The 69176-nt window shown below is 40.3% G+C and overlaps 6 protein-coding genes across 8 annotated transcripts in view; 1 reads left to right on the top strand and 5 right to left on the bottom strand.

Annotated features, from left to right (window-relative positions):
- eea1 (early endosome antigen 1) overlaps positions 1-12749 on the bottom strand; it is a 17861-nt gene extending 5112 nt beyond the window's left edge. The window contains exons 1-24 of one of the 2 annotated variants that reach the window (XM_013912025.1): positions 12550-12749; positions 9504-9581; positions 9267-9379; positions 9096-9150; positions 8944-9009; positions 8806-8836; positions 8627-8731; positions 8302-8423; positions 6705-6860; positions 6038-6052; positions 5672-5788; positions 4173-4511; positions 3602-3751; positions 3124-3243; positions 2642-2845; positions 2268-2468; positions 2013-2126; positions 1654-1809; positions 1400-1539; positions 976-1306; positions 801-902; positions 519-713; positions 175-357; positions 1-34 (exon numbers count right to left, since the gene is read on the bottom strand). The exon at positions 1-34 is cut by the window's left edge and continues 152 nt beyond it. In XM_013912025.1, the coding sequence (XP_013767479.1) occupies positions 1-34; positions 175-357; positions 519-713; positions 801-902; positions 976-1306; positions 1400-1539; positions 1654-1809; positions 2013-2126; positions 2268-2468; positions 2642-2845; positions 3124-3243; positions 3602-3751; positions 4173-4511; positions 5672-5788; positions 6038-6052; positions 6705-6860; positions 8302-8423; positions 8627-8731; positions 8806-8836; positions 8944-9009; positions 9096-9150; positions 9267-9379; positions 9504-9581; positions 12550-12573 (3151 nt within the window). In that variant the 5' untranslated portion in view covers positions 12574-12749. The remainder of the gene's footprint in view (positions 35-174; positions 358-518; positions 714-800; positions 903-975; positions 1307-1399; positions 1540-1653; positions 1810-2012; positions 2127-2267; positions 2469-2641; positions 2846-3123; positions 3244-3601; positions 3752-4172; positions 4512-5671; positions 5789-6037; positions 6053-6704; positions 6861-8301; positions 8424-8626; positions 8732-8805; positions 8837-8943; positions 9010-9095; positions 9151-9266; positions 9380-9503; positions 9582-12549) is intronic. The other variant, XM_013912026.1, reaches the window with a different exon arrangement.
- Positions 12750-12797: 48 nt separating this feature from the next.
- nudt4a (nudix (nucleoside diphosphate linked moiety X)-type motif 4a) lies at positions 12798-26371 on the bottom strand. Its single transcript, XM_005737614.1, has 5 exons — positions 25957-26371; positions 22271-22381; positions 20370-20414; positions 20027-20114; positions 12798-14600 (listed from the first exon to the last, which is right to left on the bottom strand). Exons 1-5 carry the CDS (start codon positions 26053-26055, stop codon positions 14374-14376), a joined length of 570 nt encoding a protein of 189 aa, XP_005737671.1. The 5' UTR covers positions 26056-26371; the 3' UTR covers positions 12798-14373.
- Positions 26372-29113: 2742 nt separating this feature from the next.
- Positions 29114-36040, bottom strand: ube2na (ubiquitin-conjugating enzyme E2Na). Its single transcript, XM_005737613.2, has 4 exons — positions 35851-36040; positions 31313-31559; positions 30972-31112; positions 29114-30390 (listed from the first exon to the last, which is right to left on the bottom strand). Exons 1-4 carry the CDS (start codon positions 35878-35880, stop codon positions 30344-30346), a joined length of 465 nt encoding a protein of 154 aa, XP_005737670.1. The 5' UTR covers positions 35881-36040; the 3' UTR covers positions 29114-30343.
- Positions 36041-38608: 2568 nt separating this feature from the next.
- Positions 38609-41154, top strand: c1qtnf13 (C1q and TNF related 13). Its single transcript, XM_005737612.1, has 2 exons — positions 38609-38672; positions 39851-41154. Exons 1-2 carry the CDS (start codon positions 38642-38644, stop codon positions 40903-40905), a joined length of 1086 nt encoding a protein of 361 aa, XP_005737669.1. The 5' UTR covers positions 38609-38641; the 3' UTR covers positions 40906-41154.
- A 1488-nt stretch (positions 41155-42642) lies between these two features.
- nr1h4 (nuclear receptor subfamily 1, group H, member 4) lies at positions 42643-52930 on the bottom strand. Of its 2 annotated transcripts, none has more exons than XM_005737610.1 (9): positions 52834-52930; positions 49956-50333; positions 46674-46814; positions 45632-45774; positions 45423-45521; positions 45067-45166; positions 44769-44915; positions 43001-43114; positions 42643-42881 (listed from the first exon to the last, which is right to left on the bottom strand). In XM_005737610.1, the coding sequence occupies exons 1-9, from the start codon at positions 52928-52930 to the stop codon at positions 42643-42645; spliced, it is 1458 nt and encodes a 485-aa protein (XP_005737667.1). The 2 variants fall into 2 exon arrangements, with proteins under 2 accessions (XP_005737667.1, XP_005737668.1); XM_005737611.1 differs by lacking the exon at positions 52834-52930 and adding an exon at positions 51407-51437.
- Positions 52931-56404: 3474 nt separating this feature from the next.
- Positions 56405-67308, bottom strand: slc17a8 (solute carrier family 17 member 8). Its single transcript, XM_005737607.1, has 12 exons — positions 67130-67308; positions 65061-65316; positions 64587-64705; positions 63092-63206; positions 62078-62165; positions 61332-61418; positions 60146-60288; positions 59771-59920; positions 59540-59672; positions 58631-58741; positions 58065-58192; positions 56405-57710 (listed from the first exon to the last, which is right to left on the bottom strand). Exons 1-12 carry the CDS (start codon positions 67225-67227, stop codon positions 57381-57383), a joined length of 1758 nt encoding a protein of 585 aa, XP_005737664.1. The 5' UTR covers positions 67228-67308; the 3' UTR covers positions 56405-57380.
- Between the last annotated feature and the right edge of the window lie 1868 nt (positions 67309-69176).

Genomic DNA, 69176 nt, shown 5'->3' with positions numbered 1-69176 from the left:
CCTCCTGAGCCACGCTCAGTTTCTGCTCAGACGCCTGCACACAGAAGAAGTTTGAAAGTCACTTAGAATCACTCACTGCAAAATCCGTAAGTATAATTTAATACATTTCAATCTGAGACTGAGAATCACCTGAAGCTGCACTATAACAGCCTCGTCTCGCTTGCATTAATGTACCTTGAGATCCTGACGGAGGGCAGAAACCTCAGAGTCTTTTCCGTACACGTCAGACTGAAGCTTACTGATGTTTTCCTTGCTTTGCTCCAAGGCCTTCTGCAGCTCTGCTGTCCGGCTCTTCTCGGAGGTCAGCTCCTGGCCGAGCCCTGACACCTGTGCCCTCAGCTTATTTTCTTCTTGTGCCTGGAGATAACAGTTAAAGTAACAGACTGTGATGGATTGTCCACTGTTACAAAGCTCAACTCATTGAGAATGACTTGTTTCAGTATAGAAACACTGACCACAATGTTAATGAGGAGATGTACAACGCTTGTCTCTTTTCTTAGTTTAAAGACAGTACTTACTTTCTTGACACCAGCTTCCTTTAGCTCTGTCACTTGACCATTCAGTTTCTTAATCTCTTCTTCCAAAGATCCCTGGGTCATCTTCAGTTGCGTCCGCAGTTTTTCCAGCTCGTTCTCCTTTTCCCTCAGTGTCTCCTGAGTCTTTGTGTGCTGCTGTTCTAATGAGGTCAGCTGCACTTTCAGCTGCTTCTCTGACTGACAGTTTCAGAAACAACAGATGTTTATGTGTTGGATTTTAAAGTCTATAACATTTGATACTGCATTTTCTTTTTAGACGCTTACCTCTCTCATCTGCTCCAGCTGTTCTTTGGATTCCTTCATTGCCTTTGTGATGGACTCATTATTTTTCAGAAGCTCCTGTCTTGCTTTTTCATTAGACTTATCCTGGGGAGAGATGGAATCATGTGAGTAATTCTTTCCTAGAATTTCTTACAGGCTGCAGATTAACCAAACCTACCTTCTCTGCTATAGCTGATTTATGGTTCTTCCTCTCAGTGTCCAGTTGACTCTGACTCTCTTTCAGTGCCTTGTTAGCCTTTCCGAGACTCTCCTGAGTAGCTGCAAGCTCCTTTTGTTGAGCCTTTTTTTCCTCTTGTGCCTTTTGTAACTCTGCTGCCAGACTCTGAGTTTTTTTATCCAGCTCTGCATGCTGAGACTTTCCCTCCTGGGTCACCTTTTCCAGGTTTGCCTTCAAAGTAGCAATCCCCTGCTCGGATTGTGCTAGCTTCTGTTGGACATCACTCAAGGTACCTGCCTTTTTCTTTAATTCCTCCTGCAGACTTGTAGCACTTGGCAGAGGAAAGACAGGAGGTTATTCAATAAAACACAGAAAAATCAGTAAAATACAGTTACTCTGAAAACTAAAAAGCACAATCTCTCACCCTGCTTTCTCAGTCTCCAGCGAGCGTTGTAGCTCCTTGGCTTTCTTTTTAACTTCTGAACTTTCCTTCTGCAGCTGCTGCAGTTCCTGCTGCGCCTGATCCCGTGCAGCCTGCATCTCCCCTACCTGTGACTCCAATTTCTATTAGAATAAAAAACCACGTTAACTTATAAGAGAAATACATGGATGTACTTTCTAGGTGTTACATCATTCAGATCAAAAATAAATCTCTTAAACCGAGAACTCAACGCAGACCTTGCCGAGTCCCTCCAGCTGCTCTATCCGCTGCTCTGAGGCCAGTAGCTTGTCTTTGCATTCCTTCAGACTGCTTTCCAGTTGTGTGCACTGCTCTTGTCTCTCTTTGAGCCGTTGGCCATGATCCTCCAGGTTCTTCTGAACCTTATTCAGCTCCTACAAGGGACAGCAAGGCAGAGTGAAGGACAGCAGCAATAAAAGGTTGACAGAGGTGGAACAGACGAAAAAAAAGCACAAAGTCAAATGAAACTGTGAAAACTGTGTTTCACTGTTTCGGTCTTCAAAGGAAAGAAATATGGCACATTACAAAGGAAGCAGTAGCCAAATTTTAACACCAGTGGTACAGAGAGGAAGCTAACCTGCTGCTTGTCCTGTAGTGCATGTTGGGCAGACTCCAGGCTGTTCTCGAGGTTTGCTTTCTGTGCAGCCTTAGCTGCCTCTGCAGAGAGCAACAGCTCTGTCTTTGCCTTCAGCTGCAGAAAAACAATCTGTTATTCTCACTATTTAAACTAAAGACACAACGTAGTGTGCTTGGATCAGTTAAGCTGCACGTGCGCAACACACCTATATCAATATCAACACATTACAGTCAGACACGTTTATCAGAGGCTTACCTGAGTATCCAACTGGGCCACTTTCTCCTTGCTCTCCGTGAGCTGGGTGGTGAGTTCAGTGACTGAAGTCTCCAGGGTATGAGCTCGGTCCTGGGCCGAGCGGAGCAGAGTCTTCTGCTCCTGGACCTGCTTGTGTAGATTATCTTGTGCTTGCTTGTTGCTCTCTGATTGGTTCTTGAGCTTGTCTGTCAACTGCGTTACCTTTAAATCCCACACATGAAAAAAAGTTATAAACTCGGGGAATGACTAAGAGCTCAATGCTGGTCTTTCTATATGATGCAATGTTTGTTTTCCTTCTATACAACAGTAAAGGACATGAGGTGAGGCAATCTAGAAGAGTGTGTGTGTGTGTGTGTGTGTGTGTGTGTGCCCACTTGTTCTTGTAGTGCATGGTTTTTCTCTTTAAGCTGGTTAAGGACAGCTGTCTCTCCTTCCCCGGCCTGGATTTTGGCACACAGGTCCTCTCTCTCAGCTTCCAGCTGGCTCACTGTGTCTTTACTCTTCTGAAGCAGAGCTTCCAGGTTCTGTATCTTCTGGTCTTTATCTCCGATTTGACGCAACACCTGCTCCAGGTCATTCTAAATGACAAGACGAACAAGACTTTTGGTATTTTGTTCATTTTTTTAAAACTGTAAATCCTTTATCTCATTGGGGTTGTGATGTGATACACATGGAAAAATGTTGACTTGAGCTGAATCTTTCTGTAAATAAAATCTTATTCCATCATGATGAAATTAAATGTGATTTCAGTTAAATACTCAAATGAATAAATCTTAAACACAGCTGTCTTTTTATGCTTTGTGCTTACTGACGATATAATAAATGTCTGAGGTGAGAGGTTACAGAGGAGCCTTACCTGCGCCTCGCGGAGTTTGCCGTTGGTGTTTTGCTGCAGTGCCTGCAGCTCCTGGTGCTGCTGCTTGGCTTTCTCCAGCTGGTGCTGCAGGTCTGTGCTCTTACTGGCACTCTCCTTCAACTGAGGCAAAAACAAATGAGCATCATTACTAACTTTATTGCTTTCACACTGTTTTTGCCTATACACCTAACATCAGGTAAATTTGTTAACCATTTGTTAACCAATCCTCTAAATTATACACCACCTTTCTAACTCTTTCATCAAGATTTGTGTGTGGGCTTTTTTCTTTTGTTTTTTGGGGGGGTATTTTGTCCTGTCCATCACTGATTCCTTCCTGAATTTTAGTCAAATAAACAAATCAAAAGTATATTTGACTATTTTTCAGTGCACAAAACTCTATCTGCAGATATTCTGATGTTCGCTCTTTCCAATTCCCAATTTCCCTACAAGAATCATTAAAGCTCCAGCAGATGCCCACCTGTTCCTCTGCACGGGAGAGTTTGAGCTGCAGGTCGGCTGCTTGTTGCTCGCGGTCCTTGAGTTTCTCCCCCGACAGCTGCCTCTGTTCTTTCAATCGACCTTGCACCTCACCCAGCTGCCTCTCTGCCTCCAACAGTTTGGCATGCAGCTAGAAAAGCGCAGAGACGATAGTAAAGAGTAAAGTAGATAACAAAGGATGACAAAGTCCAAGAGCAAGAAATACCAGATATTTAGATGTGGAAAATCAACTCTACTGTGTTCGTTTTTTTTATTCATGTTTTTTGCTGCACTTTAAACCAATATTATGGTTTAAGTCTGTTTTTTTCACCCTCCCAGCCAAAATATTTGACATGATATTATGTGTATAACTAAAATGTAAGTAGTAAATTATATTCAGTGTATTTTTTTATACTAATTTGCAACAACGTTCATCTAAAAGCACTTCATGTTTTGAAGAGACGTTTTAGACAATATATGCAAAAGCACATTTTCAAGAGCCTCTGATGTTTTGTTCTCCAACTCTTTCTAACAACAGAAGCATTTGTGACTTCTTTGCCTGCCTGACTCACCTGACTGATCTCAGTCTGCTGCTGAGCACCTTGGCTTTCCTTTTCTTCCCGCTGCTGTTCCAGCTGTTTCCTCTCAACCTTTAACTCTGCATGCTTCACCTCTAGCTCTGTAATCTCACTCTTCAACTTTGCCACCTCCTCAGCCCTCTCTGAGACCTCCATCTGGGCTTTGTGCAGGGACGCCTCAGCCCCTGTGGCCCGAGCCTGCAGCTCTTGCACTTCTAATTCCCTTTCCCTCAGGCTTTCTTGGACTTCCTTCTTGGAAGCTTTCTCAGCCCCTAGATGCTCCTCCAGATCTTGATACTCCTTCTCCTTGCGTGCAAGCTTTTCAGACAGGCTCTGCAAGTATAACAGAAGACAACATCAGTCAGTTATGCGATCTATGCCAAGACATTTGGCCTTTATGGTGGTGAAGTTTTTCCATAAATTGAACAAAACTTGTGAATGACAAAACAAGAGCAAGCAAAAATGACTGCCTTGTGTTACTTCTTGGCAGTGAGCAGGGTCTTATTGAAAAAGACTGATAATGTTACAGCCGCTAATTAAGTCACAGCGGAACATGAACCATTTGTCTTTTCTAAATTAAAACCGTTAGCGTGATAGGAGTTGCACCACGTCATGAACACACCCCGCCCCGCACGACCTCATGTGATACGAGCAATGGAAAAGAACAGTGGCCTGTCAAGAGTCAAGAATAAAGTGAGGTATGCCATTTCTAGAGGATGGTTTACAACACAGAGCTGCACAGCACTTGCTCCGGCTGCAAACTTGGCAACAGGGCGACAAAGAAAATAATGTTGTTAATAGTGAAGCATGCCGCTAACTAGGAAGAGTGACAGGGGATCTGGATTTCACAGACATCCAAGAACCCTCGTTAGATTTTTGACCCCCACTCTGCATTTATGCATTTCCTTCCTTCTCCGTGTTTTCGCTTTTCTCCTCTCGCTCACCTCCTCCTGTCTCTCACCATCTGCTCAACCTTTTTTTTGCCCCTTTTTATTCTCATGAGATAAATATCTGTATCCGGTCTCGGGTGTCCTGTTGTTAGGAGAAGCACAGGGCAGTGGCAACGTGCTGGAGATCCACTTCTCTAATCCCCTTCTTACCAGAAGGCTGGAGGACTGCTGTTGAGAATTTAATCTCTGGCTACGTTTCCCCAGTTCCCGTTGCAGCAGTGCTGTTACCTGTGACTGCATTTCACCCCTGCAGTGCAGCGCTGGTTTAATTATAGTGCCGCGTGTAAGTTTTGCCAACATATCTGGGCTGTCAAAGACAGTTGGTGACAGCAGGGTATTGTGATGAGACCTAATGCTGAGCAACAGAGGAAGGTTTACAGCAGCTGCTGAGACTGAGTAATGTTACTGTGGGAAAAAGTAAATCCTACACATTCTTGCAGTGCAACAGATGTAAAAGTAGACACGTTTGCACCTGTGCTTATTCGTCCAGAATAGCTACAACAGCTGTAGCTGTTTGGTTCTGGTGTGGTGAGCGTGTGTTACCTGACTTTGCTGCTGCAAGTTATTCAAATTGCTCTGCAACTCATGAATCTGTTGCGTGTAGACGGCTGCTTCCTGAGGACCCTTCTCCAGCTCTGCCTTCAGTTGGGATATGGTCATCTGCAGTCCAGTAAAAAGGACACGTTAGACTCTTTCTCAAAGACAAATGTATATTGAAGAAACAGAAGCAGCACTGTAAAGGACTGGCATAAAATAAAACACAGACTAGTAATGAACAGGCTTCACTTCCACAAAAGCTAATAAGTAAATAAAATAAATTCACAGACTAATAAAAGTAAAGAAACCTCAGACAAAAATGAAACAAAGCTCCAAAGAAATGAAACTAAATGTGGGGGCCAACTTGTTTACCTCCAGTTTACGAATCTTGAGTATTGTGAGTGTTGCGGAGGGGTGCAGTGTGTGAGAAGCAGAAGGAAGAAAGGGAAAAAGACAGAGGGACAAAAGTGAGTCACGAAACAACAGCAAGCAGCAGCACAGAGCTGCTGAGCTGAGAGAATAAAAATCTGAATATTTCACACAAACATGTGTTTAATATACTAAAACGACAGCGAGTTGGAGACAGCTGGCAAATTCCTAACAGCGCTCCTCGTCAACTATATCTGACAGCTATTATATAATTAAAACCCAGACCTCTAAATATTCTCAAAATCTGCTTTTTTCAGTGTGTAAAAAATATGAGTAGGTCTTTAAGATCATTTGCAGAAGGAGAGGTTCAGGGCCCGCGGCTGCCTGATAGAGCTCTAAAGATAGTCCTCTCCTTCTGGGAGAAAAATGCAGGAAATAGGGCTGAATTATTCACCATGCATTAATTAAAGGCTGAATTAGGCACAAAGCCCAAAGAACATCTGAACTTTTTCAGAACTTATTACAAAACTGTTTCTTGTCTTTGGTGAACTGTGAAAAGTAAGTCAAATTAGACTTTTTCAAATATTTACACAGACAATGAAAACAATCGTTTTTATGTGACTGTGACAGTCAAGAGCGTCAAACACAACAGGTGTTTCGGCGTTCTAACCTCTGAGGTAGTGTAATTAGCCTGCAGTTGCTCATAATGGTTTTTGAGGCGCTCTGACTCTTCCTCCCTCTCACGGGTCATGTTGTCCATCAGCGTTTGCACCTGGACCAGCTCCTTCTGCAGGACCTCGACATCCTCAACGCCCGGTCGCTGCAGCTAGGGGACAGAGAAAAAAAACACTATGTTTTAAAAAAAAAGAAAAAAGGACCGGGTCACAACAAGTCCAGCAAGAGACAAAAGCTATATGAAATTCACCAGGCGTGCACACTTTAAAATGCTTTTGAACAGCACCAGTACGATGTTCTGACTTCAGTAAATCCAAGAGTCTACAGCTCAGTGGTTTTAGGATTAAATTTACTGTTAGTTCCATTAGTGGATAGCTGATTTTAAATTGTCAATATGTGACTGAAGTGCAGCCATACATGCACATGCCATACCACTGTGCCCACCATGTTTGAGAGCAATTGTTTGCTTCACATCGTGACCTGTATCGCCCATCTCCAAACTTTTCTCTTCCCATCATTCAGTTTTCATCAGGCCGAAGATTTGTTTGGATTTTTTTAAGAGCAGTCTACTCCGGTCTTCCTGGTCCTGAGCGTAACCAGTGGTTTGCACCTTGTTGTAAACATTCTGCGTTTATACTCCTGAAGGCATCACTTGATTGTAGACTCTGACAATGATACTCCTACCTCCTCGAGAATGTTTTGACTTGGTTAGATGTTGCCAAGTTTTGGGTTTTTTTAAACTAAGGATGAATTTGCGATCATCAGCTTTAGCTATCTTCTGTGGTCTTTCAGGCACTTTGAGCTGGCTAGTGTGTTTCTTCTTTTCTTCTTAAGAATGTACCAGATTGTTGATTTGGTCACTTTTAAAAGTTTTACTCTCGCTCTAATGTTTTTATCTGGGTTTTTAAACCTAATTATAGCCTCCCTCACTTGCGCCAAAATCTCTATGGACCTGATATTGAGAGTTCGAATGAAAAGCTATCAAAGCTAAGATCAATGCCTGAAATCAACTCGAGATTCTTTACTTGCTTAGTTTGTCGTGGAATAATCAGAGAACCATGAAGCTGGTTATCAATTTTCCAGTTGTTCTGATCTTATGAAAATGGGGGAATATGAATAAAAATGGCCGTCATTTCTAAACAGGTAATGCAATTTTTTCATTAAGCCCTTTAAATTAAAGCTGTAAGTCTCACTTATATCACATATTGATAGTTTGATTTAAAATCCAACGAAATGATGTAGAGACACAAAAAAAGGACCTAGCTGCATTTTTGGGTGAAGCTTCCATAAACCAGTTGGAACACTTAACACCTGTTCAGGCCAGATGGCACAGGAATATGAGCATAATTGTACGTTTGAACCACACGACTCTATTGCTGAGGCCAGTTCACTTTTTTTGGTGATAAAAGTTTTTTAAGATTCCATTTTTCTCAACATGTCTTTGACAAATGTGTGGACAGGGCCTGTGTTGATCCTTCAGGAACACAGCTCAGAGTCAAACTGAAATCACTGTGGAGGTCAAACTCTAAAGAAAACATTTACTCGAGTGAACAGAATAAATAACAAAAGACACTTGGAGCGTGTTCTTGTACCAGCTCTGTTTGGAGTCGCTCGTTCTCCTCCTTCGCTTCCTGCAGTTGTTCGTTCAACTTGGCTAATCTCTGGTCAGCAGCCTCCCTGAGGCTTTTCTCCTCATCGTAACGGGACTTCAAATCTGTTGGATTCAGTGATGGAAAAAATGGGAAAAAAAAGAAAAAATTTAATCAGATTTATCCCGGAAAATACTCATTCCTTGAGGCTGGGTTGAAAAACGAAAAAATTCTGAATAAGGACAAATGGATTTGTAAAAGGAAAATAAATAAATGATGATGCAGACCCACAGACACAGGCCTCCCAGTTGTCCGGCCGAACACTAACCTACTATCTCTGTGGCCAGCTGGGCAGCCTTCTGCTCAAACAGGTCTTTCATCTGTTTGATGTTGAACTTCTCTGTCTCAGCTTCATTCAGCTTCCTTTCAAGTACTGAAAAACAGCATGACATATTAGCGACTGATGATCTGCTGTGTAGTTACACGTGCACTTTAAGGGTCCCCTACCTGAATCATCCGCGCTCATCTGCCCATCGTTCTGCGGATGTGAGCGAATGAGAGAAACACTGCATTAGCATCATGTTTTATATTCACAAAGTCATCTCTTCATTAAAACATGTTTTTTTTTTATCTTGAAGCATTTACCTGCTTCAGGTGTCCTTGGACTTTGTCTAACTCCTTTTTTAGCTCACCAGAGAACCATCTTTCCTCCTAACCATGAAAAACACACTCATAAATCAAGTTTGCAGAATCATTTACACCGCTCGCTAACAGGTACAGTTTAAACGCAGCTATACCTTGAGAGAAGTGTGCAGGTCCTGGACCTCCTGCCGCAGCATTGTGAGGTCTTCCCTAAAAGAGAAAAAAAAAATACCATGTTGATTAAAAAAAAACAAACACTAAATTAAACACTGCCACAAACGTACTGAGGTCAGTCTCTATGCTTTGATCAGAAACGCTAATCTCACCTAGTGGGGGCCACGTGAGCAGGGAGGTCTCCGGTATCATGGAACAGCTCATAGTGCTTGAACAGCTCCTCTGCAGAGTTGTGAGACTTCATGCACTGAGGACAGATGAAGCCCTGCACACAGAAGTATGCCATTAATGAAAACTGCTTCAGTTAAAAAAAACATAAAAACAGCAAAAACTAAAAGAAAAAACAAAAGTAGAAGTTCTCAGTTAAAAGCAAAGTGCATCCACATTACCTCAGATGTCTGATCGTGGTTAAGGTCGGTGCTGGGCTGCTCTGACTCTGCATTCTGAGACCCTCCCTTCCCGGGAGTCTGGTGAACAGAAAATAAGACTTTTATGTTGAAGCTCAATACCTCAACGCGACAAAATTAAAAGTCCATAACTTATAACATTGTGATCTATTGAAATCACATTGTTATAAGCATTAACAACACCATTTGTTTTAAGATTTAAAATATAACTGAGATGACTCGTGTTTCTCTTCATCTGTAATATTTATAGTAGTTAATAATCTCTGGCAAAGGCACATATCTGTCTATGTAAAGTCTGACATATTAAAGAACCTAAAGTCACATTTACCCATACATTCATTCAGTAAGTTCTTCTATGCACTTCTAAGCGAATTATCTTCATCAGTTCCACAGCCAAGCTAACATTCATGTCTTTTGAGTGTAGGAGGAACATGCAAACTCCACATAGAAAGGTCCAAGCCAACCAGGAGATACAAATCCTGAATTTTCTTACTGTGTAACAGTGCTTACCAGTGCATAACCTGACCATGTGGAACTAAAACACCCTACAGAGCCTGGATCTAGGATTGTGTTAAGGCACAGATCTGGAGCTTCGACACTTCTTCAAGGGAAGATTTTTAGAACGCCAAGAGTCATTCTAGCCCTAACTGCTAAGGCCAAACTAAGCTATTGGGCACCTGGGCTTCATGACAAAGAGGCAAGGCAGAGGCCTTTCTAGCAAGAGACACCTGAAAGCTGCCTGGAGTTACGAAAAGAAAGGACCTCGACTGTGAGAAACAACATCCACTAACCAAGCAGGAACTATTTGATCTCAATGCTAAGTGTCATGTCAGGAGCACACTTTGTAATCTGGCTAGGAAATATTTTTAAAATTTCCCCAAGACTGACTTTCCTTGTACAGTTCCTATCAGTGCTTCCAGCATTTCACATATATGACGCTATGGTGCTAGTGTGGCGATGCTTCGGTCACAGATTCAGTTTTAAAAGCAGCAATGATTTACCTAGACTATCTGCCTTTCCTGTGTTATTGCATATCAATAACTATTTGACATATGTGTTTACAAATTTTCTGTGACTTCATGAAATGTGCAAGGCTTTAGCCCACTGGCCTGAAAAACAAACACATTAGCTAGATGTTCCGCAGGTTTTCCATTCACAAAAAGGATTTATTGGTGCAGGTGACATGAATGAAAGAGGTCAAAATTAGTGTTTGTGCAAGTTGGGCATTCAGCAAAGACTGACCTAAGTTTGTTTAAAGGCTGGCAAAACACTTAAGGGTTGGGTTGCATTACGGAGCAACCTTTAACCCTAGTTCAACAAATAGTGTGTGTGTGTGTGTGTGTGTGTGTGTGTGTGTGTGTGTGTGTGTGTGTGTGTTATGTAATATTACTAGCCTCAAAAATAAATATACATACATTAAAAATATACAAAACTGTATTATACTACAGGCCTTCTTCAATAATAGCAACTGCATTACCAGTGGGATTATTATTGTACATTGTTTTGAAATGGACTGGAAATGCAATATTTGTCATCTTTTAAACTGCTGTTAAAACCTGTTGAAATCCTGTTAAGGTCGAGGGTGGTGTTGCAACTGTGATATGGCAAAGGTATAAAATGAACTGATATCAGTATCTTGTAGCCTGATAAGTATTTGAACCTATCAAATTACCTGAGTGTCTAATCACTCTGTAAATAAGGTGGTTCAAAAGCAACTTCTCTTATATAAAAAGGGGTGAGATGTGAGCTGTCTTCTCTAAACAGAGCATGTCTCCCTTTAGTCCTATTAACCCATAATAATAGCCAAAAGGTGGTGACGGTTACAAAGCTGCTACTTCTTATTTTGGCTGCTCCCTTTAGGACTTGCCATAGGGGATCATCTACCTTCATCTTACCCTATCCATATTATCCCCTCTGTTGCACCAACCCCCTGCATGTACTCAACATATCCAAACTATATCAGCCTTTCCTCTCTAACTTTGTCTCCAAACCACTCAACCTGGCCTTTTTGTCAGTCCCACTGTCTCTTATTACCATCTTATAATAGGACTTTTCAGTCTTCCTGCCATGCTTCTGTCCCAAATCAGCCCTGACACTTATCTCCACCTCTCTGTTCACGATCTCCAGGTGTTTAACCTCTTCTGCCTTCACAATTTCCCGTCCTTGCAGCTTCGCTGTTAATAATTACAAGGCTACAGATAATGTGTAAAAACACAGAACAAAACAGTACTAAGTGCTTTAAAAATGTACCGACCTAAATAAAAACGGAATGGGTAAAGATTTTTCTTATTAAATTGTGATCTAACTAATGTATACAAACTAACGCGAGGAGCGATGCCTTGTGGTAAATGTAGTCTTCTAAGAAGCTAGCCAAGTAGCTGACCTCTGCTCTTTACTCTCACAATTAACTTTAAAGACAAGCAGCCAGTTTAATTAACCCTGCCAGCATGAACAGTTTTGTGTTTACTTGGTTAAAACACGTGTTTCTACGTTGTGGTGAGCCAGGTGACAACACTTCCCAACACTAGTAGGTAGCTAACGTCACTGTTAGCATGTGACGAGAAGACGATGAATTAACCTACCTACCTACTCATGTAACATAGCTAGCTAACGGAAAGTACGAATAGAAACTGTGTCAATGACTAAATATATCAGCTTTTAAAGCTCTCCCATAATGGAATAACCCTTAAGAGGTATAAAATTTAAGTATATTATAATCCACAGACTAGTTTCATTCCTGTCCACTTTAGCATGCTCGTTTTATCCAAGCTAGCATTTAATGGTTAGCTGTGTCAGCCCAACGCAAGGAGCGCTCGATGTATTCACTCCGACCTGCAGGAACTTTTTCAGCCTACCAGTTCTCACTAGCTAAACGTAAACCCGCCCATCAGCAATACGTTTTGTATCAAAACATTCGTCTCCACCACGAAACCAGACATAGACAGGCCTGTGTCTTCTGAGGAAAACGTCTCCAGTTGCCTAAACAAAAATCGATCCCGATGATTGCTTTGTCCCCCGGATAGCTTACCATTTGCAGTATCCGTCTGAGCATAGCCTCGATTGTGTTTTGTCCCGTCAAGAAATCCTGACAGTTTTCAAAATGCCAAGTTTACGTCTGTGAACGGCGAACACCTGACCGGACTCAGGGAACAGCAGCGACGGATGGGCGGGTCATGGAGAGGATGGCTCAGCACCAGGAGGATACACAACCTGGTGATATTCAGGATTACATACAAGAGCCGTCATGCTCTGCAGCACTCAATAAAAATCTGTCACAATAGTAATTATCTTTAAACGATGTTTATTTAAATATTTTGCACACAATAGAATATCCCAGTCACACATGGACAATGAGGAAAGATGTTAGATGGGCTTTCCTGCCAATGGTAGCCTAGGAAGTTAAATTATGACCATATTTGAGCTTTTTTCCCCTAGGTGTTAAAGGACTTCCATGCACAATACAACGCTTTGAAACAAGCACCATCAAAAAATAATCACATAATAAAAAACGGATTTCCACGATCCACAGTTTATTTCTCCAAAAATAAACGACTCTCAGTTTGATTTTTAACTGTGCACGTTTGGGGGTTTGCTTCAGTTTTTTTTCCTTCTTTGCATACTTAATTTTCCATTTCTATGCTTTGTGCTTGTAGTTGGACTGTACCATTGCCACCAGGGGGAGTAGTCTACAGCCTGGTATTAATGGTATAGTCCAAACACTAAGCCCAAACTAATCACAGGGAGAAAAAAGATGAAAGCTTACTTTTAAAATATATATATATAAATATATGATTATGTTCTGAAGCAAAAGCCTAAAAGTGGACAATTAAAAAGCAATAAATAAAAACAATAATATTAACTTGTGAAGAAACTGGATTAAAGTTTAAAGCAAAGCATCAAATAGAATCAGGCGACCATAATTCCTGTCATACTTTTCGGTCCATGTTTCCCAGCGGAACATAAATTCAGTCACTGTGCACCCTCTGTCGTAAAAGCAAACCCACATTTTTCTTAATGTCCTATGGAGCCCAGCTTCCAAAAACTGGGTTGTTTTGACAGCATGTATAAGGCTTGATTTGTTCTGTTCATTTACTTTGTGTTTATGAAGGCACTTAATGGGAGACTTTGTGCAGCATTTGTCAGACTCTTCTAAGGCATCTCTGCAGATACACTATATAAAACATTTGCTATAATGCACTAGATTATAGTTTTTCTGAGGATATGTGCCATTTCATGTTTGATTCAGTTCACTATATAAAGTTTTTCTCTAATTTACTCAGTTTTCACTCACATTGACAGCATTCAAATATATACACACATGATTTAAGGCTTGTTCAGTGTCACTAGTGCTTAGAGATGATACTGTGTGCGCTGAGGAAGTAATAACAATGCTGTCCACGCTTGCTGCAGACTTTACCTCATCTCTTTTAGCAGAATTCCTTACAAACTTCCCAAGGTAGCAGTTTGTAAAGTCCATCCATAGACTTGCAGCTACTCTTTTTCAAACATCTTGCACATTGTTTGGCACTGAGTCACTGTGGGAATAAGGCTTCCTCCAGGAGCCAACACTTCCCCATACCGCCTCCAGGAAATCACCAGCACACAGTGTGTGCCGCCAGTCAAATATACAACATCTAAGACTAAACAGGCCTTTATATTGCATAATCAGTGCACTGCAGTCTGCCTAAAGTTGAAAAGGAAATGCTTTACAGGAATTAAAAAAAAATAATACATTAAAAAAAGTCTTAAATACATTTGAAAAACTTTTTCAGTGTCTCTTCAAATCAGTCTCAAGAAGTTCAGCTGAAAATTCATTTCCTCTCAGAAGACCTGCTCTCTGCCATTATGGCTCCTATCTGCTGACTAGGTCTGAGCAGTGTGTGGAGCAAACAACATAGTGGGGTGCGTCATCATCTGTCATGTGGGAGCTCAGGCCATTGCCGTTAGCTGGGCCACACATGGGAGTGCAGGTGGGATTACAGGTGCCCTTAAGTCTGTGTAGGTACTCTGCATGGACAGGCTTGTGGCTCTGCAGCACCCTTATGGCTTCATCGACCTTGAACCACTTCCTCTTCCTTCCTGTGAAGAGATTCAAGTAAAGTTGAATTGTTTGCATGTGGCTCACACAATCAGTGTTGTGCTTAAAACAATTTCCCACACATTGTATTGAAGTGTCATTAAGTCCGTAACACGTCCATCCTGATAGATGCATAACTGCTAATATGATATTGATAAATATTCGTAAAAGATCACAATAAGGTCTTGATTAAGGCAATCTAAACAAGGAACAAGAAACAAAACATTTCTCAGCATATGATTGCAACATTTCAGATATTAGGTCACAGGAAACCATAAGCTCGTCCATCCCTTCTGCTCATTTCTCAGTTGGCACATCCTCGATTCCTTTCCTCATCTCCTTGCATCTTGGTCCCTCCCATCAGAAATGTGATCACAGGAGGAGAGGAAGAAAGATGAGGAGAGAGATGAGGCAACAGGCTGTTAGCAAAATGACACATCTTTGTTTCACAACTGTCATTTTAAGGCAGTTGATATCATGTTATGATCTTGGTGAGCTATATACACTTTTAAAAAATATTAAAGAACACTCTGAAAACACATCAGAGAAAAAAAAAATCATGCCGCACATCTATACTGATATGGACTGGGTAATGTGTTAGGAATGAAAGCATGCATATCGTTTGATGGAAATGAAAATTATCAACGTACAGAGGGCTCAATTCAAGACACCCCCACATCAAAGTGAAAAGATTCTACAGATTGCTAGTCTATTTTCCCGAAATGTCACTGCAGCAACTCAAAATAGAACTCCGTAATTTGTATGGCCCCCACATGCTTGTATGCATGCCTGATAATGTGTGCACAACAGATGGTGTCCTGGGGGATCTTCTCACAAGTTGGACCAGCACATCACTGAGCTCCTGCACAGTCTGAGATGCAACCTGGCAGCATCGGATGGACCAAAACATAATGTCCCACAAGTGTTCGAGTGGATTTAGGTCAGACAAGCATGGGGCCCAGTAACATGTATCAGTTCCTTCGTCCACCAGGAACTGCCTGCATACTCTTACTATTACACCATGAGGAACCCTGACCCGCTGCACCAGCATTGGGTCTGACAATGAAAATAATCCCGATATCTAATGGTCAGGGTGCTGTTGCCTACCCCATAGACCTCTGTGTGTCCCTCCATGGATAAGCCTCTCCACACTTTCACTAACCCACCACTAAATCAATCATGTTAAACAATGTTAAAGGTAGCATAACGCTCTCCACAGCTTCTGCAGACCTCTTAAAATCTGTCACACATGCTCACTGGTGGACCAGCCAATTCTGGTGTTTTAAGGTAAATGCCAGTTGGGCTCCATAATGGCAGGCAGTTAGCGCAGGGTCCACTAGACAATGTTGAAGTCTGTTTCTGATTGTTTAGTCAAAGGTATTTACACCAGTCACCTGCTGGAAGTCAGGTAAAGCTCCATCCTGTTCATAAAGGAACAGATACTGGTCCTGCTGATGGGATCTCCCTCTAGGAGATTTGGACTACATGGGAAACTTCTGTAGAGTCCGAGTCCAGGCATCACCGCATGCTGCCGGTAGTGATACTGACCCTAGCCAATGGAGGGAAAGAATGTGGATCATTCCTGTTTTGTTAGTTGTCTCATTGTTGCCCCTCTAGTTTACCTCTAGTTATTAATTTCAATAACACCAAAGCAGCAGAGTGGCTGTAGCTCAGGAGGTAGAGCACCTACTGATCGGAAGGTTGGTGGTTCGATCCCTGGCTCCTTCAAGTCTGCATGCCAAGTATCCTTGGGCAAGATACTAACCTCAAGTTGCTCTCCGATGCATCCATCGAAGTGTGAATGTAGTTAGAAAGCACTAAGTATAGAGAAAGTGCTTGTGAGAATGGATGTGTATGGGTGAATGTGGCATGTTGTATAGAGCGCTTTGAAGAATCCATTTACTTAACTGACCAGATCAATACCCCAGAAGTTTAACTGGTAGCAGGTAAAAACTCTTCAGAGAAAGATACACAATGATACACCGGTGAATCCTAGATAATTGCTCCTCAGACAAACCTCCTCTCTTCCGTGTCCTTCAAATGCATTTAAGCAACTAAAACATTTCTTAGGGCAATACAGTGAAAATAAGTGGAGAAGATGAGGCGCAAATCAGAAAGAAAAAAAAGATAAAAGGCCCATAATGAAGCTCTTGATTTGAGCACTATGGGTCGTACACAGGAAATAAGCGTAACAAACAAATCCAAAAAAGGCACAAGGCAGAAAACAGGAAAGGGCAAAGTATCCAAAATACAAACAAGGCAGAGTTAGCAGGAACTAGCTGTGGCAAAGATTAAGGAAAGGAGTGTGCGTACTGCAAAGACTCAGTGTTTAGATGATTAGGGTCAGGTAGTGCTCAAAATGCATGAGATTGAAAATGGAGGAGACTCAGACTGGACCCAGTCCATCCAGTCCATAGGTGCAAACATAGAAATATAATAGTATTTTTAAACTTAGCAAAGACTTCTTGAACAAATTTTGGATACTAATATCCACAAAGCAAACCACACTGTGTGTTAATTGTATTTAAAATGCTCCAAAGGGCATGCCACCATTAAGCAAGCATTGTATAATTTGTCACAGAGAGCCTGAATAAGCGCTGAGTGAGACTGCTGAATGAAAGGATGACTAAAGGATCATTTTATTCACCACACACAAAAATAAACTGTGCATGTCATGGCACCAGTGGGTGTCGGTGTGGACATGGGCATACTTCAGACAGCCCTAAACCCTAAAAAAAGTATCTTCCATAAAAATGATCTGTCCAGCAAAGCGACAGCTGGAAGTTATTTATACTTTATTCAAACTCATCTCCTCCCATTCAATTCCAGCACTTTGCTAAAGGGATTTGCCATGCTCTGTGATAACTGGAGCCTGGTGTGATAATGAGGAGGAGGATGCCTTCACTTCATGTTGGCACCCTGAAGAGTGCCACCACTACCAGCATTTAAGGAGGCGAGGGAGTCAATTCAACCTGTAGTAGTAAACCCTTTCTGTTCAGTCGCAACCCTCGTGTAGGGCAAAAGAGGACAAGTAAGGGGGGCTGCTGTGGTCAGTGATGATAACTGGAAAACAGCTGGGCACAGCAAACACTCCTCCCCCTTATGAACAGGCTGAACTCTTACTTCTGTGGGTGAAGGGAGTAAACGGCCACAACCACATTTTCCAGTCCAGTTAGAAATAGTTTACAAGTTACTCAATCCCGGGAAAAGTATTCCATTTAAAATATCAGTTAGTGAAAACATCCATGAAAACATATCTAAACATGTACATCCACCTTATATGCGTTACAGTTTAGAAAAACATTCTATGTTAACTTAAAGTCAACATAGATATTGGCGACGTGTAACGAACCGCTTGCTATATTAGAGATCTCCATTCGAGCATACTTAATGTCTGACCTACATGTAATCACAACATACACCCACCAGCAACTTTATCAGTCACACCAGGCTAGTACCAGGCTGGACCCCCTTTGTCTTCAGAACTGCCTAAACCCTTTGTGGCATTGATTCAAACGATGCTCAGTTGGTATCAAGGGGTAAACGTGATGAGGAAATAGCTCCCACACATTTACACCACCAGCAGCAGCTTGAACTGCTGACACAAGGTAGAATGGATCAGTGCTTTCAAGGCGTTCATGTCAAATTTTGACCCTGCTGCCCGCAGAAATTAAGACTCATCAGACCAGATGTTTTTCCAATCTCATGTTGTCCACTTTTGGTGAACCTGAGTGAATTGTAGCCTTTTCTGTTCTTAGCTGACTGGCTGAGTGCCACTTTTTAGCTGTAAAGTCTAGAGATGGCTGTGTGGAACAATCCCAGCAGATCAGCAGCTTCTGAAATACTCAGATCCACCTGACACCAACAACCACGATACATTCAAATCACTTAAAAAAAAGAAAGAAAGAAAGAAAGAAAGAAAGAAAGAAAAAAAAATCACGTTAGCTCCCCATTCTGATGCTCGGTTTGAACTTCAGCAGGTCATCCTGACCATGCCCACGTGCCTAAATGCACTTGGTTGCTGCCATCTGATTGGTTGATTAGATGAGCATTAATGAGCAGTTGAACAGGTATGCTAATATAAATCAATTTAAACCAGTTTATTTACAATTCAGGCTGAATTTGTGAAAAAATAAAAATAAAATCTAGATCTAAATGAAGTGTTGAACTGCCCTGCGGAAAGTTATGAGCACAGTTGCATGTCATTTTATTTTGACAATCAGCCAACACAGGATGAAGGAAGAGGCAAAAAGACAATACAGCCATTGTGAAAGACATAATCTGGGAAACTGCTACTCAGTTCATGAATCTGTTATTCATGTTTTCCATAAAACAGACACATGGGCAGACATGTTCAATTGTCCAATTGTTCTGTTAAGAATTTTAGATCAAGGGTGTCAAACCTAATGCCCGGGAGCCAGAATCGGCCGGGTAAGGATTTCAATACAGCCCACTTGATGGTTTTGGAAAATGTGAAGGATGGCTTCAACTGTGGACTATTATCTGTTTTACTTTATTTCCTACTGAAAAAGACCTGCTCCCATGCCATTCATATTACACCAAAGTAAAAGATAATTAATCGAAAAGTACCTGTTTTTATCTACAATAGAAATTTCTGTTTTGTTTTGTTTTTTTACAATGGGTCCACAGTAACAGAAACATTTCTTCATCTCAGTTCTTTCTAAATGACAAACTTTTGAAATTGCACTTCTTTTTTAGTATTAAGACATCTGAGGGATTTAATGTGTAGTTAAACTTCCTTAAGTGGATTGGAAGTGGGGGTTTCAGTCTTCCGCCCCATTCCAGATCAAAGCTGTATGTGGCCCTCGGTGTAAAATGAGTTTGCCATCCCTGATTTAGATCAAATGAATCAGTGGAGCTGTTACACATTCCTCGTTGTGTTTTGTTCCTCTTCATTCTGCTTATGGAGTCATCTTATGTGTGCCACCTTCAAAGGCAGTAGATTATCTGAAGACTAATGCTATATATGAGTTTATAATCCCTTTCACATTTATGCGAATCAAAATGTGTAACCTAAACACTTAGTTGAGGCATGTTTAATGTGAGCAAGTGATTCCGGTAAAAAAAAATAAAAAATACACCTTGCCAATGCATGATCCTAAGCCAAGATCTTGAACTAAGAGACTGAAAGCCCTGAAACTCAACCCTGAAACAGAACATGTAATGCAAAAAGTTGCTAAAACCTTTTGCTTGCTTTTGTTTTTTTGTTTTTTTTAATAAACCACAGGATCTCAAAAAACATGCATATGAGGGATGCCCGTAAAAAGGGAGAACACAAAAAAAACCCTCAAAAATCTTGTTACCACAGGAATATTTTTCACTCTTTTCCCCTTGTAATTTAGTTTTGTGACCCTTGGGTGCTAGAATAAGATACTATAATAAGACAAAGAGGGACACAGAGGCATACCAATGTTCACAGAGTCTTCCCAGTCTTCCAGCATCTCCGTCACCACGAGGGTGTAGACATAAGTCCTGTGCTTTCTGTCTTGATTGTGCTGCAAAGGTTTACATGAAGAGAAAATGAATTTATGTTTTTCTGACAAACCACCAACGCAGTGCGTGCAAAGCCTTCATTAAAAAAGGCAAAAACTGTGATTAGCCGTACCATTTCTTTTATAGAAACTCCATGAACTAAACAAGTTGATTGTCTGACCACAGACATACAAAAACGCTAGGTGCGGCAGTAGGATGATTTTATACAGCACTATGTATCGCGACATGATTACAAATTACAATTTTTCATAACATACCTCGAATATCCCAAGCAGTCTGCCGAGCTTTCCCTTTACACCAGCCTGCACACATAAATCAGAGTCATTATTAAAAGTGATTGTCCACAAGTCATAATCTAAAATATTCAGGTGAAACTGTCCTTTCAACACACTGTGCAGCGAGATCACTTGGATTCGCGTCATATATGATCCCAGGTAGACATAAACATAGTCTAAATGACAGAAACACGAGACAGGGGGCTTAGCTCAAGTATAGTACACAGTTAGGACACAGCTATCATTTACAGTATCAAACCATAACAGACATCCCGGTCATTGCTGTAATGTCTTCCAGACTTCTTTAAAAAAAAGCACACTAAAATGCACACAACGGCCTACAAGGCTTTACAAATTTATGCACAAATAAAAATTAACAAATGAGGCTCAATCCGCTTTGAATCGCCTTTATCCTGATCTGCGTCAGCTACGTGAGGCGCAGGATGTGGGCAACTGGAACCCCTTCCTAAATGTCACTGCCATACTTCAAAGCTGTCAGCACACTGCTATCCATGTCAGAAGCTCACAGCTCACTTTGCTGTGAACAATCTGGCCAGCCACCAGCAGCCTCCTTTCTTAAACCACAGCATGATAAGCTGGCTATCCATGCATCCTTGCCACATATTTCTACTTCTGTTCTGGATTTTTGGCTGGTAGAACAACAGGAGCGACTTGTACTGTGAACAGCGATGACACTTCTGACAAAGATTTACTGATTTCACTTTCAGTTTAATGTGTCTGTCCTTTGAGCCCATGATGCATACATTGCAATCAGAATATATGATACTGAGATGGAAATTAGCCCCCCAGTGTTCAAAGTCATGAAATGTCATGATTTTTTTTATTTATCTTCCACTTAAATAATGAGATAATTCCTTGGAAAACCAATAAACATTATCAGCTGACAACTGATAAAATTCCCTATACTTATTACTTTTTAACACTATGGTAACTTTGTGTCACTTCCAATATTAATGGAGCCAAAAATGGTTACTAATCTCAAGGAAACTTCGGAGTGCTGCTTTTTATATTGTGCTCTGCATGAAAAATAACACTGTCTCCGTGAGAGGTGATTATGGAAAAGTCTGGAGCCACCTCTCATTTCTTTACATTTTGATTCCCAAGTACTAAAAAGTGGTTTTGACCAATAGTTCTCCAGGCTTTATTCAAAGGATTCTTTGTTTGTTTGTTTGGACATTAGTTGCTTTTTTACTCATTTTAAGTCAGCTTCTTGTACCTCATAATTTTCATATGAAAGTTTTTGGTTTGTTAAGGCAAACCTGTGAATAATTCACGCATAGAAAAGGCAAATAGCAGGCAACTTAGCAAAGATCCCATTTTTAATTGTATCTTTAGCCACTTCGTGTCCTTTTGCAAAAACAAAATCATTTGTATGCATTTCTTTAGTTTATGGAAAATGATAGCACAGCTTGAAAAATACAAAAGTTAGTGGCAATCTGTTTAACATGGTAGATTCACCATGTAATACATGACATGAAAATGAACCCAAACATACTGCCAGTGCAGTAAAATCATACCTGGATATGAAAACAAACAATGAAATTCCATCAGTCATGGATTTGCCCCCTCAGAGCCCGGACTTCAACATTATTAAAGCAGTGTAAGATCATCTTGACAGAGAACGGTATGAACGGCAGTCAACATCCAAGATGAGCTTTAAATGTCCTTCAACAAAAACACGTATTCCCACATACGTTTCAATAAGTCACTGCACCTATTTCCTATTTTCATTGCAAAATATAAAGAAATGGGGTGTCGTTCATCACTTTGCGCAGTACTGTATAGATCCTAGGCTTTAACCAACAATGCATGCAAACAATAGAAACGTCTTTATGGGTTTAATTAATGAACAATCAATTCACCTCTTCATACACCTCCCTGACAGCAGCTCCACAGGGCTCCTCATCAGGCTCCATTCCCCCTCCTGGCACGATCCACTGGTCTGGATGGCGACTGCTGCTCACCAACAGCACCTGCCAAGGAGAGAGAGCCCTCCGTCAGGCCTCTGCTACTGAGGTTGGGGTGCAAAAAGCACAGCAACAGCATGCCCGAGTTCAGCGTCCGTCAGCACGGACGCGGTGGCCAAACGAACTGCTCGTCATTCAGCAGACGCATGTCGAACATCTCGCATATCATTCCAGTCATTCACTTCATTTACTTAATGCAACATGAGCGCTGTGCGAATGATGCTGCTCTGCGTGTCACACTCTTTGGCACATAATTTAAATAGACGAATGAGAACAACTAATGTAATGATTCATGTATCGGCCTGTTTTTAGTTGTCAGTGGATTTAATGAAAGATAATTCATAATCTGGAATCTATTTACAGTACGGCCAGCTTTAGCGTTTTGAGTAGTACCAACATCAAATGTTATATTTAATCCCACTGCGTTTGAAGAAGTACAAATCAACGTTCTAACCCAAAGAAATATCCTAAAGCTGCACACTATTTTTAACTGCCGTCCAGCCAATGCAGTTTGGTGTTTTGATGACGAAGTTACTTGACCTTAAACCCAATCCGGCATCACTGACCCACATTGAGTTCATGTAGGACTGCCTTCTGAAACCTTAACACTGGGCAACCAACTCACTCTCCAGTCAGGCTAACACTCACCTGTGTTAAAAACGCCAGTCGAATAAACCCTTTCCACATTAAACACAGCTGTTACAGCAGAGGTTTCCCTCTGTAAGATCTTTCTGCTCACGCTCCAAAATGGAAGCAACTTTGTGAAGCGCCTAATGGTAACATCTTCATATCATCAAAGCTGATCTCTTTGGGTAATAAATGCTTAATGTCATTTATCACCCAATATATATGGGTGATATATACCCAGTGTATATGAGTGTAACACTTTCTCACTCTGCTCCTTTATTTACAAACTCTCTAGAAACCATGTGATTTATTTTTAACAGTGCAACTCTGTCCATATCTATGAGTGAATAAAATACTAAGTTATTAAGGTTAAAGTCACTTCAATGTCCGAGTTCATACTCTTCCACAGCAGACACATCTCTCTACGCATTTACTCTGCTCAGTGAGCTAATTTATTTAGCCATGGCATTGCCAAAATCTTAGTTAAAATCAAATGTATGTGTTTACTCCACATCATGGCTTCTGCTTTCTATGGCTACTCACATTAAGCCACAGAGAGGAAGGCCAATTATTTTAGCTGGTTTTGTATTCCAGGTGACACATCTCATCTTAAACGAATCCGCGCAGGGTCCAGGGGACTGTAGAAACACCGCAAGTTGCCTCAGTGACACAAATCCACACAACGTACACATGCATGCGCAATTTCACACAAACGGCATGTGAAGCACGTAGGCACTTGTACAGACACAGCTACTCGCACACAGACAACAGGCTTTCCAAAAACCACCAGATCAGCAGTTACCTCTCTGTATCAAAACAAAGAGCTTAGGAGAGGAGGTTAATGACCCCGACAGGCACCAAACACGATCGGGGGAAAGTGAGGAAGCGTTTGGAGTGGGCAGAACCCCGACATCTTTACAGTCTGATCCCACTCCGGCCAAATTCTACGGGCTGAACGATGTGTTAATGCCTTTCAAAAGAAGCTAAATTTAAAAGGCAACCTTTGTCTCAGTAAATGCCTTAATTAAGGATTCACTGCTTGTAAAATACTTACATTGGTGTCTAAAAATAACAATTTATCAGCAAATAATAGGAAGAATACATTTTATCTATAGGCACCTTTTCAAGTAGGAAGCAGAAACTTAAAATTAATGTGATTAAAGGGAAACCAGTGAAACTGTTGAAAGACAGGAGTGATGTGTTCTGTGGAAAGGGTTCAGGTAATGACAAGAGGAGCAGTATTTTGGACCAGCTGAACTCTAGAGGGAAGTCTGTGTGGATACGATTACAATAATCAATACCAGATGCAACTGGTCAAAATAAAAACTTTGACAGACCTTCAGAAAGCCTGGAGAACTTTTTCTCAAGACAAGGCAGGCTTTGTGGAATATAATATAAGGAAATCAGTTACGGATCAAGACTTTTCCACAGAAATGTGTGGTTACATAGCTGTGGACATGTAAAAATAAGTAAATGAATAAATATATGACGTATCAATATGTTGTGAAACCATACATCAGGTGCCACTGAGTGGGGGTGGGGGGGATGTCCCCGGACAGATAACTGGTGCATCTCCCCACTGTACCTCTATCCAATAAAAATGTATATACAAATTTCAATTTAAAAGTCAACTCCATTCTGATAAGTGATAAGCTGCTTCTGCTCAGCTCTGCTGTTTCACTAAAGCGATGGTTGGGGCTTTAAGTCAGTCACTTAAAACAGATTATTATGGATTTCCAACTCTTGTTTGGTTTTTATATGTACCCATTTTCAGTTATCTCAACTATAAAAGCAGGAAACTAACTAGGCATATAATTCTTTTCTTTCTCTCTTTGCCAGCCATATTTTTCAAGTAACCTATATTTGAAAACAGCAAAATAAAACTGGAAATTCTGTAGTGTGCCACCCCAATATTTTTGGTGACCTCCATACGGCTACCCCTATGAAAAAATTCTGGAGGCGCCCCTGGTAGGGGCCCAGGCACAAGGAGCAGGAAAGGAAATCTGTCAGGGAATAGCAAGTGGCTGTACCTTGTTTCTATAAATTGCAACTGATGGGTCACTTGGAGTTTAGCACACTGTAACAGCCACTCAGCCCCCTACTCATCATATCACATGTGGCCCAGAGTTAGTCTGCGTCACTAGGCAGACACATTTAGACCCAGCACAAAACAACGGTAATATTAACAAACTTAAAAGTTTCTTATCCAAACTGGCGCATCACTGAATAATAATTTGTGTTTCAGTCAATGTCTGTGCTTGTTATATGACATACATCACTACGTACATGTGCTGTATACTTACACATTTCCACGAATGACAAAATAATAGGCGACTGATTACATGTAACACGTTAAAACCTCATTTTCAGCTCTCTAATTTAAAGACAAACATTTCTTTCACGTGAGTAAAATGGCTGAGAACATTTGCTTTATGGTTGCGTCATCATTTGAATCAAAAAGTAGAACCAACTGGTCTCGGGAGTAGCAGGTATCTCAGCAAAAGTAGATTTAGTAAAACCGCATCAGCTGATGTGTTGGAAAACAAACTCTGCACTACTTTATTTATGACAGGAGGTGTTTATGGGCCCATAGCTGTGAAATATATGCAGAGACTGCTCTGCGTTAGAGATAACTGGGACGATTTTATGAGTAATCTGGATGTCCTTCTTGGCAAGAACGTGAAAAACGATGATCTCCTGTTGAGTGTCAGCTGCAGCCACACACCCTGTAACAGGTCAAATATTTGCCCCCCTCCAACCTTCACCTCTGCCCAGCACCTCAATTAAAGACGAGCCACGTGAACGCGCTCCCCACACACTGAAAGTCAGCCAGACGCGCGATAAAGCAGGCTGCTGTACTGTCAGGCACAGCGGTTAATTTGGGACTGTGTCAAAAATAGAGCGTGTTAATAAAAGCCCTCTCCTCCTACAAATGGTTTAACTTCACGGCTTACCTCGTCCTCTGTTTCGTTTTTGAAACACAGACATGCCGCTCTCCTCTTGAACCCTTCGACGTCGTACGTCCTGGTCTGGTTGGGCTTAAACTTCATCATATAGAGGCCTTTTTTTCCGGAGGCAGGGAAGTGTTGGGAAATCGGGCTTCAACCAGTCGCTGATTAAAGTGCTTTCAGTAATATCCAACAATATCGCAGCTTGGCTTCTTCAGACACTTCCAGACAAACCATGCAGCTGGTCCATTCATTCCTGCGCTCCGAGCGCGCGTCAGGCTGCATCTGGTGCTGTACCTGCTCTGCTGCTTTAGTGCCGCTGTCAACACGCAGACTGGCTCACATCACGCTGTGGTGGCTGAGCTGCGACCAGCTGACCTGAGAGCTGCGCAGCAACAAGCCCGTCAGTCCCCACCTTACATCCGTGTTTATCACTGCGACGCACAGGCCGAACAGAAACGAGTCTCCTTTATGGAAGAGAAAAGGTGACTGAGCTGCGAGATGGAGTTGCTGTTAAAACTCTCCAAATCCAGCCAGGATGGACTTGAAGAGCGTGTTAATGCCCACGATAATAAGTGCACTGACTCATTTTTAATGCAGAAAACCGAACAGATCTAAACATTTCATGTCACAAATAACACAGAAAAGGTCAATTATTTTTTTAAAGGCTTAATGGCACACAGATGATTTTATTCATTGTGATTTATTTATTTATTGCACGAGCACGTGAGTAAAACGCTTACCTGTTGCGTCTTGATTCTTGAGATAGTCAAATTTTCCCTTTAAACGAACAAAACTAAAAAATGCAGGCTTGCGTAAAACTTTCAAAGCTTGGGGTGCCCTCTAGTGGAAGTAGGCAGTCCTTATTTACCTGTATTCACTTGTGGAAGCAATGTGTTTTAAAAAAAAGAGAGAGAGAAAAAAAAGGTTGGTGTGTTTGTATTATTAGTGACTGTCCAAATCAGAACCAATGATAACTGGCAGCCGTTTCTGTTTGAAAGCGCTTAAGCTAAACAAATAGTCTTGATTATTATGAATGAGCCTAACATACACCCTGACTCACACAAGGATTAAAAGGGTTTGTGAAAAGTTAAGAACTGAACCATGTTTTGCAAACACAGGTATTAAAAATCAGGAGTACAGTGTGCCAGCTGAAGTTTTCCAGGTCAGATGAAACAACTCGCAATACAGAGATCCAAGCCACATCCATGTGGCAAGTGGCAATCACTGAAGATTTTAGGCACCATGATTTTCTGTAGTTTGAAATTACTGCTTTTAACCCTGACTGGAATTCTGAATAATGCCAGTAACAGCTATAAGAACGTCATGAATTTGATTTTGTGTGGACTAAACTAGCAAATAAATGTTAATATTAAGATCTTCTTGTAGTGAACTTGAGTAGCAGGGTTTCTGCATGGTTTTAAAAATCAATAATAATGCATTTTAAGGTCTTTTTGTGCAATATATTTTGCCACAACTGCAAGCTGAGCATACAATTGCTTCTGATTTTCTTTGGACATTGGCTGCTATGTAACTCCTTTTCAGTCCAGTTCTTGTACCTGGCCACTTTCAGAAGAATGTTTTTGTTTCTTGAGCCACATAACACTAAGCGATCATTATTCAAGCATTTTAAGATTTAGGGGGAAAAAAATCCAGCAAAGACCTGAAATAGAACTGGACAGATCCAATTTGACTTTTCGTTGATCCATTAATGTTCACTGAAATGGTCTTAGTGGAAAGGTGGCTGTCAACAAATCTTTAAGGAAGAGAAAGAGGGAGAAAAGGCTGAGGCATCCCAAATTACACAGGACCGTAAAGCAGTGGCAACAGGTTTGACGGAGGGATGAATCCTAATGTGAAATTTTGGGTTCAAACTGTCTTCAGAGGTGGTGATGAGAGAGGTACAACAGTGGTTACAGCTTTCTTCAAAACACGACAGAGGTTCTGTCATGGTTTGGGGCTCCATTTCAGTTTAGTGGTGTTCAGGATCTTGTCAAAATGATGGAATCGTGAATGCAGATTTTTATCCATGCAATACCATCTGGAAAGATCTGCCATGATTGTCAGCAGCTTCATTTTTGCCATGACAATGATCCAAAACATACTGCCAATACATTAAAAGCATACATGACAAAAAAAACCCTACATTGAACATCTTCAGTCATGGTTTGGTTTGCCAGACTTCAACATTACTGTGTGGAATCATCTTAACAGAGACAAGAACAAAAAACAGCCAGCATTCAAAGCAAAGCTCTGCGTGTCCTTTAAGAAGCCTGGAGAACTATTCCTGAAGACTACTTAAAGAAAATACAAGAAAGGTTCCTGAGAGAGTTCAGGCTGTGTTGAAGAATAAAGGTGGTCAGATCAAATATTCAGTCGAGCTTTTTAGAATTGCACAAACTCAGTTTTTGCCTTATGTACTGTATTTACATGTACGTTTGCATTATCCAATAAATTTCCCACTTTCCTAGCAAACTAAAAAGAAATGAGAGAAGGCCCAAGACATTTGCCCAGTACTGTAGAGTACTGAAAAAAAGATTGCCGTCATGCATTGAAAGCAGTTCCAATACTAAGTATTATCTGGTAAGTATGAATGCCATTCTAGTGACAAATATCTAATACCAGCTCAAAAAAAACAAAAAAGTGGTGGCTGATAAAACTCGCTCTTAAGTTTGCAATTTTTCATTTCACTTGGATTCCAGTTACCTTTTTTGTCGTATAAATACTTAACATCCCAAAGTGTTACTATGGTTCCAGTCCTTTTATTACAGATTGGAAGAAGAAAAGTACAAAAACACCCTGGATTGTTTTTGTTGACCTATGAAGTACGCAACATGCCGCTAAAGATAATGAAAGGCTGCATTTTGCAGATATATAAAGCAGTTACTGTCTTTGTGTTAGTCAGCACATTGCTGGTATGCCTGCCTCCATTTGTGTTTGCACATTTCTATAAATCACTGCATTGTTTTTCCATTTTCCTAAAATGTAAAGAGGAAGTTGGGTCTATAATCTGTCTCTCCCCGTTTGCCCTGTAATGGCTTTTCGCCTTATGATAGATATATAGGGTTAGACTCCACCCCCGTCCCCCTTGAACGGTGAACTGTCCGTAACTGTGTGTGTACAAATTACAAACCAACTTGTACACAATGTACCACATGTCCTATTAAGAATCACAGTCAGGTATTTATTAATCAACAGAATTTATTTACAGAACATAAAAGTTTGTAGTTGGACTGTTTCATATCATTCTGAGAGCAGGAAAACATTTCACCTTCAGATTAACAAAGAATGAATTTACACAAAGTGAAATGAATACAGACTTTACAGCCAAAGCCCAGTCACAACAGTCAAGAGTCAAAGCCTTCATTGCACTTTTGGTGTGATCTCCTCCACAATGCAGCATCTCTTCTCACACACACCAATCACAACACCCCAGTTCCCGCTTTCATCAACTGACTGTTCAAATGTAACCGCACTGCTTTTTGAAATAAATGCCAGTGAGAGCAGGTAAACCACAGAGTTTTGCAGAATTAAACTGATGACGTAAGGGGCCGAAAAGCATGAGCAGTTAGTATGCTAACAGCAAGAAAAGATTCACATGTAAAAGACAAAACACATACTGTATGTGCTAAAACTAAAGAAAGGTCCACAATGTCCACTGAACCCACCACACACACTCTCATGCCATCCACAAAAGTACTGTACATCCAAGTCCACACTGAGAGTGGCTGGAAAAGTTAATGTGACAGTGGCAGGCTCAGTTTGGTTCTCAGTCATCTCAGTTTATATTTAACAAATCCAGATTGACTCGAAGAAGCAGCACAGCGATGATTGTTTATGCGTCCTACTGGGCAAACCTACACAGGACTAAACCTTCTCCAGGCGAGCGCCTACAAAAACAGTGGGCTAGTAGAGTTAGCTGCTTTTAATGAACAGCAACACGATAAAACAAAGTTAAAAGAAACATAAAAAGCATATCATGTTATCCACATCTAAGCCAGTCTCTAACTCAGCTTATTCCCCTGCTCCAAAATTGTGCCCCCTCCCCCCTGAAAAAAAAACAAAAACGTGTGATGCAAGACACCTTTTCCCCTCAGTGGACAAAGAAAGCTAGATGAGTAGATCTAAAACCTCTGCCCATGCATTTGAATAGTAGTGAGTCAGGACAAAGACAGCTCGTAATTTCTAGTGTGCATTTAAATCACCAAATGTCAGCAGTATATATATATTTTGTGTGTGTACTTTTAGTGTGTATACATATATAAGAAAATCTGACATGTATATACACTAAAAGATGGTGTCCTTTAAATGCAAATAAAGCAGGAGGTGGTCTTGGCAGCACATGAGTTGTGTTCATACAATTTGCTTCCACTTCTGTCTCCAAGAGGCTGCTTTACACTTCATTTTTGTTTCCAGCATAAAGCCTGGTCCATGTCTTGGCTGCAAAGTAAAATAAAAAATACATCAATTTTAAAGGAAACCATAACTTAAAAGAAAAATATTCCATATTAATTGTGTGTGATATAAGTGACTTGTTTATATACAGAGATGAAGTGGCACGATTATGGGTAATGCTCCTGCATTATCATCATCATGCCATAATTTTAGTCAAGGATCAACATCACAACTGCTCAATCACATTGTTGTGATGTCATAACATTGCAATGTGGGGAGGGGAAAAAAAAACAAAAAACAAAAAACAAAAAAAAAACGGGTCACAGCTTATATAAAACTCTCTTTGATAACGAATGGTAAGCATTTCAAGTGTTCTCTTTAATAATCTTTAATTTCGAGACTATAATAACTTTATTATCAAATCAGGATTGCTGTTACCTAAATTTGGTTAGTCATGGTGGTTTGCCTGTGATAGTTTTTAAAAGCATTGGCTAACTTCTTCATAACTGCAATGTTGATTGTGGACCAAGATTATCATAACAACGTAGGAGCATCAAACTGGCTAACAACATCATGAATAATGAGGTAAATCTTATCTTTACACCACGCCAGATCATGGCTCTCACCGGTTTCTATGGCTTCAGCTTCACTGCTCTTCCACTTCTCTGCAACATCATTTGCTAGGGGATCATCAGGGTTGGGTGCACTTAGTAAAGCCTGGATTGAGAGCAGCACTGTACGAATCTGCAGAGCTGGTGACCATTTATCTATTAAAAAATAAAAATAAAAACAAAGACAAGTGTAGTCAAATAAAAAAATGCATACAGGCAAAACACATGAAAAGTGACCAATGATCCTGTTTAGGAAGAGACTTTTAATAAGAGACAATATATTCTTTGTCTCTGATATGATGGTGAAAGGCATGATTAATATTCTCATAGATTTTTAAGCTACAATACTGGCTTACCTTTCAAAATGTCAAGACATATTCTTCCCAACTTGTCAACGTTTGGATGATAAATTTTGGTCATAAAACGTACTTTAGGAGCTGCCATGGGATATTCCTCTGGTAAAAAGAGTTCAAGTCTAAATGTGCCTCCTTCGAAAGGTGAGTCCTGAGGTCCAGCGATGACCACGTGAAAGTAGCGGGCATTGGCTTCATCTGGCTCTGCCTTGATGCCTGGGACAGGCTCTGCAAGCAAGCGCTGAGTTTCCTGGAAAAATAAAGAAAGCGGAAACAAAGGAAGGAGAAGGAATTAGATAAATTAGAATACCAAGTCCATAAAGGTCATTTTGGGGAACTGCTTTTGAATGTTGTATTAAAGACATCTGATAATATCGGGCAATCACAGGTATGATGGTTTCAGATAATATGGTTCCAGATTTGTGCCAACAGGAAATTTTCTAAAAACCTAAATATAACATAAAATAAGACGTTACACATTCCTTACATGGTCTGGCCAGTAGAGTGACTGGAAGTCCATTTATTGTGCTTCTACAGTCTGCAGCATTTGTAGCTGAATAAAGGCAATGTGCAGTCTTCATATACAGGTGCAAAGTAGTTTATAAAATACATCACTGGAAGTCGATAATAGTAATATATATTTCAATATTCTTAAGAATAAGTGACACTAATAATTTATCTTTTCATATCAGCTGATATATTGATTCTGGGTCATTAACGGTGTTTCCGGTGATATCTCGTAGAGCTACACCAATAAATGCATCTAATTAGCAAAAGAATAGTAAACTTTAAAAAGTTTTGCTGATATTCATAGATCATAAATCAGGATGTGTTTAGTTGTTGCAGTGAGAAATAAATCCCCCTGTCCTCTCCTGTTATTCACTGTGGGTGCAGAGTTGCACCATACGCAGCCCTGCAGTTTCTAAACACATCCAAAAGAAGGTTGAAGGCAACAGATATCCTTAAAGCATGAAATCTTTCCAAAGATGTTCACAAAAAACCTAGACATGTGAGAAACAGTGCAATAATGGGCGCTGTGTGTTTTATGCACTTGAGTTAAAGCGTTTCATGGTGATCACAATCAGGGTCCTTAAACATCAGAGAGCCTAAATCTCCATCAGAGATAATGACTATCACAGCAGTGGTGTTCAACTTTCTGTGTTAGGTCAGACTGCTTTAGTCTATGCATACTTGCATAAAAGATGTTGTCTGGCACATTATTTCATTTTTCTTCCATATAAAACTGAACAATCAAGTCCTGCTCAAATTTCTAATCTGTGTTCTATTTACAGCAGTGTAAAACAAACTTGGCCACAGGTTAGAAATAAGTATCAAAACATTCACGCATTTTCTGCTTCACCAAGTGAAAACAAATTCTTGTGACAATGAAACGCACAGTTTACAATGGGGTTTCCTTGGTTGGCACATGGCCATTCATCAGTGGAATTTGATCAGTGGTCAGTGGTTGTTGATCAGTGGCCATGAGAATTTGCATAATTAAGATTAAGGAACTGACCTCCCAGCCCATTGTTCCTTCAGTGGGCTGGTTTCAGTCATTATGCAAATGTACTGTTTATAAGATTGGCGAAACCTGCAGTCAGCTGAGACAGAAGAAGTCACTTGGATGAGTGACGAAACGTTTCTCCCACAAAACGCTACGTCCAGATGAACAGAATCAACTTTTTGGAGGGGGACCCTTTAGCTATTACTTAAAGTAATTTAATGTTCTTTTCTGTATGACTTCATTCATCAGTCTCTCACATTATTTTAGAGGAATTCTGGCCCACTCTTCTTTAATACATTGCTTCAGTTCATTGGGGTTTCCAGACTTTCACTTATCCACAGCTCTCTTAAAATCCCACCACAGCATTTCAGTCAGGCTAAGGTCTGGACTTTGACTTTATGTTTTTTTCCTCAAACATTCTGCTGTAGATTTGCTGCTGTGATCATTGGCCTGTTGCATGACCTAATTTTCACCAAGCTTTTACTTTTGAACAGATGGCCTCATATTTGACTCTAGAATACATTGATATACAGAGGAGTGCATGGTCCACTCAATGACAGCAAGGTACCCAAGTCCTGTGGCTTCAAAACAAGGCAAAATCATCACCCTACCACCACTGTGCTTGACATTTGGCATGAGGTGTTTGTGCTGATATGTTGTGTTCACTTAGGTCTCCTCTGTCCAAAGGATCCCCCAACCCACAAGTCTTAGTCAAAAAAAAAGGGGAGGGGGGGCAATTTAACAGCTCCTAACAAAGCACTCTGCAAAATGTGCAAGAAAACTGTTCTTACAGAAGGTGTAAACAGGCTCCAAAAGATAAGATACCAGCAGCTCGTGATGTGTGACCCCTACTTAAATGACACAACCAAACACAGCTGAAGCACTCAATATGACAGGAAGCGCAAATGCAAATTTGCGATCTGATTGCATAATACGAAGGCACGTTTTTAAGCAGCTGGTTAGCAAGCTCAACACAAAATACATCTCAATTTCCTTGAGATATCGTGATATAATAAATACATATTTCCTTGAGTTATCATGATTTATCTTTAAAGGTTTGGCTTACATGCAACTTTGCAAACCTAAGTGGCGCTGCCTTGTTCTTTTTAGGAGGAGACTTTCTCCTGGAAACACTTTCAAACAACACATACTAGTTCAATCTCTTTCTAACTGTGTTTTAAAGAACTTTAAAATTCCAACAGCAGCCTGCAGAATTGGAGATTTAGCTCTTGGGTTTTTTTTTGCAGTTTCTTTGAGCATTGCACAATCCGAACTTGAGGGAAATTTGCTGGGATGCCCACTCCTGTGAGATTGTGCCTAAATGCCCCAAAGTGGCAAAACCTGCCAATCAATTAATCATGTGCATTTGATTAGCAGCACCTGGCTGCTATCTTCATTCTTGATTCCCAATGAAGCAGTAAGGATGAACTTGGTTTTCACAGGACTCAAGTATTTACTGTTGAATAAGTTGCACAAAACTGTTTCGTTATTTTCTCAGTTTTAAAAATGATAGTCTCTTCTTTTGCTGTTTGAAATGCACAACTGACTCCAACAAAACAAACTTTACAGTATTCAAAATATAATTGAATAAATGTTCCAACAACCACCACACTCGTCTTTTACACTCGTTTCCTCCATGCAACTGCGAGTGAGATTCCTGAAATGTTTCAGATAACCCACAGACAAAACCATGCAGTGAAAACACAGACAGTAGAGGGGCTCCCAGTCCCAGTCACACGCTCTCAGGGCTCAAGGGCTCGTCCCATCAAGTACTGTTCCCAGCCCTTCCACCTTTTCCCACCAAGTCTGTGCTGTGGCCTGCTTCCTCACACACCTGGACACGTGTAGTGTCCAGGTGTAGTGTCCAGCATAGATAAAGGCTGGAACCCACCAAATCAATTGTACTGTATTTGTTTTAACATTCACTCAATTATTTTTGCACACATTTCTGTATAATAAGGTAACGAACGTGGATAGTCAACCACAAAAAGTCCCCTTTTTATTGATGTGTGTGCTAATAAAAAGCTTGTGTCTGCAACAACAGATCTAGAAGGAAACAAAAGTGAGGAATCAACTACATTTGGAAAGCTTGGTTGAGAAAATGCACACTCAGGAAAACACAGAAAAATGGGAAAATGACACATTACCCTGCTAAGAAGGCAAACGAGTGAAAATGTATTTTAATCATTGAACGGTGACCCTAAACGTAACATAACAAATACAACAAGCAGTCACACTCGTTCTAAAAACATGGACCCCCTCGCCCAAAAAAAAATCGTCAGGTTGAGTGTAACGCAGGTGTGGATTTTTGATTTGGGGTGGAGTACAGAAAAGGAAACTCTAAAGGCCTTAAATATGTCAACTTAACAACAGTTTTACAAATCATTAAGCTCGTTAAGTAAATTAGCAAGTCATAATGTTATCATTAACAGAAAGTCATTCGCCTTGTTGAAGTAACCACAGTGGGAGCGATTTCATTCATCCAATTTGTGCAGTTTTTAAAACACGTTTTAATTACCTTACTAACCTTTAACTCCCAATGGTTGCTAAAAAATAAAAATAAATAACGAAAAAAATAAAACGGGTGTGTGATTTTAAGTTATTGCAGTATACAGTAAAGGCACGAGGCTTGCAGTGTCGGGCTTTATTAAAATACAAGCAATGCTAAACAACTAGCCGGCGTTAGCATTTTTAGCTAGCCAGCCTTTCTGACAGCACTACAAGCAACTTGAGAACACCAGAAAAATATATTTAGACAAGTATATTTAGAAAAGGTAAGGACTTTTATCCGCCATCGTTACAGCACGGTGGTGTATTTTTAACCCGTCGTGTCTCGGCGTATGTGGGTGCAGAAACGAAGCGGAAGTTACTTTAACAAACAACCCGTTAGCCAGCGAGATGCTAATGTTAGCACACAAAACTGCTCGCCGGGCGCACCACCAGAGCGTTTAGGAGTTTGTGGTTGTGATTGTGGCATTTTTGCCGTTACTACGAAAGGCATGCTGTTGCTTGAGGCGTGATTTTTTTTTCTTTTTACCTTAATGATCCTGCGGGGCAGTCCTGCCATCTTGTCTTAAATGCGGGCTTTTTAGCTCTCAGTGCCTTCTTTCTGTCGTTGGCATTGACAGCAAACACACGTCTTCCGGGTTCTCTGCGTCACGGTGATAGTGAATGGAGGGACGTGAACGTGACTTACACAGCAGCTGCTTATCTAACACACTCACGATGCAAACATGTTTCTCGAATGGTTAAAAAATATTATTCCAAGTAAAGGTAACGTCTTCTTAAGGTAAGCCCTAATGGAAAATGATAAATATGGGTAACGTGGACTGGCCTGTACGTTTAATTTTTAATAGCATAACATGAAAAAAAGAAGAAGCGAACAGTTACAGGCAAGTTAAAAAAAATTCAACTAAGAAAAAACAGATTTATGAGATTTATGTGACATGAGTGATATTTATAGTGATATATATTTATTCATCCAAAATTGAGCTTGACCAATATCTGCAGCGGCTCATATGGACAAGCCAAATGGCTTCCAGAGAAAAGTTTTATGTTCAGACAAAATAAACAATTAGCTATTTGGCCACAATGACACAAGGTAATGCCTTTAAGCTGAAGGAGACTGTACTAACTATCTAGCATGGTGGTGGTAGCACCATTTCTTAAGGCTGTTCCGCTGTCATTAGTTCTGGTACATTGCACAAAATAGATGTGATAATAAAAAGGGGGGATTAACTTCAAATTCTTCAGTGATTCTTGACAGTGATCTGATATACTAACATTAAACTTCTCAAATGGCCATCCCAAATCCCCAAACTTAATCCTACTTAAAAATTTGTGGGCTGCATTTAAAAGCTGTGTCCATTCAAGGAAACCAACCAATTTAAATGAACTCTACCAATTCTGCCAAGAAGAGTGTTCAGATATTCATCCAGTTCCATCCAGTAAACGTTGCACCAACATTTATCAGAATCAGAATCAGAATACTTTATTAATCCCGAAGGAAATTAGGGTTACAGCAGGCAGCACGCTAATGGCGCATGCGCACTTACAAAGGAACCTTCTGACCAACTTTACACAAACATCACATTGGGAAGACATGTCAGAGAGGTAGGCTGATAGGAAAAAAACAACGAAAATACATAACATGAGGTAAGAGGAGGAGAAAAAAAACTCCACTCAGACTGAGCTCCTAGTGGGAGAACAGTTTGATAACAGAAAAAACACCTCAGCACAAAAAGCACATGACTATCAATACACCATAGAAACACAAGACAAGCAACAGGGGCGGGTAAAGGGTAAGAGAGAGCCGGTGTAGACAGCGCATCCGGTCCTGCAGCATGTCTGCACTGGTTCAGTCGACTGCCATCTTCCCTGGTAGGGCACAAGCATCGAAGCCGTTTGGAAAGGGAGGGGGGATCAGTGTGTGCATATCAGTGTATGTGTGTGTGTGTGTGTGTGTGTCCAGAGTTCAGCTGAGACAGTGTCCTTCGCCCTGCCAGGCTAAGTAAACAGTCTTCCAGCCAACCCAGGTGGCCTTGCATGGAATGGGGGGAACAGTCTAAACACGGTCATTATCAGGGTGTTTTGTTCAGCTCCAGCCTTGAGACCGCAGCTGGCGCTGAAGGGGTCTCCGCATGAAGTGATGGTGGTTTTTACTTTAGTGCAAACAACTCATATGGATTTCAGAGCTGTTCTGACAGTCCAACACTGGTCTCTCAATCTCCCGTTGGAGAGCCGCGAGCTTTCTATGATGTTATCCAAATTTACGTTCCGTGATGTTGTCGTTCTTTTTGCTCAAAGAGCAGGTTCTGAGAACTCACGACCGCAGTGCACTTCCCAAGATGTGATCCAATTTGCGCTCAAAGGTGTTATTCAAGATAGGCCCTCCAGATGTAATCCAGTTTTTCACTCAGAGGTCTTGTTCTGAGTATTCACGGCAGCCATGCATTCTCCAAGATCTTATCCGTGCTGCACTCAATGAGCCCATTTTGAGAAACTCACGCCTCGTCCCATCATTTCAATCCCAGCGGGCAGCCTTGTGGGGGTTTGAACAGCCGGTTCCGCTTTCTTAATTCTTCGATAAGCCAGGGCCAAGCCAGCTCCGATCAGCAAGAACCCTGTTATCATGGCATTTAACCCAGTATCACTGCACTTGTATGCATATGTTTTCTACTTTGTACACCTAACATACAGTGCAATAGTATAGCATCAACTTCATTTCATAAGAGGAGTAGAGATTAAAGCTGTTAATATATATAATAGTATATCCATCCATCCATTCACTTCCGCTTATCCTTTTCAGGGTCGCAGGGGGCGCTGGAGCCTATCCCAGCTGTCATAGGGTGAGAGGCGGGGTACACCCTGGACAGGTGGCCAGTCTGTCGCAGGGCCAACACACAGGGACAGACAACCATTCGCACTCACATTTTTTGCACTGCAGAAGCTGTAGTAGAATAGTTGCTATTAAAATCAACATGGCTGTTTTTTTGTTATTTGGCAACACCTTTTTTTCTACATGTGCTTCCCAGCTGTGCTTGTTCCTGAAGCAGAAGTTGTTCAGAGGTTACCACAGTGCCTGATGTTGTCTTTCCCAGTGTTAGACAACTCAGCGCATTTCTTAGACTGAAAATCTCCAAGGTCCAATAAACCTGCAGAGTCCTGTTGAATTTTGGGATATTTTTTGTCTCATGGATGAATAGGAAGAATATATTGGAGGGGGTTTGGAGCTCCTCCTCCTCCTCTCATATCCGAATGGACAAAAGCTTTTCCCCTTTGGGTGTCAGGCCTATAATGTGGACATTAGCAGTGCAACAACTTTCACCATGCGGTTTCTGCCCCATTGTAGCTCCACAGGTGCGTTTTTATGTCTCTTATGGATAGATTACGTTTTAATGCAAGCACTGTGTTTGAATGAGTGTGAGTTCTTTTTTTTATTATGCCGTTTGTCATAAATGTATTTCTGTGACTTAGTTTATGTATTTTGTATGTATTTACACTCTGTGTTACTGCTATATAAATGTAAGTACTTACTTTAAAGAATGCAACAAATGCAAGATTGTTTTAAATGGTTAAAATTAGGTTTTGAAAACTTAATTTCAACTAGATAGCAAGAGTTTTTGGATTTGGTTAAGACAGCTCGTGCTCAGAGTTACATATTTAACTATCATCAGACAGATCTGACCTTGTAGTATTTAAAATGTATTTTTTATGTATGTACGTACACAGTATTAGATTTTGTGAAGGATTAGAAATTTTAGGATCATAAATTTCTGTCTGTGTAGGTTTGTGCTCACAAATGTGTGTGACGGTAAAATTTAATAAGTTATGCTTGTAAAAAACATTTTTTTTATATTCATGATAATATGGTAATAATAATAGCTGATTTATGTCAACCTGTGCACTTATAAAATGACGTTTCCTAAATTGTTTTGCTCTCATATCTTTTAGCATTTTGTTCTGCTTCACCTCCACAGCCATTTGAAATTTTCCATTGTTCAAGACACAGAGGAACAGATGAACCAGCACCTAATGCAGTCCTTCCGTCAGTGCACAGAGAGAACAGACAATACCAGCCATATTACAGGGGCTGCTGCTCACACTGAGGGCTTAATTCAAGTAGAAAGATTTATGTTAACAGAGAGCAGCCATACTTCCCAGGCCTAAATGAAGTGTACTTCACTTTGCTGCCAGCCTTTTGGTTTTAAGTGACCTTTAAAGCTTTACCTGATGGATATAGATATGTGCTGTGAGCAGTTCAGTTAAACACTGATTTTTAGTCTAGGTATCTTAGAGAAGCACTCATAGAGCCCTTAGAAAACTTAAAGAAAGTGATTTGGATTTAAAATGTAACCAAAATTTATAATAATATGTAATATGAAGCTATAACTTGGTTAGCATGATATCTTAAAGGTGAAATTCGTTGGTTCCCTCCAACAGAAACAATATATACACCACAGGTATATACGTACCTGTGCTTTGAGTGACTGATATCTCATTATGTAATTTCACAGGTATTTCTGTCTTGTTTTCAGATCAGTGGAGCACACACTGCTACGTGCTATGTTTGTTCCTCCTCATCAACTGCTTTGGAGCAGCTTCTCCCCTTTATGCTCCTCCCGCGCCAACAGGTCTCCTCTCTGCTTTCTCTGCCACGCAAACCAGTAGCGTGGTGGGAGGCAAGCAGAAGGCAGTGACCTTCAACAGGCTCGTGGTCAACATCGGAGGGGATTTCAATCCAGACACTGGCCACTTCCGCTGTCGCATCCCCGGGGCTTACTATTTCTCCTTCTCTGTGGGGAAATTTCCCAAAAAAATGCTTTCTGTCATCCTGGTGAAGAACGGAGAGGAGGTGCAGGCTATAGCTTATGACGACTTCCGCAAGAAAGGGAGAAAAGTTCAGAGCCAAAGTCTTATGATCGGTTTGAAGAAAATGGACATAGTGTGGTTGCGCTTGCAGCCTAGCCCCCAGTATGCTTTGTACAGCAACGCTGGGCCTTACATCACCTTCTCAGGTTACCTGGTCTATCCTGATGCCATGGCAACCAGCTACATCAGCAACCACTTGTCTACACCTGCTCTACCCTACCCAAACTGTCCACCTCAGGTCAGAGGCCAGAGAGAGCAGCCGCGGTCTGCCTTCTCAGTAGCACGGACATCAACCCTCATGGGTCACAGCAGCTGGACACAAGAAAAGCCACCAATCACCTTTGATGTAGAATATGTCAACATAGGGGGCCATTTCAACAAAACCTCTGGCCGCTTCACCTGCCACTTCCCAGGGGTGTACTTCTTCGCCTTCACTGTGGGGAAACACCCTCGTAGGGCTGTTTCAGTGAAGCTGATGACCGGGAAGGGTGAGGTGCAGGCGATGGTGTTTGATGATGACACATCAAAGAGAAGGGAAATGCAGAGTCAGAGTTTGTTGCTGTCTCTCAGCAGGGGCGACAGCGTGTGGCTGTACAGTCAACAGGATGAGCGCTTTGCTGTTTACAGCAACCAGGGCAGGTACACCACGTTCTCAGGCTTCCTGGTTTATCCAGATACAGAAACACCTGCCACCAGCCAGGGGGACAGAGGTCACCTATAAATGTCTTAAGGTTGTAGCTGTTTTTTGTTCCCAGCCTGCAGTTTATCTCCACGTCAATGAGTCAGGTAGAATATTTAAACTGTGGTCAGCATAGTTTAACAGATTCCTCTCTCTCTCTTTCTTTTTGTAACATTTTGTTTGTTTTTATTAAACAGTGTTATTCCAAAAGGTAACATTTGTTGCCACCAGATGGTGCTATGATACAGCTAAGTGCAATGTTCTCTTAGAAAATCTGTGATACAGTTTGGGTTTAGGTGCACAGATACAACTATCTGAGAATTTTCATTTTAAAAAAGTGAACATTGCATGACAAAAAAAAACGTTGTAAATGATGTAAAGTTTATTCGAATTTATGTACTACAAAATGTAGACTTAGAGTTGCACCATGTTAAAGTTATTTAACTTTTATTTGTAGAAAGATCTGATTAAATGATTTGTGCGCATTTTGGGAAAATGATAAATAAATTTCCTTAAATGAGTTTTACATATGTTCTTTTTTTTTCTTCTAAATCAAACAAATGCTGGTTTGTGGATGAAAATAAACCTAAGATAAACCTAGAGATTAGACACGGGGCGATATTGGCTCAAGAGTTGGCAGTTCGTCTTGTAATCGGAAGGTTGCTGGTTCGAGTCCCGGCTCCGACAGTTTCAGTCGTCGTGTCCTTCACCAAGACACTTGTGGTGGTGGTCAGAGGGCCCGGCCGGTGGCACCAGTGTCCGGCAGCCTCGCCTCTGTCATTGTGCCCCAGGGCAGCTGTGGCTACAATGTAGCTTGCCATCACCAGTGTGTGGATGACTGAATGTAGTGTATAGTGCTTTTGGGTCCTTAGGGATTAAGCCCTATACAAATACAGGCCATTTACCATTTAATTAAGGATTTTTATAACATATTATAACACGGGACTCAACATCTGATAAATCTCTTTCCAAACATGAATCCCTAAATGTTGCCATTTCTACTTAAGCTCTTAAAGCTTCTGATTCACAGCGCCATTACCAGCAGAAAGAGAAAAAGAGCCAAACATTTATCTTAAATAATCTTTATTGGCAATTAGAAAATTGGTTAAAACATGCAAAAAAAAAAAAAAAATCCCTCAGTCACGGCCCTCTAATTGAGACGCCTTTGTTTGGCCAGATGGCTACCTACAGGCATAAATAAGGAATAAAAAGTCAATGTTTCTGGAAGATGTAAAAGTGAAAGATTATACAAATATGATCAAGCAGAAAAGGTGACAATGTTTTTTTTTTTTTGGTTTTGCTTACTCTTTATTGAATAACTGCATCCCAGATGTTGTGACTAACTATTATAAAAACTATTTCCAGGTAAACCCTTTTTTTCTTGAAAATATTTATTCAGGCAGATCGTAGGATTCACCCATTATCACACTTAATCTAAGCCTTCCACTTCTTAGGAGCACACCGTGGCTTTCCAGTGTTTGTACTTGTTTGACTAATCAAAGTTTTGCATGATATACACAGTAAAAAAAGAAAAGGTTGGCCAAATCACAATATTTGAACAGGAGCCTCTTTGTCTGTGAATGGTTAAAAATAATAGAGTAATCCATGAGAAAGGCACAAGCAGCACTCTAAACCAATCACTACATGACTAATGCCAATGTCATGGCTTCACAACAGAGGCTGGGAAAGGACTGTAGGTTTGAGCTATGATGTTGTCTTGTAAGTTAATGTCCACATTATCACCCCTGTGTTACCGCCTTCTTCTCTCGTCCTGGCCCGTCACTGCACATCCCAGATCTCACAGAGCAGTGGGGTAAATTTGTGGTCATCCGTTCTCCAGGATGTGAGCATCTCCGCGTGGAAGTGGTTGAGCGTTCTCAGCTCTGTCAGACGGCCCAGGAGACGAGCGAAGTACTGCGGCTCCTGCGGATGCTGCAGGGCGCACAGCTTCCTCAGCACATCCAGCATGGGCTCCTGAAGTCTCTCAACAGCCTGCTGATCTTTGACATAAGGCCGATCTGGAGAGGAATAGAGTGGATAGTGATCATCATCTTCACAGAAATCAAAATTTGAATCAAATATTACTTTAGGAAACAATGCCGTCAATGCCGTTAACACTGTTTTTGGGGGGGCTCACCTGGTGTCAGGATGGTTACGGCAGTAAGGAGAGCTTGTTCCTCCTGTGCCATGTGGAGTTCGCTGATGCTTTTGTAAAAGTTGAACATGGGTGTAATGAAGTCTTGTGATATACCTGCAGAAAAAGAAAGCAACATATTTTTTTCTAATAAAATAGAAAGTTTTATATAGAAAGTCAGTGAATAGTAAATAAACAAGTCCTCAAAGTAAGAAGCCATCTCTTAAGCTTTGGTTTAATTACTTAGAGTAATTCAATTTCTGTTGTTGTTGTTGATGTTGTGGAAGAGCCAATAAACATGTTTATACTGACTGGAAGTGCTCTAAACACAGTAAACTGACCTTCCCAAATTAATAATAAAAAGTCTTTGATCTGCAGCTCTATGCAGACAATGTTAGTCTGTGCACTAACTTGATGGATAATAAAGGATTGTCGATGCTGCTGAAAGCTGGCGAGGTTTTATAGTTTTAAGATGCACAGAGACGGCCTGTTTTATGTAACAGCCTGTACTTTGACCAGGATAATCTATAACGTTGTATTATACTATTCATTTTATTTATTTAAAAGATGCTGTAAAGTTTTTCATGTAAAATACATTCAGTTTTAAGCTTTTACAGCTAATATGATCAAAGACTGGAGTCTCTCAAAGTTAAATCAAAAACACATATACAGGGTCTGAGGTGGATGTGCTCTGCTGCATTGTGGTGAGAAGAGTGGGGAGGAGGTGGATGAAGGTGTGAGAGAAGCGAGGCAAAGGAGAGAGCGAAGAAAGAGTTTTTATGAGTGAATTGTATTCAGTATGTGAAGCCATCAGAAATTACGACACAATTATTTGCAGTTAATCATAGATCTTATCCTTATCCTAGCCCTGTGTCAGATTGGTGACCTGTCCACAGTGTGCCCCGCCTCTTGCCCTATGGTAGCTGGGATAGGCTCCAGCCTATATGAATAAACATATTTCATATACATATTTCAAACTACTCTCTATATTATTTAAAAGTTTTTGTTTAGTATGCTCTTGCACGTTGGCAGCATTTCCTGATATTACAGCTCTTCAGCTAGCAGAGGGTGCCTGTCTGCTCGGGCACATTATCGAGCTTTCAGAAATGCCAGCGGGGCTCAGAGGGAGAGAAGTGGACAATAGCACTTCTGATGTTTTGATAAGAAACAATGGCCTCCTCAGACAGCTTTGACCACTTATTCTCCCAGACTGGCCTTTACTGTGAATATCTCTTATAGGCACTATTCACACCACAGCAGCACTGAGGGACCCAGTGACGCGCACACACGCCTGCCATCACCGCTGCTGTCTGTCTAACTGTCCAACCTGGTTGACATAATGACACCCCACATTAATATAAATGATTTTTTCTTTTAAAGGAGACAACACAGGGGACGTGAGCAAAAATCTATAGGTTTGGATTAAAACAGCAGAAGAAACTCATGCGCTGTAATAAATTAATCCCAGAAAAGCCCCTCTCCTTTAATCTGCAAGCATGGATGCACATGTAGCGCCGAACGGAGTGAAACAATAGCCAGTGAAGGTGTGTGCTCATGCGTAATCTATACCCAGCCAGAGATCAACAGGTCAGCATACGTAACCGACACAGATCAAATATTAATCAAGGACCTGAAAGACTTAGCTGCTTGGCTGCAGAAGACCAAGACTGCTGAAGGTCATGAAGCAAGAGCTGCACACATAAAAACCTGCATCTGCTATAACTGCTGAATATCTGCACCGACACATTTATAGGTGCTGCTGTAGACTCACCACTCTTCCGTATCCTCTCCTCTAAAAGTTGCGCGTATCCAGTGGGCATCTTTTTGCTGAAAACCTGAGCTGAGCGCAGATATGTGGCTTCCACAGCTGAACCCTTCAGCAGAGCAATCTGATCTTCGTGATCCAGAGACAGAAACCCTATGACAGTCATAACACTTGTCATTACAACAGGCAAGATACTGTGTTTTTACTTTACGTACTCTCCCAGCATCTGTCATGCCTCTGTCCATGACCTTAAGATAACACTGCAGTGTGCTCCACAGGATTGGTAAAAAGAAAAAAGAATTACCTGGAATACTTTTTGTAAACTCCACCAAAACTTGAACTTGACTTGTTGCCACTTCTGTCAGTAGAAGAAAGTTTTCATCTGCGCTGTACTGTTCTTGTAGCTTGAGGAAAAAACAGCGGGAAAAACAGATCAGAGGGAAGAAATGGTTCGAGCAAACAGCAAAAACTCCACAAAGCAAACGAATAAAACAGTCTCGGCGGCATGTAGTCATGCAAACATTATTTCACCCAACAAGCTGGTGCTGCTTGTGTGATGTGTGTGCATACAGGTTTTATTTTCTTAGCTGCATTCCCCGCAGCCAGTTTTTATCAGCACTGTTCGCCTGGTTATTTAATATCAATATTTCTGTTTCGTACCAGCTTTTTAGCAAAATCTTGAGGAATCTGATGTTTGTTATAAGCATCCACGATGAGTTTCATGAGTGCCTGCTGCTCTTTGGTGAGTTCAACTTTTTCCTGGATTTAAAGAGAAAATCAAAAACAGCCCATCATTAAGCGGTGACGTCTTCTGTGCCTGTTTGAGAGCATCAGCGAGCTCTGAGGACATCTGCAGATGTTGAGGTTACCTTTGACAGTCTGGTGGTGGAGGTGACCTGCTTGTTGTCGACATTCTCTGGCCCCTCCGTCTCATCCCCAGTCGACTGTCCTGGGGAGGCCTTGGTGTTCTTCCGCAGCCTTTTAGATTTACACTGGATCTCTGTCAGCAGGCCTGTCAGTAGCGACGAAGGATTCACTTTGCGTGTTAAATACCTTGCAGGTTTTTAATGCAGCGGCAGTGCTGAATGTTTATTTTCATCTATGATGGCTTTGGTCAAACTAATTACTATCTATGTGCAACAAGCAGGCAGATTACTGCAACTCTTGCTGTTTACTATTTTAACATCACATCATAATGTGAACTGCATTCTACTAAATGTGATTCCTTTTCTACCTTATTCCTTCCCCAAAACACTGCAACTGCCTCTACTTTAGATTTCTCTGATCAATTGCATAATAAGTTTACACTTAAGATAGTGCTGAGAAGAGAAGCATTCTCAGTAACCATCTGTCTTCTCACATTTTGATCAAAAATCTAACTCACTAGTCTCTTGTTGAGGCAGCAGATAGAGAGTCGTGAATGACTTTCACCCTGCATTATTCATCACATCTTCTCTGTACTATTTATGAGCAACAGGAGTCCAGCCTCTCATTCTTCTCTTTTCAGCTGACAGCTCTATAATAGACCCCAATAATCCTCCAATACCCAGTTTCAGAAAAGTGGGTGCTCCTATTTACAGATTTTGCCTTCAGTTTGAGGTAAGCTCAGCATTTGAAACTATAGAGACAACTGAGAAACATCAACTTAAGGCAAAAATCACTTTAGCAAATGTGTCATGTTCTTATTTTTTTAATGCAGCTTAAACAGATAAACAGATGTTTGTACTGTGTGATATGTACTGACATGTAATCCCCCATTAAAATCCAACAGCCCATGTCAGAATGGAAAATGTACACTTATATTTAGCAGTCTCTCTTAATCATAATAAGTAGATGTTACTGTGGGAACACGTTAACGCTCTTTAAAAAAATAATCCCTGTTTCAGCATCCTCGAATGCAGCGATACTCACATTCTGCCAGCATGCCCATCTCCTTGCACTTTCTCAGCCGGCACTCCTGGCATTTCCGGCGCATGTACATGTCCATCTCACAGTTTCCGCCACTCTTGCATTTGTACACAGCGTTTTTGGTGATGCTCCGTCTGAAGAAACCTGAACGTGGTAAAAATAAAAATGTATTAACAACAAGGGACGCCGATATGTTATGATCTTTAATGCGCACATGAGTGTTTGCCAGTTAATCACTGGATTTTTAGGGAATTTGACACAACGTTCCTAAACCCCCAACCTCACCCTGAAAGGTCGTGGTGGATCAATGCACCTGTCTAAGCCTGGTTGTGCTGGAGAGCTTTTTTTTTCCTGTTAAAAAGGAAGTTTTTCCTTCTTACTGTCACCAAGTGCTTGCTCATAGGGCGTCATGTAATTGTTGGTTGTTTTTTTTAAATATCGTTATCATCATTGTAATATAAAGCTCCTTGAGGTGATGGATGTTGTAAATTTGCACTATATCAGTTGAACTGAATGTTCAGAATCTACCTTTATACTACATAAGCCTAAAAAAGAGCTGATTAAACAATTATCATTCCTTAAAGTTATTTTTTTTTGTTATCTTAATCCTTTAATGTGTCATTTAGACTGTGAACATTTAGCAACTCACGGAAAGAAAGGAAAGGCTAGATAAAGGCAACTAAGCGCTATTAAAAATCTTGGAAGCTCGTTTAAATTACAGGAGAAAAAAATCATCCATGACTGAAAATTTCAGGTAATTATCTCATAACTTAGAGTTTGTTCAGAATTTTGACATACCTAACTCAGATTCTTGATTAACCCAACAAGTTCTGACTGGCATTTTTTTTCCACTGGCAGAAACAAAGCTTCCATAATCTGCATCGATAAATTGTGTGAGTTATTAATCTCTGGCTCTCTTCCACAGTGCGTCTTTTGTCCTGTCTCCCTCCCCTTATCCCCAACCAGTCTTGTCAGATGGCTGTCCCTCGCTGAGCTTGGTTCTCCCGGAAGTTTCTTACTGTTAAAAGGAAAATTTTCCTTCCCACTGTCACCAAGCTCTTGCTCAGAGGAGGTCTTCTGATTGTCAGAGTTTTCTCTGTATTGCAATTTAAAGCACTTTGTTGTTGTAGTGATTTGGCGCTATACAAGTAGAACGCAACTGAACTGAGATGAACTGAAGTGAATGGAGAGACGAATGCTGTGGCGTTTGTTACTCTGACTGGCAAAAATGAAAAAAATAAAAGTTATGTTACAGCTTCTGTATCAGGTCGTGACATAAGTTATGTTATTTTAAACATAAATGTCAATGTCATAATGTGTGTGTCATTACTTTTGCTTATGCTGAATACTTTTGTTTTGGTTTTTTGTGGTATTGGTACTTAGAAAGTAAATAAAGGATCAGCTCCAGATTCCAGCTTTCTATAAATGATAGTGTTACTATACTCGGAAAAAACTCGAGTTACTGCTTCACTAACTGTTCTAATTTAGTTGTATATTGAACACAACTGGGTTTAATCCAAACACCACACTAATAAGTTATACCCGGAGTACTGACATGCACTCACACACACTCACACACACGCTCAGAATAACCGTGGAACAGTTAGCAGACATTCTGACATCATTAAGCACAATGGCATGCAGTAGAGTAACTGAGCTCAGGTTGCTCGTGCATTGTACAGCCGAAAGCTGAGAAGGAACCCAATCTGGTGGCAGTACCAGGTAGACCTGAGCCTATTCTCAGTCAAATGGCAGGACAGGTCAGCAGCCACACTCCTGGCATTGTCCCACTTCACAGTGTGGAATTACACTTATATCGTTTCACCCTGTTGTTTGGCAGGATCCACACCAAATCAACAGCGTCATAAAGACATGGTGACAGCAGAGTGGTGGCCTTCAGCAGTTCATCCCCAAGTTAATGATTTGTAAAAGGGACAAAAAGAGTTGTAAAGTCCTTGCTCTTACTGTAAGATTGCCTAATTTTATTGTTTTTTGTTACCTTAAAATCAGCTTCAAACCCTTCAGTGTATGATTGCGTAGTTAACCTCCTGTCCCTGAAGGGTTATTAAATACGAAATAAATGGTATTTTGTTCTCAGTGTACAGCAGCTGTAAAGGATAACAGATTAAAAAAACAGTTTTTACAGGAACTGAGTAAGGTATCAGGTCCAGCATTGGAGCCGCTTACACAGGCATTTCAAACTGTTGAAGACGTCTGGAATTAACAAGATTGTAAAAGCATGTTTTCTCTTCTCCATTTGTTTGAACTGTAGATTTAAACACATCGTCATCATGGTTAGACCCCTTAAAGTCAACAGCTAAACACAATAACATGATGTTGGAATTTGGGGCAAATGTCATTCAGCTCGTTATTATGCAGTTGCATCCTAGACACACAGTCAGTCTTAGATGAAAACATTGTAAAAGATTTTTTTAAAGTGGAGGTATTCTTGTTCGTGTTGCTGTTCTTATGTTTGACACCCCTGCACTAAAGCATTGTGAAGCCACTGCAGAAGTACCTTTACTTCTTTCTAATGGCTAGCAGGGGCAACTCCTCCAGGTACAATAAGAAATATGACTGTATTGAAAAGCTGGTAATTTTATCATTAGTTTATGGTCTCAATTTCAATAGAAGATTAATCAACCACAATATGCTTTAGGATAAGCCAACCTTTTCATTACCAGGTCGCTCCCATATGAGTATGCAGATTCCATCAGTTCCCACCCCTTACTCATGACATCCGGTTTGAGTCACCGAGGCCATGACATTGAAATTGCTCTGCTTGGGCCTTTGTAACAGGACATCGCGGACCAACGCCTCTGTCAGTGCGACCCAGGGTGGCTGTGGCTACAATGTAGCTTGCCATCACCAGTGTGTGAATGTGTGTGTGAATGGGTGGATGACTGGATGTGTAAAGCGCTTTGTGGTCCTTGGGGACTAGTAAAGCGCTATATAAATACAGGCCATTTACCATTTTACCATTTACCAACGGATGATGTCACCCTGGTTACGTATTCTTTTTTAGGATGTCTGTGCTTTCACTAAAGTAAAGGATTTTATTGCTTTATTCTCCACTGTATTCAACCCTGTTTTTATTCTATTTCATTTCCCACGAGGCCCACCCATGTCATCCTTGATAAGTCACCACATTTAGAAAATCCCTAAATTGCTAGTGTCTTTCAGCTCCACCAACTGCTCTTATCATTACACTGTAAAGAAGACAGGCTTTTTAGAGTAACAGTTACAGTTAAGGATCACACTGCTGTTTCCTGTTCTACGTCTCACCTTTACATCCCTCACAAGTGAGAGCATTATAGTGGTATCCAGAGGCCTTGTCTCCACATACAACACACAGTTCCTCCCCTTTAACCCTTCCAGCTTGTGACAGGTGCCGGCTTCTCTTGCACACAGCCGGCACAACAGAGGAGCCCTCCTCCATCTCCGCCTCATAGCTGCCCTCGAGGGGTCCTTTCCTCAGTTCATATATCCCTGTGTGTGAATACCATTCGTCTCCATTATACTGTGGGTAGTAGTTCTGAGTGGAATAGTATGGAGTGGAAGACACTGTTGGCTCCATGAATTGATACTGCATGTTGGGATAGCTGGTGAAGGGTAAGATGTCGGGATCCTGCAGGAGAGGGCTGCCTTGATCTGTGAGGATATCTAAGAGAAGAAGAGAAATGACATGTGGCTTCATCTTAGTCAAATGTAATCAGAGACGCAGTACAGTTGTTGCAGTTTTAATATGAACAAGTTACTTGAATAATAAAGTTCCTTGAAAAGCTAAAGTGTCAAAGTGTTAAAATATTAAAAGAAAAGCTTTGCAACGGTTGACTCCTGCCTTTAAACTAGCTTTACTAAAGGCAAGGTAAAAAAAAATTCCAACCATAGAGAATTAGTAGACTCTTACATGACAGTAACACCGGGACGACCAACAGATTACATGACAAAAGATAAGCACAGACACGGAGGACAATCAGGGGACGTGAACAGATTGAGATAATCAGCCAGGAGAGGGAAGTAGAAGCAGACACATGATACAAGAGGCAACTATTGTAAAAAAAAAAAATTCAATACAATAAAACAGGAAGTAGGAACAACACCTAAGGAGAGAAACACAGACACATAAGGCCATTTACCATAAATAAATTTGACACAGAGGAACTGGCACGGGAGAGTAAACAGAAAATACTGAGGCAACAACGTAACTAAATAAGTTAGGGAGCGGATGAAGAACTGAAGGCTCAAAATACAAAAGTATATACATCAAGATAAAGCTACAAGCTAAAATCCAAGAAAAGAATATCAAATAAACCGTCGTATAGAAATCCAAAAATCAAAACTCTGCTTCCAAGAATTGTAAACCGTGACGGTTAAACAAAGTTGAAGGTTTAACTACTTTCTTATAACTATAAACTATAAACCCATAAATGATTAACAACCTGCTTACACGGAGGACCTTTAGAATTAGATTTAACAGCACAACGAACAAAATTACACATTTGCAAGTGATATCCAGTCGAAGAATGTTAACGGGATCGTACTTTTGGTTCATTATTACATACTGATGAATTTTATAACCTTCATATGCAACTTATCAGGGATGACTATTGACAAGACAACACAATGCAATCATCTCTTGACTAAAGTGACTGTGAAATGTTAAATTTTGCTTTTAAAGCCATCAGACCACCTAATACTAACAGAATATCAGTATAGTATAATGTAACACTGACCTCTTGAAGACTTAGTCTGGACCATGGCCATTTCCGTGAGCCCAAACACACAGATTATTTTGAAACTTTGCTCTCTGATCCACACTGTCCAGCTGTGCTCTGTTCAAGTCTATCTTTCCTTTTATTAACCAAAACAGTCATCTTCAATTTCTTCCTTTCGATCAGCGTGCTTTTCCCAAAAGATCTGAGTACAGTACCTACTGTAGCAACTTGGCACTTGCTTGAGTAATCCCAGAAAGAGCAAAGGTTGTCACAGCTACTTATTAACCACATAGTCACATTTCTTCACACTGCAAGTAGCCAGCTGATATCAGAAGTCATTTCCAGATGTGGACACAGGTACAAGCTGACTGCTACTGTTCAGTGAGCTTGAATTTGTGGACAGGTCAGATCCGGCTCATGCAATTGTTCGGAGGAATTTGAGCATCCATAAATGCTTTATAGGTGCTGGATGAGAGTCACCTATTGTTAGTTGATATTTTCATTCAAAATTAAGATCTGATTTCTAAAGTAGGCGATAGCAGATGTGCAGAGTGTACTTTTTACTTTAAAAAATAATTTTGTTCAGCTTGTTAGTGGAAGATTGGCGTTCTGTTGCCACTCACTCAGAGTTGTTACAGACCCTTAGTCACTGGCAGATAACTGACTATTGTGACAGAAAAATGCCACAAAGTAGCCTCAAACTATTAAAGTATCTGTTTGTTTACAGGTCACTGTGAATTAGTAATAAATCATCAATAAATTATATCTTTGCAAATGGTCTAATATTCAGTTCTTGCTGAAACCCTGACTAGTGGCTGAGAGCTTCGCTTTGGTTAAATCAGTTCACTGATACTCATGGTTGTGTTTGTACTGTCTGCGCTCATGGCTCCTTCATCTGTACATAAAAACCTGTACAGAAACTTCTGTTCTAAAAATGTGCTAAAGAGTAGGGTGAAGGTTAAGGCTAAGACTGGGTTTTTATGGTGCATGAATGACTCATCTATTAATGTGTATTTACTCCAACGTTGTCTTTACTACAACTTAGCTTGAGTGATATCCTACTATTTCTCTTGTTACTTAGCACTAATTAGCAGGGATCCCCGTCTTTAAACTGCACTCAATGAGTCTGTCAATGCAGCCTGCCACTTAATCTTTCTACTGTTAGAACTGGAATTCAGCACTGCCCTCCTCTCATACAAACTTGATCACTTGTAGCTCCTAAAATCAAACCTGCAACAATTTCAAGCTTCAAAATAGTTCACAGACCGATGCATGGGTGATGCCAGGGTGGCTACAGCCATCTTTTATATATGGTTTCTTGTTTTATTGTTCTAAACACTAGTACAAGTTAAATGCAGCGATGATTTCCCCATGCTTGTACTGATTATAATTGCAAAGAATGTTGTCACTTGCTCAGTTTTGATTTTGTCTTTCTGTGAACTTACCATAAAAGTGGGAACTCTCTAAGATGGAGAATTCATCGTTGGGTGGGAACTGCAGTGGTCCCACCACATTGATGTCGGGGCCCATCCACTCATTCATTCAGGAGCGTTGTCTGTCACCGCCTCAGAAAACACAGGTTGGACTGGGCTGGAAAGCAGTCACACGCTTTGAATTTGGGGAGCTCTGTAACAAGCATGAAAAAGTGATTTGTCAACCGAGATGAAGCAACGCAAGTCCCTTAGACGTCTGCGCCCCGCTGGACTTAAAAATCATCTTGGGAGTCTCCACATCATTGCACCTGACAGGTCTCTCCCACGCTGGGAAGAGATGTTCGGTGCTTCCCTACAGAGAGGTGGAGGATGAAGGTCAGATGACCAGACTGCCGCAGGAAGACCAAGTCATGGAAAGAGGTCTGTTCTTTCTTTCTGTTATTGCCTGTCCCGTTACAGATTCATGTAAGACTGTGTCATTAGTATGACAAGATCATTGTCTCTGTTAATTTGATTTCACTGAACATATCATATGGAGGCCTCACCTGTTAGCAAACAGCACTGCTTATTAAATCTTATATTAAAATCTGGACAGCTGAGGAGATTGAAAGCTTCGCGTACAATATCTTAATACCAGTTCTCAAATGTGTCAGAGGGCTTTCTGCTGCTAGGGACAAAATATGTTCCCATGTGAGACATGACTTTTATAGACCTCACCAGCCACATTTTTAATTAACTAGGTGTAATTTCCCTTGAGTCTAAAGCTACCCACAAGAATTCAGAAACCCGCTGCCCACACTTCAACCAAATCTTCAAACAATGCCACACCACAGCCTTAATAATAAGTCACCAGTAAATTAGAATTATGTTCGTTCTCAATCTCACAATTCTTACCTTCTCTTTGGCAGCTGAGGTTGAGTTCCTTCTTGCTGAATTTTTCCTTCCTGTGACTTTTTCTTTTCTTTTTCTTTTTTTTTTTTGGTTTGGGAGGGGGGAATATCCACGCTGTGAGCTACAACTCCATCAATACTTTCTAATGAACATTAAGCTGCTGGTGCCTGGACATCATTGAGACCATGTGTGACTAAGTTGGGGTCAGGGAGAAATGGAGGGTGGTTATTAATTAACCCTCCTCCCTATCCAAGCCAAATCCCTCTTTATCTGAATAAGACAACAGGCTACCGCATGAATTCCCACCCACATACACAAACATCACACACATGGAGCCATATCCAGTCATTAGCATGACACAAAAACTGGTATGAGTGGGGGCCGGCCGAGTATAAGCCATGTCTGTTAAAATCATCTAACAGTTCACTTGTAATAATGAAAGCCGGGGAGAGCTGTGGATTTTGAGCGATATGTTTGTTTTCCTTTACAATATTTTCATGAGTGCAAAAAAAATTGAGGTATAATGGAAAACTTCTGAAAGCAAATGTGTGGCAATAGCTCCTATCTGTCCTTGAACTGATTCTACCCATTTTATCACGTCATTGGAGTATGCAGTACCAGTCTACACCAGATTTGTTTGTTCTGGCACTCCGCAGACCCCAGGGTACCTGCCCTATTGTCTGTGTACATTCTAAGACGAGCATGCACACTGGAAAATGTTCTTCTCTTTATAATTCTTAGTTTTCCCCAAAACAAGTTTAATCATTGATGGGTTGTTGCTCCATCCAAAGAGGCCCTTCTGAGTCAACAGACAGTCTCTTTGAAATAAACAGAACCTTTGCCATTGGCTGCTGACTGTTTGTGGACTATCTGCTCTGTGTTTAAGAGCATGTGAAGAATGAGCCAGCAGCTATGACTGTAAATGGCTGGAAACAACTCCACTAAACATAAGTTGCATATGTCTGTAATATTCAGAGCTCTTATAAGTATGGGCAATGTTACTTTAAAATGATTAAAGTTTATAATATGCCAACAGATATTAGGCTTTGTCATTCCTTATGGTGTTTTGTTCTTTATTCCAGATGGACTGTGTCATTATGGCTGGCATGCAATAATGTAACAGAGGCACACCTTGGTGTCATACGTGACATAACAGGCCGCATATTCACCAGCGCTTTGGATCCCTGTACAGCTGACCAGCAACAAAGTCCACAGTCCTTGAAATGTCTTATCACCATGTGAAAGGTAATAATCATTGGACTTTTTGAAGGCAAATCACACATAGCATTAATTAAGTCTTATAAAAGAGGGAATAGCTCGTACAAGAGAGGCTAACATGCTGGCAATGAACATCCTGTCCAGCAATTATGTTTGGGGGTGTAAATAAAGCAAGCGGAGAGATAAGACAAAGGATGTTTACAGTGAGATGGAACGCAGACCCATCTTAGGGATACTCAAAAATGTCTCATTTGAGCAAGCTGACATAAACGAGCACCATAAGGAACAGCATATTCTGTCGAAAATTGAGAATCAAAATACAGAGACAGCACACTTTGCTAATGATAATAATTAAAGAATAATTAGTCAAGGAGCTGGGTAGACACAAATTGAACTAAACCTAACGATATAGAGTTAACATGAAGTTAAAAGAGGCGAAAATATGTTTGGGTATTATCTACTATCAGCATTTCCAAGTAGTCTGTTGACTTTGGTGATTACATCACTTTCCCTCGAGTGCCACTACCAGTTGTGTTGTGATTAAAATGTAAAATATTTTTAGTTTCAAGTCCCTCTCTGGTTAATTTGTGATTCATTACATTTTTAAAGTGTTTTAGGTTTTAGTAAAAAGAAAAAACAAACAAACAAACAAACAATGTTAAAATGCCTAGATTTATTAAAAACAAACATACTGACAGTATGCTTTGTTTTGTTTTAATTTAATCTGAAATTAAACTTCAGCAAATTCAAGTAGCTAAATTTGATTCCTTGTCTGTGTTTGCAGTGTTATTGTGTTTTAATGCAATTATCTGAGAAAGGGAAAGACTTTCCATGACATCAAGTGACTAAGGGTAGAAAAACAGCTGGCATTTCCAGGCAAGCAATTGAAACTGCCTTCATTCTTATAACTATCTTATCATAATGATGAATATTGTTGATTTACCTACTATATTTAGCACCTTGGAATGTCTGTTGTTGTGAGTTGACACTATATAAATTGGACTAAATTTAACTGAATTAAATTGACCTGATAGTAAATAAATTAGAGAGTTACCTAGGGAATGACTGCCAGCTTCCAGCATGTAGGAAAGGTTAGCTTGTAGTAATTAGCAGGTACCACTACAGCTAGGTAGCATTAACTGTTAACTTAGCTCTCCACCCTTTTGTGTAAACACATACTTCTGGTTTTGTCACAGCCAAGCTAAAGGTTTGAAAAGTTGTCTACGGGCCTATGGGTGATCTCATATTAGCTATGCCCATTTCTTTTTATATATACAATGCACTGTCAACATTTAGCTAGCTTGGCTAATCATCCTTATAGACTGTATTACCAGTATGTTGGCTAGGTTGTTCAACATTTTTATGTTTAGCATGAATGCATGCAAGTATCATGAAATGTTAAAGAAATTCATGCTGTTTTTGCATATACAGTAATCTCAACACTGAATAGAAATGTAGTTTATTGCATGTCAGGTCTGTTTGTGTGTGAATGACGTGTATTCTCTCAAACAATAAGATAATCATTTACTATACAAAACAGGGTTTTTCGTTCTCTTTTAGGAGTAATAATGATGAACAGCAAGTGCAAATTTTCCATATAGTTTTAGGATTAAAGTGAATCTTACTGCACATGGTTAGAAACAAACTTGGGTCTCCATTTATCAAACACTGAGAAACTGCAAAATGCCAAAACATCAGAAGAACAAAGTCACGAAACTGAATTCACCACCTATTTTGTTCCATTATGAGCTCAGAGCTTCATAAATAATGAAGCTGATATATTAGTGCATCACAAACAGATGGTGAACTAAGACTGTTTCAGACAAAGAGAGCGAGTAAAGCGGTGACACGGTGCAGTCATTCAGCAACAGCAAATACATACAAGCAACAAAAACAGTGAGACTCGGTACATTAACTATGATCTTCTGTCAAACCCATCGATACATTCTGGCAGTGCGCCTCTTTTCACATTGCATAGCTGACACAAAACCCTTCACATATCAAAGTAAACTACATAAGCTGAGTCATGGTTTGCACAGATGGATTTGCAAGGAAAGGATCGGGACAGGGTGCAGGAGGGATAGAAGCTGATATGTGTATTTAATGTTCCTTTAACACAGCACTAGTTGAGCCATTGGTTTTGATCTGTGGTTTCTATGGTTTACTAAGCTTATTACTTTATAATACATGTCATGACAGAGTCACTTTATCAGCAGATATTTATTGATGGTTCGTTTTGTGTCAGCTGGTTTGAGATTTAAAAATCTAAAAAGTTTTAGTTTAGCAGTTTGCAAATTTCTTTTTAAATGAATCTTCATATATCACAGTTGAATGGATGTGCTGACCAAGGATGAAAAAAAAGAGGATGGTGTCTTGAGGTACATATGATGCTGCTGCTTCTGACACAGATCAGTTTTGTAAAATTTAAGTCCTTTGTCCCTCGTGCCGTCTCACTGGTACCGCTCCTGGTAGTCCCCATTCTCATAATGCTCCTCCTCCTCTTGCATGGTAACTCCTCTCTTCTTTTTCCAGCCCTGTTTTCGACCGGACGAATTGTCTGTTGTTCCGTAAGTCTTTTTGGGAGCCACCATGTTCTCGCAAGTGAGCTCTGACTCCTCAGCCAGCTCGTCCTCATCAATAATGCCACATTTATCCTCACTTGTGCTCTCAGGGTTGGCCCATTCCTGCTGCTCTCCTGAAGCGAAGATAGCGTAAAAGATGACCCCTGAGTAATGCACCATGGCTGCAATAATAAAGACATTCTGCCACTCCAGACGAGTCTGTAGGGAGATGAAGAGAGTCAATGAATTTTCTGTCAGAGGAAGAATTACTGATATTTCACTGATGTACCACTGAGGTAATGCTGTAAATCAGCTCCCTTACTCATGGCACTGAAAGTCCTACAGTTGCAATGTGTATAATAAATTTAACATTGCCATAAATTTTTAACATCCTTTGATAGGTGCAAGATTACATACAGCAATTCAATGAGCCACAAAACACTCATTCCTCATATCATTTATATACGAAATGGGAAGAAACATGTCAGTGCGTCTTGTAATGTTCTGTGTATATATTTTAGAATAGGAGACAAAGAAAAACAAAAACTATATTGTTATAGGAGGGAAAAATACCTTGTGTTTAGTCATAGCGCCAACAATTAGCGGGCACACCATTCCAGACAGCGTTCCCACCCCATTGGAAATACCCATCAGGATGCTGGCGTAGCGAGGAGCAATATCCAGATGATTGACATTGAAACCTGACAAGACAGTGCACACAGTGTAAACATACTTATAACACAAATTTTCATTTTTACGGCATTTGAATACTTTGTGTGCCTAAACCTCCTTCAGACTCACATTATTGGTCAAAAAACACAAATCTTTAGAGCTTTATTTTGACCCCAGCCATAAATCTCTAAGGTTTATCGTGCATGCTTGTTTTGTTTTACTGCTATGAAATTGACCATATCTGTTAACAGATATGATCACAAGGTAAAAACAATACCAGCTTTCCTGCTGTGGCTGGTAAAGATGTAATAACTTTTTGAAAGGTCTTTCAGAATCTAGAAAAAGCAATATAAAACACAAGACAAAATAAAGATCTGCAACATCCTGCACACCTTTGTGCACCTTTATCATTTATGCAGTCAAGCTCAAAGTCTTAAATTAAAAGCAAAACACTAAACGTCAAATACCTGAGATGGCAAATCCACTAAAGCCTACAGCCAACACAAGGAAGGAGATGGCGACACCTCGAGTGTGAGAAAACCCGACCACCAACAGTAGCGTAGCCTCCATACCGAACCCTGTGAGAAAAAGTTCTTTATTAATTAATCACATTATGTACTAGACAACACCAGGTCTTTGTAAGAAATGTATCCCCAGCTTCCCAACCTACTGACCTAATGGAAAAAATGGGAATGCTAGAGGGAATGCCAGTGACACCATTCAAGTAGATATACTGGAAAATATAGAAACATGTTCGGCATACGGTGGTCTAAAGGGTATGTTAGTTGCTTTCCTAAATCAAAATGAAAGGAACTAGTAATTAAATGATTTTTCATACTATTTTTTTTCCAGTAATTTACTCACATTGTTGCAGTGTTATAGGCTAACAATTTTAAAAGTTGGATCAGTCCTGGATCTAGCGTGCACAATGTTTTATTTGTAATATAATTATTTTATATTAATATTATTCACAGTGCTTAACAAGACCACCATACGTGTTTTATACGTGTTGGCTTTTTTGCCCCTGAAAAAAACCTAAACAATAATACATTTTTAAGCAATGTTTTGTTTTGTTTTTAAATGCCAGCAAATATGGTGCAAATTAAAAGTCATGTATGAAAATTACTTTTTTAAACAAATATGTTTAAATATTTGTTTAAATTCACTTTTTTTCTTTTTCTTTTTGTTTAAAGTGAATTTTCTGGCATTTTCAAAAAAATATTTCAGGCTTTACAAGGTTCAAAAATGTAGGAATGACCAAACAGTAAATCATTACAGAAAATGACTTTCTTCTATGTTATTTTTGTGTTTAGTACAAAATGCCAAAGTCAGATCGTTGGGATTAACAGAAAAACGATGTGTTTACACTGATGTACCTCCACAGTTCATGAGTTTCCTCACGTTAGTGGTAGACATGATTTTGTTGCTGCGTAAGAAGTCAGCCAGCTGTCCTCCAATAGGAACAACAATTGTCATCACCATGTGGGGGACAGCAGACAGGATCCCCACCTGTATGTAATTAAGGTTAGAATATTTTGAACCTAAGAAATATTGAATGGATCTTTGTGGACATTTTCTGTAACTGTGGTTGTTATTGTGAGGCCAACCTTGCTGATGGGGAATCCAAATACTTCCTCAAAATACGCTGGCTGGCTGATGAGAAGCAGGTAGAAGGTCCAGCTCCGGCAGAAGTTGGCCACAATGATCGCATAGACAGGCATGGAGGTGAAAAAGCGACGCCACGGAGTTTTGAATTTCTATAACCGGAGATAAGGAGTCAGTGTGTACTGCATATAGACGGTCAGCTCACTAAATTTTTGGACACTGATACAGCTTTTGTAGTTTCTCCTCTGTGCACCACCACGTTGGATTTTAAATCAAACAAGATGTGATCAAAATTCAGAGTTTCAGCTTTAATTAATAGGGTTCAGCCATTCTGTTGTGTGTGGATGTGTGTGTCAGTATAGATGCAGTAGACACACCTCGGTTACACTCAGTTTGTGCATTGTTTCACCGATGGTGGACTCTATGTACGTCCTCTCTTCGTCTGTGATTGTAGGATGGTCAGCAGGACTTCCATAAGCTAGCAGGAGCCACAGCGTGTACCATAATATCCCGAAAACACCTTTTCACAAAACAACAGTGGCAACAGGTGAATTCACGCATTCGTACACATGTACCCTTAGAGAAGCTTATCTTGGCAGTCAAAGACTTTGTAAAGTATGAAAGAGTAGCTTGAGGGCAGGACAGATTAATTACTCCAAGTCCAGACCTCATTTGGACCACAAGAATTTCTCATTATTAAAAAATGAAACAAGTGTGAGACATACAGCCCAGACAGGAAAATGTTAATTTACATCAATAAATCATGAGATGGTATCACATCAGAACCAGAGTAGCTCTTTTATTAAAACACGTTTGCCAAAGTGTGAATTTAATGTGAGTGCTAATCATTCCAATCAAACTCAAAAGCAGAGCAGATAAGGCTTATTGTGCAATGCATAAAAACGCCAGAGAACAGCGTGACAGTCGAGGATGTTTAAAGCCACTTTTCGTGACATTAAGTTGTGCTTTCAACATTTCATTTACAGTCTATCCAGCCATTCATTTAATTCATATAGACCTAATAATGTCTAACTAACAGCATATTACTATTGTCACACCTTTCATCTGCTCTAATAATCTACCTATGAATATTGGTAACCATTTAATAATGAAGACTTTCTCATTTTCATTTGAGTTTGCAGTGAATCATGTTCATACATTAACATTAATTAATAGATTTTTAGATTTTAGATTCTGTTCGATATAAAGTAACAATCTGGCAGCTCCAAAGTCTGATTTTTACAACTTTTAGAAAGGGTGAGCAGTTCTTTCAGATCACTGCTGATTGCTTTCCTCCTTGGCGTTGTGTGAAAACACACACCTGAATGCTCCAGACCAGCACAGTGCCAAAGCATCAGTTAATCGAGCGCTGGCAGCTACTTACCCACTGATTAGTTTTTTGTTTTTCACACACCGTTTCTGTAGTGCTACATGATGGGGTTTTTATGTGTAAAAACCTTAAACCTTAGAACTGACAGAGGAGGTACTTTCTTTTTCTTCAAGCATTTCTGAAGCATTTCTTATTTTTTACTTACTCTTACATTGATCAAACATCAGCCTTACCATAAACATAGAAGACCGAAGACCAGCCGACGTACTGAACGAGCACTCCGGCTAAAGGCATGGCGATCACTGCTCCTGCATAGGATCCTGGGAACAATGGATGTCAGATGTCATTGCCAGTGTATTATCATTCCAGCTGTGATATTCAAATATGATGTTTGATGTTGCTTCTTGCACATTTTTTTCCCTTACGCAATCTTAAACAAGGCCTAACCTAAATCGTTATGTTGCTGCAATGACTCTAACACAACAAAACAACCCTGCACAGTGAAGATGTGTCAACAAAAACATCAAAGAAACACATTAGTTTCATTGAATAAATGCTGTCAAAATCAGTCATTAACACTGCCATTACAGAGAGGGTGTTTTAGTGCATTTTCTATTATCTGACAGATTCATGAACGCTGTTGTTTTGAATAGAGCCAGGAGCGTGAGAGTGCTTTTGGACAGTGAGCAAGGTGACACTTCATTTAGGTGAATAGAGGGAGAAGCTCCTTCAGATTACGCAGATGAGCTGTGCTCATTTGCAGACAATGTCAAGAGTGTTTTGATGCATGGGTTGTCATGGTACCAATTTAAAGTGCAACATGGTGATTTAATTTCAGCAGACACAACAAGGGGACCGGATCTGCGAAACGAAAAAAATGAGCTCTCTCACGTCCATTTGCTGGCCGATTGTGTGACACGTGTAGCACAAATAGAATCCGCAGACAATTTTCACAAGAAGAATCACAGGCATCACCCACCACAGAATGAAGTTGTTGCCAGTCGACTTCGTTCAAGAGGAGGCGCCCATTTGGACCACATCCCATGACATGCTGGGTAGGTAACACCCTAGCAGGGACATGGTGTGGGAGTTGGGAAAGATCAAAGACTGATAAGGTGGAAATGCTTCAGAGCAATAGTTTGACATTTTGGGTAACATTCTCTGTTTTCTTGCAGTGAGTTTGATCATTTCATTGATAATCTTCTTTAAATATGTACGGTAAATAAAAAGCCAGAAACTGGTTAAATGCTTAGTGTAATTCCTCTAAAGATGACAGATGATAGATTTTAACTTGGGTTAGTGCAAAAACCAAGAGTATTAGGGTCGTTGAAGTAATACTTTGGGGTTATTTTTTCTCAGAATTTTTACTTTTGTCCGATAACTGTGATAAAAGTCAGATTTCTGACGTTTTTTGCAAAAAAAAGGTCATTGGCTCAAATCTTCTTCTGTATACAACAGAAAGCTCCACAGTTGAAAATAAACCCAAGGTAGAAAACTCTACCCACACACTCACATATGAAAAGCTCACAGTTGTCATTTAGTCGTTTAACTGGACCTCTCAATTCTATTTTTGTGTTGGTGCCAGTTGGAGCATTTCTAACTGAGTCATTTGGAGTGCATTTTGCTAACATAGCCAAAAAGTCCAGATGTTAAATTACAGCATTTAATGTAATTTTACTGAGCACCGTATATCTATGTGATATACCCATTAGAGCCTATGGCTAGACCAATGCTCCCCTATTTTGCTAGTGGTTGCTTATGGTTGCACCCCCCAATTTAAACATGCCTACTTCTAGTGCCAGCAACGCGAGATAGTTCAGCCTCAATGCTGACGAGTAAAAATGCAAAGAGTCTGCACCTCACATAAGCATCTGGTACATTTTGTTTTCCCCATACCAAAACAGGCAAGCTGCGACAAAACAAATATTCAGATTTTTACAAATGTCAAACTACTCATTGTTTTCCCTCACATTTGGTCCCCCCCTCTTCTTACCTCCACTAAGCCCTGAAGGATGCGAACAAACATGACGCAGCCGTAGTGCGTTCTGGCTGCAGATGGGATGAACATATTGAGCAGTGATGTCAGGAAAATGGCAGCTCCGAACACCCTGCAGAAAAACTGGAATGTCATCATTTTGTACCATTGGTGAAAAGGAGTAAGTCTGGATAACTTAATCTTCATAATAATCAAACACACTTTCCAGGAATTGTACTTTTTCGATACAACCAGCAAAGCTTTGGATAAGTTTAAAATAAAGATGTGAAGCAGAGAATGAGCCAGGTTGCTTGGAAAATCAGTTTAAAATGAGAAATACATTTCACAGACAAGTTTCCAAACTTTAACCCTGTATTTTCATACAGTCTGTTTTTCATACAGTCTGAGAAAACCGTGGATCCAATTAAGGTCCACAAGGTCTGTGAAGCATAAAGACAAAACAAAGACTTGCAACCCAGTGTTTGCAAAGCTGCTGCAGATGCCTGATATTGGCAGGCAGTATGTCTCCACACTAACTGGCGGTCAAAGCATCTCAGTCGGCTTTATAATGAGACATATCTCGCACCTCTGTCTTTCACTGCCTCAGATAAAGACATCCCATTCAATCCACAAGTTTCTGCTTTATCGCCACAGTGCCGCTTATAGCTCCCCCTCTCTTTTCTCCTTCGCCCCCCCTTCTCTGTTTCCAAAACAGTGTGTAAGTGACACTTGTAATATTCCAGCGGCTGGTGTTTCAGAAAGAAATCAGAGGCAGGATCTTTCATTATTAACTCTGTCAGTGGCGTGTCCTCTTTTCCTGTGAAGCTTTTATTACAGGACTGCTATCTGCTCCATCAACACCGCTCACCACACCGTACAGCGTTAACCCTTTATCCACACGGACTGAGGAGGATCCTGAATAAAAATACTGGATTTTGGGGATTTTTTCTTTGTGATCCTGTCTTAAAGGGGACCTGTTATGCTCACTTGGAATTCTATATTTTTATTCTTGGACTCTTCTAGCATAATTTTGTATGATTTGTGATTGTTTACAATAATACGTATTTACTTTATCGGCCTGGGGCAGTTCCTAAGTGCATCCAGTCTATTAAATAAGCTATTTTATTTCGCTTACTCGTCACTTAAAGCCACATTTCTTCTGATTGGCTGTCCTTCATAAACAGCAGTGCACCTGAGAGGACTGTATTAGGCACATCCTCTGTCCCTGACATCATAGAGTGCCAAACAATAGAAAAACAACCTAAAAAGGAGCATTTAGAGCAGTCTAAGTAGTTTTTCATTCAAAAGGATTTCTTCTATACACAATAAAGGTATAATAAATACCTTTAACATAACATAAACATGGTACTCTTTAATTCACAAGTGCTCCAAAGTAGTAGAATGAAACTGCTTGTTCTCTAAAATGACCAAAAGTGTAAAATCGAGTAATGATGTGAAGCAGGGACTGCAATGTTACTGTGAAACTAGAGGCTAGTCATGAAGGGTTTTCGACCTGTTGGCGGACAGCTTGTTGGAGATGAAACCACCGGGGATTTGAGTGACGATGTAGCCCCAGAAGAAGGAGCCGTGGATCAGCCCCACCGTCTCTGGGTCCCAGTTAAACTGAGCTTTCTGCAAAGAGGGGAAAATGCAACAGGGAGGTTTTATAAATTAATCTTTTTATGAAAGACACATCACTATCATTTTCTTAAAATTCAGTGGTGAACTCATAAACAATAATGCACCCGTACTCCATTCAAGAGATAAAGGGTTTTTCTGCGGTCTTGATCAATTTTCAGATATGTTTCAGTTTGGTGCTTTGAATTTTTTTCAATTATTATTGCTTCAGATCTGAAGCAAGATCTAACAGTGTCTCAAGACACTGGCAATATCACAGACAAGCCCATAAAGGCGTGAATCAAATTGGTAAACAGCAGTTTTGTCAATGTTGTCAGTGGTGGAATGGAGAGATACGGAGATCTTCTACCTGAAGCACCGGGGTCCCATTTATATAGACGGTGTTGTTGTTAACCATCTCCACGATGGCCACACCAAGATTGCATCGAATGCCGAAGGAGATGCAGAAGCCCAGGCCGCTGAGGATGGCGATGATATAACGCTTAGGCAGGCCGCCACAGCTGCAGTCCAGCAGCGGCACGGGGCGTGGCGTTGATGCCACCGGTCTCCCATCCTCTGTCAGCTCAATATTCCCCTCTTCTTCCACATTACTGCCATCTATTTTCCTGCAGAGCAAAAATCAGTCAGAAGTTGTGTGTTCAAAATATCATCTTCAAAAATATATTTCTTTATCTCCACAGTCTTCTTATAATTTTAGTATCTCGTGGACTCGACACGATGGGAATCTTTTAAAGTTTAATTTGTTTGAGACGAGATTACACAGAATGCGGCTTTGTGTGTGGACTTTCTTGGTAACTCATGTGATGACAAAAGTAGATCAGTAACAAAGCCACATCCTGCAGAGGAAAAAGGAGAAGAAAGCCAGCAAACTGCTTTTTTCAAATGCATCCCCTCTGCTTGTTCCGCCACCCAGGATCCACCGTTTCAGTGCCCCCTCCTCTCATCTGCCTGCAGAAGATTTATTATTTAGTGCAGTTCTCCTCCAGCGAGAAACAACCAAGACTGTACGAATGTATGAGGCTGGAGATCTACATGTACTCACAAACTATAGGCCTATTTCACCACTCGCGCAATGCTCTAAGATACATTAAAAAAAATCTTAAAGGATTATATAAATTTATCACAAATAACAATGACAATATTAATTTAGACCTAACAGAACTACAACATGCACTAATAGAGACTGCTGATAGAGTAACTGAATATAAGGAATATGCCATTTGGGTATTTAGAGATTTAGAGAAGTCCGTTGAGACCATTGATAATAAATGACCATTATTTATTAATAAATTTAAATAGATACAATCTATCTATCCTCACTGCTGTCTGTGTTTGTGATTGAGGAGCTACAGTGATGACAGCTGGTGTGTACAGTCACTGAGGAATATTTCAAGGAATAACATTTTTAAAGTGTTCTAAGTTTTGCCATATTGAAATATAATGAATTAGATGTGTTGTTTGCGACACTTTTGCATTTGAAGTCCTGAAATGAAAATGTTGCAAAAGCAAAAGGAAGTCATTGTCAGGAAAACATGAAAGTACTCAAAAAATGTCCCCCTGACTCATTCTACTTATAAATATTATATGAGCACGTTATTGTAACCGTGCATTTATTTCAAAACTGAATTTTGGTGTTGCAGGTGGTTTTGGGTGGAGCTCAATTATATGACCAACTAAAACTAATTCTTATTATCTGTTTTATAATATGGATTAATATGTTTAATATTATTCACCAAACATTACTGCCATATATGGACTTCCACTTTTTAAAATTGTGTGGAGCCTGTCATGTATATCTTTTGTGGTTTTTTGCTTGTTTTTTTTTTTGTTAAATTAAGACATTACTGAAACTAATTCAGATGTTTATCTCATTGTCACAGACTTAGATAATTCTGTGTGTTGTTGTGTGTATTGTCTAGAAATTTAGAATCTTTTTTTTTTAAAAGTGAAGAATGTCCCTTTTCCACAAGTTCATAATATCTGTCACTTTGACACAAGAAAAAAAATACTTTAAAGGAAATGTATTTAAATTTTCCTAAAATGCCTTTAATCTTCCTTATTCATGAAGATTCCTTCATCATACACAGACACACAGAGTCCTCTGTGAAATATGTATCAGATATGAAATATGCATTAATATCTTAAAATAAAATCTGTGATTACATCATCAACATTGCTTGGGAAGCAAAAGAATAAAATATTTATTTATCGTCAGAATCTGGGGAGAACACGCCGGGCTTAATGTGCTCGCTCACAGTGTTGCATCCCTTTTACTGCAGATGCCTTATTCTTCTTATTTGAGCATTTTCACAAATTCTCCACAGTTTCTTTATGCATGCAGTGCAGATTGCAGCTTATAAAGCATGCACAGACACTTCATGCCTTCTTCCCACCACTCGCCATTCAAACTCCACTCACCTTTGCAGTTTTCCCAGAGAGTCTCCCACTGTGTTTTTCACCTCTTCCTTCCCTGGTTTAAACACCTGCTCCTTCAACCCTGCTAAACCAAAAGGCATTGTTGTTCTCCGGGGGGTTTTCTCCTCACCTTTTATCCCAAAATAGAGTCTTGATACCTCAAGAGGTACCCTTTGTTCTGAGCAGGGACACAAAAATCCACTAAAAGCTGTTCCTCATTCCTTGAGTTTGTGGCACTGAGGATTGGCTCCACCTTTCAGTGGTACCAGGAGTCCCTCAGAGGTAAGAAGGAGTTTTGGTATGGGATACTAAAGTATTCATCAGTTACCAAAGCACCGTTTGGTCAGAGCATCTGGAACTTGTTTCATCTCTGAGAGATCCATCCAGGACTGACCAGAGAGGCAGGAAGCAAATGAAAGGGTAGAATCCAGTTTTTAGTTTCTAGGCATCGTGGTCTCTTTTTTGTCTGCAGCTGAACTGAATGAGCTGCTTAGATCTCCTCTCCATCTCATAACCTATCCATTCCTGATGAGGAGGGGCAGGTGCAGCTGGTTTTCAAAACCCAGCCCCTCGCTTTTACACATCATCATCTTCAACATCACCTCCCTGTGCCACCCCTTGAAGCTACTTGGGTTCATCTGATAGTAGGCCAGTGGACAAACTATTAAATATGAATGAGCTTGACATGTTGCACTGAGGAGAGACAGGAGTAACTGGACGTGTGTGGTGTAAAGTGGGAGCAGCTGAAACCTAAGACAGAGCCATCGAGGATCAGGTTTTATATCCTGTTCTCTGCCGGTTTTGTGCCTAAATTTAGTAGGAAAGGAAAGGAAATAAGAACTGCTGCAACAAGGCTGGTGCCAGCAACAGTACCATATTTCTAACCCATTGGACACTAATGGGCATTTCTGTGAAATACTTACTGTGTGAGAGTGAATTTTCTTCTTTGCCCGTCATTAAATATGCAGCATTTTAAAAACAAATACATTGAGATTTTAAAATTTAAACAGCAGACTGGTGGGTGTTGGCCTGAACCCAGAGAGTCTGTCATAACTCTTGAAAAGTGACTGAACAGGGTAATTCTGGCACTCGTGCCATTTATTTACTGCATACACAGAGTAAGAGCTCAGCCCCCAGTGAAATTCTTTCAACAAATAATGTTCCTTTTACTAGAAATGTCGCAGCTCCTAGTTTCAGATTTTTTATGTTTTTATTAACATTTTATGATGCAATTTTAGGTTGATTGATGATATAATAATCTTTATTAGTCTCACTACATTTTTTTTTTGTTACAACTCAATCTAAAGAAATAATAATAATAAAGAAATAAGATATGCATAATAGATGGGGTGACTACAACAGAATATTCCAAACATAATATCTGTAAAAATATCTAAACTCTCAGATTAAACTGGATACTGTAGATTCATCTTGGAAGTAAGAAAGAAATTTCTGAGTATGAAGGCTTCTCTTCATTTCTAAACAAGTAATTCCTGCCACCTAGTGGCCAGAATGGGGGAACTGACGTGAGACCAAAGTAAAGTATATGTTTACACCGATGAGTTGAATGTGAGATCAATGTTATACGTAATTTTCTTCAGGGGTTGCTGAATTTACATCCCAATATGCTTATGTTCACATAAAAGGGCAAAAAACTTTTTAGTCCTGCCCCTGCAACACTGAAAAACATCGCAGATTCCCGGAAGCTTGCAACTGATTTTAGTCCAAAGTTGTAAATCTGACAAGTCCATTACTTGTCAGAAACAAACTACTAGTCAGTGGCTGATGATTAAATTCCATTTGTCACATCTGACCTCTTGCAGGCATGCAGCTGGACCTCCTGCAGTTCACTTACTGTCCTGAAATTAGGAAGGATGATGCATTCATTTACCTCCTGTACGGATTCCAGAATCCTGGAAGCACTGTAAAGGTGGTATTTTTTGACTTTTTCAATTTCTTCAGCAAAATTCAGCTGGCACTGCTGAGGGACAAGCTGGAAGGAGCAGGAGTTGATGTTGATGTTACTGCATGAGCAATTGACTATACATCA

The sequence above is a fragment of the Pundamilia nyererei genome, unplaced genomic scaffold, assembly GCF_000239375.1.
Source record: "Pundamilia nyererei isolate P.nyererei 1_Seehausen unplaced genomic scaffold, PunNye1.0 scaffold00078, whole genome shotgun sequence".
NCBI lineage: Eukaryota > Metazoa > Chordata > Actinopteri > Cichliformes > Cichlidae > Pundamilia > Pundamilia nyererei.
The sequence above is the reverse complement of the archived record's forward strand: the minus strand, read 5'-3'. Positions and strand labels throughout refer to the sequence as shown.

Coding starts and splice junctions, on each gene's coding strand:
- nudt4a (XM_005737614.1), bottom strand. CDS start 26,055: ATGATGAAGTTTAAGCCCAACCAGACCAGGACGTACGACGTCGAAGGG. Junction 22,382..25,956: donor AAAACGAAACAGAGGACGAG/GTAAGCCGTGAA, acceptor TCTCCTTGGCAG/GTGCTGTTGGTGAGCAGCAG. Junction 20,415..22,270: donor TCAGGGAGGTGTATGAAGAG/GTGAATTGATTG, acceptor TTATGTGTGCAG/GCTGGTGTAAAGGGAAAGCT.
- ube2na (XM_005737613.2), bottom strand. CDS start 35,880: ATGGCAGGACTGCCCCGCAGGATCATTAAG. Junction 31,560..35,850: donor TGCCCCGCAGGATCATTAAG/GTAAAAAGAAAA, acceptor TTATTTTTCCAG/GAAACTCAGCGCTTGCTTGC. Junction 31,113..31,312: donor ATGTCTTGACATTTTGAAAG/GTAAGCCAGTAT, acceptor ATTTTTTAATAG/ATAAATGGTCACCAGCTCTG.
- c1qtnf13 (XM_005737612.1), top strand. CDS start 38,642: ATGCGGTTTCTGCCCCATTGTAGCTCCACAG. Junction 38,673..39,850: donor GCCCCATTGTAGCTCCACAG/GTGCGTTTTTAT, acceptor TCTTGTTTTCAG/ATCAGTGGAGCACACACTGC.
- nr1h4 (XM_005737610.1), bottom strand. CDS start 52,930: ATGAATGAGTGGATGGGCCCCGACATCAATGTGGTGGGACCACTGCAG. Junction 45,775..46,673: donor GATGGGCATGCTGGCAGAAT/GTGAGTATCGCT, acceptor CGCTACTGACAG/GCCTGCTGACAGAGATCCAG. Junction 45,522..45,631: donor CCACCACCAGACTGTCAAAG/GTAACCTCAACA, acceptor CTTTAAATCCAG/GAAAAAGTTGAACTCACCAA.
- slc17a8 (XM_005737607.1), bottom strand. CDS start 67,227: ATGCCTTTTGGTTTAGCAGGGTTGAAGGAGCAGGTGTTTAAACCAGGG. Junction 59,921..60,145: donor ACAAACTGAGTGTAACCGAG/GTGTGTCTACTG, acceptor CTCCGGTTATAG/AAATTCAAAACTCCGTGGCG. Junction 57,711..58,064: donor GCGCTATGACTAAACACAAG/GTATTTTTCCCT, acceptor ATCTCCCTACAG/ACTCGTCTGGAGTGGCAGAA.